We start from the raw sequence: 60,948 nt of genomic DNA, 5'->3' as shown, positions 1-60,948 counted from the left end.
TGTCAAACTTCAGAGATCTTTGAAAAGGACAAAATTTTACTTGAGTTACTGATTAAAAAATGACAGAGAACTTACTTGGTTGACACCTAGGGCTACTCCTCAGAGTCCTCCATGGTCACTGAAGGTCGCATTTGCCTTTTGCTGTTTAGCACAGAGTCTGCCAGGCTCCAGAAGATCCTGTGGGCTAAGAAACCTGTAGGAAAACAAGCCTACCTTGACCTGAGCAGCTAGTCTGTCGATTCCAGCAATTCTGTCCACTGTCTGGAGATCTTTAGTTTAGATGAAAGGCAGTTTTGCCCAGTGGTCAGCACTTGGCAGTTGAAGCGAATTGCAGATGGACTTTGTTCTTTGTCCATTGTCTTCTTTGGAGGAAATAGAATGTTGCTGCTAGGAGCCAACCTGTCTTTTTGTTATGAAAAGTTTTTTTTTAAATAATTAAATATTTAAATATTACATTCCCCAGATCTCTGAGCAGTTGAGGGCTGTTTATCAGGTATAGTTACAGTATAGAATCTGCCTGGAGGGCTGGGTCTGAGCTTGACCGCATTGGCTCTTAACAGGTAAGATTTACACTCATAAAAAGACAGAAATCAGAAAAAACTGCTTGCAGTAGAAGGTTAATGGCAGAACTGACAATAGTAGAGAACAGCTTAATATATTTTAAATGAGGGTTGGATTAAATATAAAGTATTTTTGTAAGAGACTTAAAAGTACATACCAGTTTAAAACATGAGACTTGTTGTTTTTGTAGTCTGAAATGAGATGCAATGAACAATTATAACATTAAGCATAGGTGCATTTAAGTTACATGTATGAATACATACACACAGAGTGAACAGGAATTGGGCAAAGTGGATGTTCTTGGTGGGCACTACCAAAGGCATGCCACTGTGCAAAACACATGTAACAGAGTCAGCAAGAGGAATTTAGTGAAAAAAAAAAAACATAAACCAGGGGACAAGGCAGGGTATACTTCAATAAAGATTGGGAGAACTAGGTCACTTGACCTGGCTCTCAGTTAAGATGGCGGTAAGGTCACCCATGTAACAGAGTTAACACTAGGGAACCAGGCAGGGAATACCTCAGTAAAGATGGCTGAACTTGGTCACCTGACCTGGCTCTCAGCCAGGATGGCGGCAAAGTCACCTGACCCCAGACAAACTGGTACTGGTCACATGTTGTATGGAAAAGCCACAATTTTTGACCTGCAGGGATTTTAAGCTTAATAAGAGAGACCTAGAGGTGAGGTGCCATCCTCCCTGTGGCTGAACCGCCATGCCACAAGCTGCAGAGGGGAGCAATAGGCTGGAACTGAAAAAGCTGCCTCATGGATCTGACCAGTCTTCTTGGCAACAGTAGCCATGGCATGATCCATTTGCCTGTGCACCGACAATAGTCAGAAAGCTCCCATAAAAGTGGAGTTGGCTGGACACCTGCAGAGTGAGGTAAGAGCTGAAAAAGTAGGGCATTAAGGCTTGTGGTTTTTTGGACCTCTAAAAGGCTTCCCAGGGAGAAGGCTGGATTGATGGGTTAGGATGGCTTGCTTCCCATAGTTGAAACTGTGAAAACCCGCAAAACAGCAACACAACAAGGCCCACAGCAAGATGTCTCTTGACTGTGGGCGGGGTGTGAATCAGCACGACCTTTGGAAGACCCGTGGGAGGGTGTCCCCCCAGGCCACGAGTGGGAAGGTAAGGCCTGGCTGGACCCATTGTCAGGGCGACTCAAGCCAGAAAGGCCAGAGGCTGCTCCAAGCAGCCTTTCATGGCAAGGGAAAAAAGAAAAGAAAAAAAAAAAAGAAGAATCTGAGGAACCTTGGGCTCCCAGTCAAATGTACTGCACAGAGTGTGCAGTGCTAGCGTGGGAGGCCTGACCCCAGGTCAGTCTGGTCACGATTTTAACTAAGGGAAGCAATCCACAGATGAATGTCAGTGAAGGGCACAACCTTAGCCTTGACGACCATGGTTGGGGGTAGTCTTCCCCATTTCTAGGAACACCAAAGGGTTGCCGGAGCTCAACGGTCAATTCCTTGGGTTCGAAGAAATGGTTAAGCTGACCAGAATGAGGAAACTCACCAATTGAAGCCAACATTGTTCGGAGAAATTGCGCTCAGGCATGTGGAACACGTGGTTGTTGTGGAGAAGAATTTCCTGGTTCCGGATCCCGACCCCAGGAGAGGTGGTGCTTGGGGTGGGAGAGCCTCTTGAGTCTCAGCACCAGTGTAATGGATTAATTAAAATGCTGCAGGATCCCTGGTGGTAGCAGGTAACAGAAACGCTGCAGGTCCCCAAGTGGCAGCAGGCAGTGAGCCATGTGGCAGGCAGTGGGCAGCTGGTCCCGAGAGCAGACAGTCCTAGGCAGGGATTGTGCATGAGACCATGCCGCAGGTCTCCGAAGGCAGCTGGTCCCTGGTGGCGAGCCACGTGGTGTCAGCTGCGGACAAGAGACAGATGGATAGGCATGCCATGCAGAGTGGAGTTGGATTTTATTTAGTGGTTATGGAAGGGAAGGCAGAAAGGGAGAAGAGCAGAGAGGAAGAGAGAAAAGAGAGAAGGGAAAGACCAAAGCTGCAAGCAGGAAGGAAGATTTGCCTGCCTCAGCGGATGGGGGACGGAGTGGGAGTGGCTTGTCTCTTAAAGAGACAGAGCAATCATCACACTCCTACCAGTTCTATTTTTTTTAGACAGGTATTCATTAGTATAGCCTAGACTCACCTTGAACTCCTAAGCTGTCTACCTCCCAAGTGCTGAAATTATCGATTTTTTTTTTCGAGAGAGAGTTTCTCTGAAGCTCTGGGGCCTGTCCTGAAACTAGCTCTTGTAGACCAGGCTGGCCTCGAACTCACAGAGATCTCCCTGCCCCTTCCTCCCTAGTGCTGAAATTAAAGATCCGCCACCACTGCCCAGTTTATCGATTTCTTTTAAAGACTAATTTCTTGGTGTTGGGGGAGGTACACCTGCCATGGTGCATATGTACAGGTCAGAGGAAAGCTTTCCAGGATCAAATTTGGGTAGTAAGACTCTATGGCAACCCAGTTGTTTATTTTTTTAAGGGTGACCATAATATATCCAGAAATGAGTCTCATTTGGTGAGAGGAGAGGTATGAGAAAGATTATCCTGGGTGGACATCTCCCAAGTTCTGTTATTCTGTTCAAACCCCTAATGGGATAAACATTGTCTCTGCTGGGCTCATGAATGATAAATCGTGGATGATAAATACTACAAGTCACTGCAAAGAGATGGGAACTTCCATATAAAATTGGTGCATCTGGAGACAAAGGTGCAGTCCCTAGGGCCTCTGAAAGTCCCAACAAGAGCCTTGTGGCCCTCAGTAATGGCAACTGCAACACCTCCTCCTTGAACAACTCAGCGCCTAGCAATGCATGGCCACTCTATCGACTGCCCTCGGAAGGAAAAGATGGGTTGAGGTTTGTAGATTTGTACCACACCCATTAGAACCCAGCCGTGCAGCCATTCGTGAGCTTGGAACTGCAGCTGCAGTGCTCTGAAGGACAAGATTCCATCATAACTAGAGTATCAGGGTTTTTGTGGGGCACCACCACCCTCCCTTCATCCCTGCACACACAGGCCCTGGTCCTCTAGCCTTTGGGGAACAAGCTCCCCTACATGGATCTTAGCTTGCCACCTGCTGGAGTTTTACTTGCTGAATTCCACTTGCTGAATTCCCATGAGGGTTGGGGTCCAGACCCAACCCCCTTCCCATCTTTTGGTGCTCCCTAAGATTGCTATAGACCCTCCCTGAGTATCTGCCTGGGTCGTGCTACACTGGGTGCCTTACTTATTGCCTGACTTTTGCCAGCCTGTACACTTGGTCTGGACTGGCCTCAAGCTTCACTCCTCACGCTTAAAAGTAGCAGTCGTCTGCGGCATATCCATGCTCCAGGAGGTGCAGCTTCTCAAACCCTAAGATCCAGTTCCCAGTTTCTACCACCAGGGTGCAGCTCGACCTTTGCAACTTGGAAGTGGTTCTCTCAGCTTGCTCTGCTGGATGCATAACTTGACTGCACTTGGCCACATTGGACTCTTTCTTCCTGACCCAGCAAGGACATTAGGTGGTTTCTGTGCAAAAGAGCAGGCTCAGATTCCTAAGCTTGGTGGGAGGGGTTACTCTACAAACGGAATTTTGTGCTGCTAAAATCTTAAATTCGAAATGCAAAAAAAAAGATGAAAAGAGAAAGAAATGGGAGAAAGACTAAAACAAGCCTCAGGTGAGAACTGAAGCAGCCTAGAACCTAGAGTGATAGGGGCTCTGCAGAGACCCCGAAAAGGCAGGAGATAGATACAGTAGAGAGAGACATTACATAATAGGAGAAAGTCCTTATAGTTATTCCACAGGGTGATTGATAGCCAGAGAATGCAAAGAACTAAAGAAAAGAAATATTGAGGGCTGGACAGACGGCTCAGTGGTTAAGAACATTGACTGCTCTTCCAGAGGACCAGGGTTCAATTCCCAGCACCCACATGGCAGCTCACAACTGTCTGGAACTCCTGTTCTGGAGATCTGACACCCTTACACAGATGTACATGCAGGTAAAACACCAGTGTACATAAAATAAAAATAAATCATTTTTAAAAGTAGAGCCCCCCAATCATAAATAATACAATCAATATTTTGCAAATGAACTAAGCAGAAACTTCTTAAAAGAAGCATAAATGGCCAGTATTGTGAAAAGTTCAGCATCTTGCCATGCTGGTGGTATTTTATGTACTCTGGAGCCAGAGGTAGGAAGATCTCTGTGAGTTTGAAACAAGCCTGATCTACACAGTGAGTTCCAGGTCTACATATCGAGACCCTGTCTTTACAAAACAAAATGGAAAAAAAAAAAAGTTCAACATCTTTAGCTATCAGGGAAAAGCAAATTAAAATTCCATCGAGATTCCATCTTTCTGAAGTACAAATTGCTGTCACCAAATGGTAGGGGTATGGGGAATGAGAGATGCTTTATACAGTATTGCTGGGAATGTAATAGAAATCAGTAGAAAATTTACTCAAAAAACCAAAAACTAACAACCCAGCTCTGCTACTCCCAGGTGTGTATAAAGGAGCCATTATTCCACAAAAGACACTTGCACAGCCATATTCATTGCAACACCATTCACGGTAAATCATTAGGGAATCTGCTTAGGTGCCTGTCAGCAGGAACAGAGAAGGAAGACAATAAAGAGAAGCCAGATGTAATGAGCCCATTGATGCTGGAGAGCCTGATGCAGGTTTCAAGCATTCTACCAACGGAACTATACCCCCAGCTCTGAATAGCTCTTTAAAAGTGTTCATTTAAAAATTGTCATCAAATAGACATAAACTAAAATTTATCATTTTAATCATCCAGAGACTCTAGGAGGAAAGCCTGATTCCGATTCTCCTATACTCTCAGTTAACAATCAGAATAGAAAACTTGTGACCAGGTTGGTAGGTGTCTTCTAATCAATTCTTTAATTCCATCTTCACAGTGTACTTGGACTTATCATTACCTTGTTTCTGTGCCCTTAATTCCAATAGACTGCCCCCTCCACTTCTCATGCTAATTACAAAATCCTTAACTTGTTTTTCTTTTTCTTTCTTCCTTTTTTTTTTTTGTCTCCCCCACACAGGGGTGGGGGAGGATAGGCGAGATAGTGCCACACAGCATTCTACTGTGAACGCCTAGAAGTACTTACTGTGCTTTTGATTGACAGACTAGAAACAGGTTCCCCCAAGTCCCTCCTCATTTTGATTAATGTGCTAGGGCAATACTTTACTTACCTAGTTATTATAATAGTTGCTATAGAGAATACTGATTAAACACCAAAGGAAGAGGTGGATAGGGATGGGGATGGGGGCAGGAACAGAGATCTCATGCCCTCTGCAGAGGTATCAATCTTAAGGAACTACTATGTGTTCAGCTAAACAGAACTCCTTCGAATCTAGTCCTTTTCAGCATGTTTATGAACACAATTCATTACAACCATGGTTCGTAAACATGAACCTTTTTCCCCCTCTGGAGAAGTTGGGGGTGGGGCCCAAGTCCCAGCTTTCTAATTCCATTTGGCAGCTGGTCACCCAGCCCCCGCTCTGAAGCTACCTAGAGGCGTCAGTCAACAGGCAATCATTAGCATGTAAAAAGATAATCATTTTGAATATTCCAAGCATTTTAGGAATTGCATTCCAGGAAACAGGAGCAAAGACCAAAAATGTATTTTACAAAAATCACAACCATTTTAAAGCATGGAGTTGAGCTAAAGGCATTAAGCAAGTTCACATTGTTAAAGCAACCAGCACCACTGCTTTTCTCTGCAACTCTGGAACTCTTGTGGTATTTTGTTTGTATGTTTTGAAACAAGATCCCCTGTAGTATAGGCTGACCTCTACCTAGCTATGCAGCTGAGGTTGATCTGGGTGTGCTTCTGATCCTCCTGCCTCTACCTTCTGGGTACTGGGATCACAGTGCACTGCCTTTCCCAACCCTTTGTATGGCGCTAGGGATAGAAGAGCCCAAGGGTGCTAGACAGGCACTCTTATCAACTGAGCTACGTCCCAAATCCCTGGAAACTTGGTTTTAAAACTTTTTTGTGCTGTTGGATATGGAATCCAGGGCCTCAAGAATGCTGAGCAACTCTACCTCTGAGTTACAGCCCCAAACCTTTTTTCCCTTTGTCTACTTCAAGTTTGACCCTTACTTAGCTACTGATGAACACTTGGCCTCCTTCTATTTGTAAGCTGATATATATGCTGATTTGAATAGTCAAGTACATATTTGGGCAGTAATTCATACATTATTTACTGACTTTTTTCCTTAAAATATTCAGCTGGAGATTTGGAGGTATAAATCAGTGGTAGGGTGCTTATCTTACATACTTGACACCCTGAATTTGGATTTCCCAATACAAAAAAATATTCAACTGGAGTTTGAGATTGTATTACAATTGTATGGCAGTGCTGAGGGCTTGCCTAGTAAATGTGAGGCCCTAGGTTGGACCCCCTGATGTTCTTCTTTTTTGGCATGGGGTGTATCGCAGAGCCGGAGGAAGGGAGACCCAGGACGCGACCACGTGCGTGGGAGGATTGTTTATTAAGGGAAGGGGGTGCTCCACAGTGCGGGTCAAGGGAGGGAGGAAAAAGAGAGAAAGATAGGGAGATAGAGAGAGAAAGAGAGAGAGAGAGAACAAGAGAGAGAGAGGGAGGGAGAGAGAGAGGGGGGGGGGGGGCGCGTGTGCACACGCAAAAGGGGGCAGTGAAAAGAGAGAGAGGGAAGAGATTCAGGATGACTCCAAGAGACCAGAGGTCGCTGGGAGTGGGCGTGGAAAGGGGCGGGGACCAAAAGAATAACACCCCCTAGCACCACAAATAATATGTATCAGTTTGGAAAGAATGTATATTGTCCCCGGGCAGTGGTGGCGCACGCCTTTAATCCCAGCACTCAGGAGGCAGAGGCAGGCAGATCTCTGTGAGTTCTAGGCTGATCTACAAGAGCTAGTTCCAGGACAGGCTCCAAAGCTACAGAGAAACCCTGTCTCGAAAAAGAAAAAAGAGTATTTTGTTTGTAAGCAGCATTTTGCTCTAGGCCAGGTTGGCCTGGAACTATGTAACCCTAGTTGGTCATCATCTCAAGACACTCTTCCTGTCTCATCTCCTCAAGCTCTGGGGTTACAAGTATCAGCCGCTATTACAGGCTGAAAATGTAAAAGTGGGGATGCAACTTAGTGATACGAGTGATTGTCTAGTATCAAGGCTCTGAGTGTTGTAATCTGCTGGCCTGCTCTGTCACCTGGACACCCTGTCCCTTTAAGAGACAAGCTCCTAGTCTCCCCCCTCACCCTTTCCACCAAGGCAAGCAGATCTTCTACCTCCTCTCCAGCCCGCTCTCTTGCTCTCTCTCTCTCTCTCTCTGTCCTTCTTTCCTTCTGGAGAGGCAACTTCTGCCTCTCTCTTCCTTCTCCCCTTCTTCCCTTCTCCCTTCCCCTTTCCCTCTCCCCCTCCGTAACCCACTAAATAAACTCTATATCCCAGCTCTCTCTGCATGGAGTATCTGTCTGTCTCTTGCTCTCCATGGTCTCCCACCCTCAAAGGGATCACAAAGGTATCCGCCAAGGCCTTGGGTAGCCCACCCCTGCCACCCCTTGTGGAACTGCTGCCCTCATGGGGCTAGCCTCAGGTCCTACCTCTTTATAAATGATAACACTGAGTCTGAATCCCAGCCTCTCTCTCTCTCTCTCTCTCTCTCTCTCTCTCTCTCTCTCTCTCTCTCTCTCTCTCTCCCTCTCTCTCTCACACACACACACACACACACACACAGTAAAATGATGGCCTAGTACAGTGTGGTGCGAACTTGCAGTTCTAATTACTTAGGCTAGGAAGGAATACTACTTGGTTTTGTTGATTTAGGACCAGCCTGAATAGAATAGCAAGAACACTTCTTTTTTTTCAGTCACTGTGGCTGATTTCCTTTATCACCATCATCATTATTGCCATTTGTCACATCATGTTTCCTGCCAAACACTTTTTATTTGGATTTTTGTTGTTGTTGTTGTTGTTTGTTTTGGTTTTTCGAGACAGGGTTTCTCTGTAGCTTTGGAGCCTATCCTGGAACTAGCTCTTGTAGACCAGGCTGGCCTCGAACTCACAGAGATCCTCCTGCCTTTGCCTCCTGAGTGCTGGGATTAAAGGCATGCGCCACCACCGCCCAGCAAGAACACAGAACACTTCATTTTTAAGATGTTTAAGAACTACTTTATTTGAGGAGCTAGCTGGTTCAGCATTTAAGAGTATTTGTTGCTCTTGCAGAGGACCCTGGTTCAATTCCCAGCACTCACATGGTTGCTCACAACCTCTGCAACTCCAGCTCCAGGGAATCTGACATCTGACCTTTGCAAGCACCAGACATATATACATGAAAACTCATAATTGTGTGTGTGTGAGAGAGAGAAGGGGGGGGAGAGGGAGTGGGAAGAAAAGGAGGGAGGGAGAGGTGCATCTACAAAGGCCCAAAGAGCATGTTTTGAATCCCTTGCAGCTGGAGTTATAGGCAGATATGAGCTGCCCAAAAAGGGTAGTAGGAACTGAGCTTGGATCCTCCGCAAGAACAGTGCATGTTCTTAGTCAACCACTAAACTATCTCTCCAGTCCCTTTGAAAGGATTTTTAAAGCAAGTAATAATTGTAAAAGGTGAGGATTTTCATCTGACATTCCCTCACATGCCTGAATGAACTTCATTCATATTCACCTCATTTCTCTTCACCCTTATGTCTTCTTTTCTCCTTCCACATGCACAGTAGAATTGCTTTTTGTTGTAAGAAGCCTTTCAAAACAGTTTTCATAATATGTAATTGTTTCATAAAAAATTTATGAAATGTGTCTTCACGTATTCAAATCATTTATTATTATTATTATTATCATTATTACTGTTTTTTCAAGACAGGGTTTCTCTGTGTAACAGCTCTAGCTGTCCTGGAACTCACTCTGTAGACCAGGCTGGCCTCAGACTCACAGAGATTGGCCTGTCTCCGCCTCCCAAATGCTGGGATTAAAGGTGTGTGCCGCCACCACCTAGTTTACACTAGTTTTATGTTAATACAGCCTTCAAATTGTAGTCAGGGTTTAGACAGACGCCTTGGATCCCATCCCCAGCACTACAAAACAAACAAGTAGATAGTAAATAGGCAGGGTTTTTTTGGTTGTTGTTGTTTGTTTATGGTTTTTGTTTTTTTTTTTTTTTTTTTTTTTTTTTTTGTCAGGAGTGAGGGTTTAGGAATGGGATGGGGAAATGGGGCTCAGAAGAGGAGCATTTGCTTAATAGGTGCAAGGCCTTGGGTCCCATTCCCATCCCTCCAGGGGAGGCGGGGAGAAGTCAAGGCTTGAATTAGTGTTTTTCCTACTTTTTTTTTTTTTTTATTTTTCGAGACAGGGTTTCTCTGTAGCTTTGGAGTCTGTTCTGGAACTCATTCTGTGGACCAGGTTGGTCTCGAACTCACAGAGATCCGCCTGCCTCTGCCTCCCCAGTGCTGGGATTAAAGGCGTGCGTCACCACCGCCCGGCGTTTGTTTCGTATTTATGATTCTCTCAAGGTGTCGTCATAATGTCATCTGAGGCCTGATCAGGGAAGCAGTCACTTCAAAATCCTTTACACTTATACAACATATATAGAGAGAGAGTCGCTGCAAGCGGGAGGACAAGGGGCCGGGCGGGACAGGGGCACCTGCGTGGCTGGCCCGCGAGTCGTGCCCAGCCTGCCCTGCCCCCACCCGGCCCCGGCCCCCGCCCGCCCCGGCGGGCCTGGCTTTTCCCGATCCCGTCCACTCCTTCCTGGTCTCCTACAGGTCTGACGGATCCCCCAGCCTCCTTGCCGCCCCAGGCCTGGCCTTTCCTGATCCCGTCCCCTCCTTCCTGGCCTCCTTGCTGCTCTAAGCTTCTAAAACTGAGGGATTTCCTACAGTCCTACTCACTGTCATTTTGAACGTGTTCTGCCTCTTCGCTCCCTAACAGCCCGCCTTCCAAACCGGACTCCCTCCCCTCTCCTAAAAGTCTTTCCTCCAACCCACTTCAGACCTTGTTCTCCCCGTCCCTGGGTTAGGCATTCACATCCCTTCCAAATTACCCCCCCCCCCCCCTCTCCAAATACTCGACACCACCTCCACTGAGGAGCCAGCCTTGATTTTGTGGTGAACACAACAGCCCTATCATGGAGGCTGTGTTCCCCTTGGTAAACTGGACGGGCCCGATGCTGGACTGGATGGGCCCAGTGTCGCAGTGGTTGACTTTCCTGGTGGATCTCAACTTTCTGTTTGTGTCCTTCCTCCTGGAAAGCTTGGCCTGGCTTTTGGCCTTCATCTACAACCTGCCACACATGGTACTGAGTTACCTTCTCTACATTGGACGAGTCCTGTTCTCGTTGCTGGCCTTGCTTGACGCACTGATCGAATTTACCCTTGTGGGATTACAGCCCTTGTTTACGTTTCTCTATGGCTGCTACTCTAGCTTGGATTGCTTGAAGCTCCTTGGTCACCTGGCCTCTCAAGCTGCTCTGAGGAGCCAGGAAATACTGACCAGGGGCATCCTGAACATGGTCTCCAGTGGCCATGCTTTGCTGCGCCAGGCCTGTGACATCTGTGGCATTGCCATGAGCCTGGTGGCCTATGTGATCAACAGTCTAGTCAACATTTGCCTCATCGGCATGCTAAACCTCTTTCCCCTGGTGCTGGCCCTGTGGACTGCCGGGATGAGGGCTCTGTGGCTTACGATAGAGGTGCTGGCTGCTTTCTTTATTCACCTTTTTAGCAGTGGGGAGGCCATGGCCAACCTCCTCTGGACCCCCTGCCAGCTAGGGCTAGAGCTGTTGGCCTCAGTGATCCTCCTCCTGGCTGGCTCTATGCTTTCCACCCTCACTATTTTCGTGTTGCTGGTTTGTGTGATGATAGTGACTTTGACTGTGGTATACCCAGCTTCTACCTTGAGACTGGCCACCCTAGCACTCAATCAGCTCCATGCCCGACTAGCCTACCACCGGCTCCGAGAAGATATTGTTCGGTTCTCTCGCCTGGCACTGGATCTGGAGGCCTGGCACCTAGTCTGGAGAGTAAGCCTGCAGCTGGCCAACTGGCCAAATCGGGGAGGAGTGCCGGGGCCCCCCCAAGGTGGTGCCAGGAGGGCGTCTTCAGCCAGAATTCAGGGACGGGACAATCTTAATGAAGGAGAAGAGGACGTCAGGACCATCAGAACCGCCCCCGCTAGAGGCCGAGAGAGACTTAATGAGAATGAACCGAGAGCAAGGCAAGACCCATGGAGGCTGCTGGAGGAGCTCGAGGCGAGGAAGAGATGTGTGATCTGCCAGGACCAAAGCAAGAGCGTGTTGCTTCTGCCCTGTCGGCACTTGTGCCTGTGCCGTACCTGCACCCATATCCTCATGCATCAACCTCTCTTCGTCCGTAACTGCCCACTATGCCGCCGCCGCATTCTGCAAACCCTCAATGTCTACCTCTGATGACTCCCGCCCTGCCCGCCCACCCTCTGCCCTCCAAACAGTGGAACCGCATCATCATTTTGCCTCTGGGTTTTGGCTAAACCTGAATTTTAGATCATTTACTCTAAGGCACTCAGTTCCTGGATGAACTTCAAGAGTGATACCCAGATTTCTGCTCATTCCCCTCACACCTCACATGGCACTGAACATGGTATTCCTCCTGGTCTCTCCGTGGCATTCTGCGTCTCCCTAGGGTTCAAACAAGGGTCTGCCTGCCCAGTTTGTATGAATAAACACCTATTAATCTACAAAAAGAAATAAAACATATAGAAGAATGAAGGGCTTCAGTTTCCTATTGAATGTTCAATGAAGAGTACTCCTTAGCTCCTATAGTCTAGCCAACCAGCCTCTAGCTTTTGCCACTTAAAATGCCCCAAGTTGCCAGGCATAGTGGTACCCACCTTTAATCCCAGCACTTGGGAGGCAGAGGCAGGTGGATCTCTGTGAGTTTGAGGCCAGCCGGGCTACACAGAGAAACCCTGTCTGGGGTGCAAAGTGGGGTATATGCCTCAGGTGGCTGCTTGCTTTAACAAAAGCAGCAGAGTAATTAAGAGACTCCTCAGTAGATGGTTGTTTCATCTTTAAAGTACAAATATGTTACATATAACCTATCACACACTTGATAGGAGTGGGTTATATAATAAAAGATGTGAACATCAAGACACGGGAGAAATGGGAGCCATCACAAGTGTGTGTCATTATATTGGTGTTTAACCTTCAGGTCTAGAAAGAAATGTACTTTTGTGTGTGTGTGATTTGAGGCCCTGGCTGGCCTTGCACTTACTGTGTAGCCCCAACTGGCCTTAGACTTGGAGCCATCCTCCTGCTCCAGGCAATATCATCTGTGACCCTGGGGATATCTAGACATAACCAATAGATTAGATACATCCTAGACCACACAGATGTATCTTCTTTTCCCTGTTTTGTTTTTTGTTTTTGGCAGGGTAATGCATATAGCCCAGGTTAGGCTGAAACTCACTATCCTTCAATCTCAGCTTTCCAAGTTCTACAATTATAGGAGCGATCCAGTGGGGTTGGCTCTTTACTTTTATTTATTTTTCATAATTTCTTTTTATTTTATGTATATTAGTGTACTACCTGCATATATATCTGCATGAGGTTGTTGGATCCCCTGGAACAAGTTTACAGACCGACCATTGTGAGCTGCCATGTGGGTGCTGGGAATTGAACCCAAGTCCTCTGGAAGAGCAGCCAGTGCTCTTAATCCATTGAGCCATCTCAATTCCTGCTTTACTTTTATTATTTATTTTAAATTTTTTTTTTTTTGGAGATAGGGTCTCAGTGTATAGCCTTGACTAACCTGAAACTTTCTATGTAGACCAGGCTGACTTCGAACTCATAGAGCACTTCCTTCTACTGTCTCCCAAGTGCTGGGATAAAAGGGGCTCACCACCATGCCTGGCTTTCCTTCACTTTTAATGTATGGCATGTCACCATACTTTGTTTCCATTCTATTTTGATTTTTTTCTTTAGTTTCAATTATGAATGAAAGAAAAAAAAGAAATTCTTTCTGGAACAATATCTGGACATAAATCTAGGCATTTATGGAAAACAAGTAAATACAGACAGTAAATTAAAAAAAGAAATTGTGAGAGATTAAATGAGAGACTTAGAAACCAGAGGAGACAGATGGGGAAAGGAAGATGCAGAGAGCTGAGGCCACATGAGGACAAACTAAACACAGCCATGGAGAGGTGAAGGTACTGCAAAGAACTGAGCGAATGCAAAGGAGCATTTAGTGAGCTCCTACCTCACATCACTCCTATAGAACTTTGTGTCATTTTGAGGTTGCAGTCGCTGGTAATAGCTTTATTTGGGCAAAGGCTAATTCATAGCAGTATGAACTGAGCTGTCCATCACCATGTTCCCTGGACTGAACTCATTTTTCTGGGAACATCGTGCTCCACGGCATGTACCCGGTAATTGTTTATCCATCTAATAGTGTATAAAAGTCTGTTGTTTCCCCAAGGACATAAACCAGACCTTTATTTCAGCCCACTGAGTCAATTTTCCTTCGTCTGTCTGGTAATTCAACAGCAAGGTCTATTGCCTTAGCAACTGCCCTTCGACTACCATGGCAACCGCCAGTGCAGACTTCAGTTCTCCACTTTGCCCCTTGGACATCTCCATGGCGATGCGTAGGATGAAGAGGCCAGAGCCCCAATTCTGCGCCTGCGTAGAGTGTCAGGAGGGGGGTGAACAGGAGGGGGCCAGGCTCCTGGATGTGCGCAGCCGCAGAGCGCCACGGCTGTGCCCACTAGTCCCAGCCCTGCGCACTTGACAGCCAGTCCGCCCGTCCGGAGCCCGGCTCGTTGGGGCAGCATGGCAGGGTCGCCGCTGCTCTGGGGGCCGAGGGCCGGGGGCGTCGGCCTTTTGATGCTGCTGCTCTTGAGTCTTCTGCGGCTTCCCCCAGCCCTGCCAGCGAGGCCCGTAAAGGTGCGATTCCAGTTAGCAAGGAGTGGGGGTAGGGAGGAAGATGGAGGAAAGTGTTGAGGCATTCTTGCTGGTTTGTGCATAGAGATTGGCAAGGGTGTCCTGGGCTGCAGCTGACAGTGCCCCACATAAGCTAAGCGCAGTTTCTGGGTGTGAGGGAGATGGTGCTCAGGGCTTGGCTAGCAGATGCATCCTGAGCATCCCTCAGCATCTGGGGCCTGGTCTGACCTCGACCCGCCCCGCGAGTGGCCTGCCGCTGTGTCCACGGCAGTAGGGCATATTCAGAAAAGATGTCCGTGTATCAGTATGTGAGCCTGTGATGTGATGACCGAGGTGTATAAGTATTGTGTTCCTTTAGTATGTCTTTTGGTTTGACTGCCCCTAAACGTCCTGCAGTACTGGAGATTCTTCTTTGACTTTTTTTGTGGGCCTGATTGCTTTCTCAGTGATACCATGTGTATATTTGTGAACCCTTATGTGTGATGACGTAGTATATGGGTGTATCTTCCTGTGTACTTATGTGTTTCTGTGGGTTTTTTTTTTCATTTTGGAAGGAGTGGTCCTTGTCCCTCAGGGTACATATTTCATGGTGTCAGATTGAGTGCTTGGGTTTTTCATTGTGCATCCATGAGATGATTACCTTCTTGCTTCATTGTGGAGCTGTGTCATTGCAGGGGAAGAAGCCATGATGTCTCTGTTCTGCATTGTGTTTTTCAAATGATGCCTAACCTTGCACCTGGGTGGCTCAAAGAGCATTACAGCAGACATTTCCCCAACAAGGAATGTGCACATAGGCACGAAAAGACCACTTCTATGCAGTTCCTTGCAGGAGATACAGCAGTGTTGGGTTGCATGTGTGACATTTCAAGGGCTCTGTGTGTGTGTGTGTGTGTGTGTGTGTGTGTGTGTGTGTAGGGGGATTGCTGGTGATTGATTTCCCCAGAGGCTGAGTGTTGGATCCTGACCAAGGGGAGGGACATGGAGCAGCTTGCTCCTCTACCTCTTAAAAGCTGTCTGAATCACTGAGGATTTTTTAATTATTAAATATTTAGCATGGAACAATCTATTTAGCATATATGTAAGTTATAAAAATGATAAAATAATCACCATAGCCACTATTCAGCCTAAGAAATAAAGTATGACTGATACTAGGACTCCTTTGCTAGCCCTCCCTTCTATTTTCTGCCCATTGATTCCATTTAGTTGCCGCTTAGCTTTAAATGATGTATTGTTTAGTTTCTGCTTTTGGAACGTCATAGAAATGGAGTTAAGCTAGGTATCTGCTTTCTGATGATCTCACTAAGAAGTCTCTGGTGTTGGATAGTCTTAGGCTGTCTCAAGTGCGATTCTAGAATTTGCCTTTGTGTGTGTGTGTAAATATGTGTGTGTGTGTGTGTGTGTGTGTCCATGTGGTTTTGAATTGAGGCTTTTCTGCATGCTAGCGCCCAGAACCTTCTTTAGTTCTGCTTTGGTGGGAGATTCATTTCTACTGAAGTATGTGGTTGTAGTTCATTTACTGATGCGCCACACTATATCCTGCGAGTGTATCATGAGTCTACTAGTCTTTGTCATGGTTTATTTCTGGGGAACTCTTTCCTTTATTCCCCCTACTTTCTTGCTATTATAAAATACCCCTATGATGGTTCAATAATTTATGTCCAGTAGGCTTTGAGTGCAACACCCTAGAAGTGGGTCATAAAATCTATTATTTTGAGACATGGATTTCCCTTTCAAAATAATCTTTGCAATTTATTTTGTTTTGTGAGACAGGGTTTCTCTGTGTAACCCTGGCTCTCCTGAAACTCACTTTGTAGACCAGGCTGGTCTCAAACTCAAAAAGATCTGCCTGCTGGGTTCAAAGGTGTGTGCACCATGCCCAACTTATTTTTGCAAATTTAATTCCCAGCAGCGAAATATTTTAGTTTTATTCAAAACCTGATATCGCCACACACACCCCAAAAAACAACGAAAAATTAAAAAAAACCAACCCCCCCCCAAAAAAAACCAACTTGGCATCCAGAAGACTCAAGGCAAGTTCTGAGTGATTAAAGCGTCACATTGAGCTTGTGTGGATCCTAGACGTTTTTAGTGGTCTGAGTGCCCTTGGGGATATTTGGGGATCTGCAGGGGCCTTGTAGACGATAGGAATTTGAGGGGCTCAGTGAATGTGGTAGTCATTTAAAATCCGTGGAGCCCCATCCCTAGTTGGGCTGGAGGGACGATGACAATATGGTTTTTCCCCCCATTTCATCTTCTCGCAGGAGCCCCGCAGTCTGAGCGCAGCATCAGCGCCCTTGGCAGAGACAGGCACTCCCCGCCGCTTGCGTCGGGCCGTGCCCCGCGGAGAGGCGGCGGGTGCAGTGCAGGAGCTGGCGCGGGCGCTGGCGCACCTGCTGGAGGCCGAGAGACAGGAACGCGCTCGTGCAGAGGCACAGGAGGCGGAGGACCAGCAGGCGCGTGTCCTGGCGCAGCTGCTGCGTGTCTGGGGCTCCCCGCGTGCCTCGGACCCGCCCTTAGCCCCGGACGACGACCCGGACGCTCCTGCTGCACAGCTCGCACGTGCTCTACTCCGCGCTCGCCTAGACCCCGCCGCCCTCGCGGCCCAGCTTGTCCCTGCTCCCGCCGCTGCGCTGCGCCCCCGGCCTCCAGTGTACGATGATGGCCCCACCGGCCCGGATGTCGAGGACACCGGCGACGAGACTCCTGATGTGGACCCGGAGCTGCTGAGGTGCCGGGGTCAGGGGGAGGGAGGGCGAGATAACCAAAGCGCTGTCGTGCTGGAGCCTGAGGAAGTGAAGTCCTGGATCCCGGTACAAGGGACAGACGCCCCTCGATCGGACTGGGTGGGACTATGCAGGACTAGGGCTCCAGGGGTGGATTGCTTTCTGCCTGGAGAGGCACTTTCTGGGATGGAAGGCGGGGACCTCTGACTTCCTCTGAAAGTAGTGAGTCCCTCGACTTGAGTGGGGGGTGCGAACAATGTGGTGATACAAAGTTGTGTTCAGGTTCGGGACTACTGGGGTAACAGTGGCCTCATCCTCACAGCATTCCACTCCACCTGCAGGTACTTGCTGGGGCGGATCCTCACCGGAAGTTCGGAACCAGAGGCTGCTGCCGCTCCGCGCCGCCTCCGCCGAGCTGTGGACCAGGACTCGGGTCCTGAGGTGCCTCCCGAGAATGTACTGGGGGCGCTGCTACGGGTGAAACGCCTGGATAACTCCTCGCCCCAGGGCCCGGCACGCCGCCTCCTGCCTCCCTGAGCGCTGCAGCATCCCGCAAGCCCTGGAACCCGGGAGCGCCCCAGCAGCCCTGACTTCCTGCCAGCACGTCCACAGCCGCCTGCCCGGCAACCCTGAGATCCCCATCCCTTGAATCCTCAATAAATGCCATCTATAGCAGCTCTTTGTCTGAGTGGGGTGTTCTAGGGGCCGGTGGGCTGGGCGAGCCATAGTGGCTGTCTCTTCGGGTCCTCTGACATGGAATATGTCCCTGCCTAGTCTTTGCTTTCCTCCCTGGCAAAAGAGAACCTACACAGAGAGCAGTAAAGGCGTGCAGTACTCACCAGGTGCCTGGGCTACCCTTCTAGGCTTCACTGAGATGGGGTTCCCTGAGAGGCTCTGAGGTCACTTTCAGCGTCTGCCAGGGGTCCATGGCACTAAAGGTCAAGGGGCTACACTTGTTGCTTGTTGTGAGGGCCCCAGGCGGATTACATACGCTGCAGCTGTCAGACATCCAGCACACCAACTGCCAAGCCCTGACTACAAAGGAGTCTGGATATTCAGGCCATCATGGCCTTTACACTGGTTATTTGTCTGCCCTCGATATGTGCACGTTTTTGAACAAATGTCACTTCATAAAGCTTTTTTTTTTAACCTTCCTGTCATTGCCTCCTTTAATATACAGCTTCCATCGCTGTCTAATCTTCCGCTGTACAAGGATGGAGGTTTTTTTTCTATATTCTTGGTATCCAAAACAAAGTTGGGCAGTTTTTCAAGTTTTCCTGGAGCTCACACTGTAGACTAGGCTGGCCTCAAACTCACAGAGGTCTACCTGTTGCTGCCTCAAAGTGCTGTGATTACAGGTATGTGTCACTACCATGCTCAGATCCCCAACATCTCCTTGAATGAAAGAATTCTCATAACTCAAGCAACATTCTCCCACCCACGTTAACACTTAGCATGAAAGCTGGGTGTAGCGTACACACCTGTAATACCACACTTGAGAGGTGGAAACAGGACAGTCAACCAGGAAGGAGTTCAGTATCAGCCTGGACTACATGAGACCCTGTCTCAGAACAAAACAATTTGGCGTGGTGGCACATACCTTTTATCCCATTATCCCAGGACTCAGGAGGCAGAGGCAGGGAGCTCTCATTTCCAGCCAGGGATACATAATACACAGTAAGACTCTGTCTCAAAAAAAGAAAAGACATTATGGAGGTAGCTTTGAATCCTGAGACCATTTATTTAATTTTGCATAAAGCTTCATAAAACACAGCCAATACTAGACAACCCATGTTACCACCAACTCCTCACCAAATAAAAAATAAAAAGGTGTCCATGGTAATTGTTATTTGGTGGGGAAGGGGACTGTTATTCCAAGAGAATTGTCACCCTGATCTGCCATGAGAGAAGGGTCAATTTACTTGACTGAGATCTTCAGGCGACAGAGCAGCCACAGCTACAGACAGCTTTGTGGTGTCGGGGCTTCTTCATGCTTGACTCCACCACCGCCTCCTGGGCCCGCTGAATCTCATGGACAAGCAGAGAAAAGGCTTCCTCTACACCTTGCCGTGTCTTGGCTGAGGTCTTCACAAAGGGGGCTCCCCACTTGTGAGCAAGGACAGCTGCAGCAGCATGAGCATCTCCAGTAGTGGTCACTAGGTCACACTTGTTGCCCACGAGTACTAGAGGCTGCTTCTGATGAGGGCTCCAGGACGACCATATCTGCTGTAGCTGATCCAGAGATGAGGGGTCATCGAGAGCAAAGACCCCCAGCACGCCATCACTAGCTGCCAAGCACTGGTCACGAAGGGACCTGTGAATATCTTGCCCTGCTGTGTCCAGCACATTCAGAATGTAGCCCCCGTTGTCCAGGGCCACCTCCTTCCAGTAGGAATCCTGGATAGTGGGGTCGTGGTCTTTGACGAAGCAGTTGTGGGTCATCTGGATAGTGAGAGCACTTTTCCCAACACCACTTGCGCCCACCACCACTGCCTTGTACTCCGGAAGCTGCCTACCAGCATTTTTGCATTGTGCCCAGGCTTCGTGGCTTTCCTCTGGTGATCTGGTGCACTGTGTGTTGGAGCTCAGGTCCAAGATGCTAGACCTTGTTGGCAATGCCATTTCCCAACAGTCAGCTCAAGGAAGAGATATAAATAGCTGGTGCTGAGAGAAGACAATGACAGGTCAGGTGAGACTGGTTGGAAGAAAGGAGACCCCCAGGTGCCATTGAATCAACACAGTTAAGTATACACTGCTGTTTTCTCCTTATTTGGGGGTGGGGCAGGGTCTTAACCATAGCCCTAGCTAGCTTGGAACTTGTCCTACAGGTCAGGCTGACCTCAAAGTTTCAGCAAGCCTCCTGCCTCTGCTTTCCCAGTGTTAGTCAGTGTGTCCCACCATGTCCGTTTCTTTCTTTTAGAGATAGAAGGCAGTTTTTCTTTTAACAAGCCTGGGAATCAAACCCAGAGCCTCTATCATTCAGCTACTCCTTCAACACCGAGCAGGGATATTTCTTTTTCATATATATCTCATTTTAAAATTGCAAATTTTTTTGTGCATGGGAAGTATTGGATTGGGATTGATAGAGGGGGACTTAACCCTTGCAGGAGTAGGGTTGTGCTCGTGTACATAGCATTTGTGTGGCCGGCTAAGGACAATCTATGGAAGTAGGGTTTTTTTTTTTTCCTGCAGGAGTAAGGTAGTCCGGCTTGTTAGCAAACGCCTTTATCTCTGAGCCACCTGGCCTGCCCTGGGATTTTTCAAGTCTTGCTTCTACTGATATCAGCATGCACTCCATAAAGCCCACCCAGTTAAAATGTACAGCTCCTGTGGAGCCATCACTATAACTGAATTTGAGAATGTTTAAAGTTTTGACCATCTTTATCTTGTGGAAAAGACTCTCTGTCCCATAGCAGTCTCTCTCCATTGCACAAAGAGAGTGGGATTTGGTTTGGTTTGGTTGTCTTTGAACCCCAGCTTAGCACAGTAGTGACTGTCTGGTGATCGAATGGCTGCTTGGAACCTTCCCACCCAAGAGGTCTATGTTCTAAAGAACATCTTACTGCAGAAGTTCAAGATCAGCCTCAGTCACAAAACACATTGGGAGCCAACCCTATCTTAAAAAAAAAAAAAAAAAATTAAGAAAGAAAAAAAGAGAAAAAGGCAAACCAAATCATGTAACCTAGTAACCACCTGTGTGAGGCAGGGACATAGGCACAGAAAGTCAAAAAACTGGGAATGTGGTTCAGTTGGTAGAAAGCTTGCCTAGCATTCACGGATTTCTGGATTTGATCCTCAGTATAATACAAAATCAGGCAGAGGACCAGCAAGACAGCTCAGGGGGTATTAATGCTTGCTGGGAAAGCCTAGCAAGCTGAGTTTTCACTGGAGCCCATGTTAACTGGCGCACAGGTTTAGCCCAGCACTTAGAAAGCACAGGCAGGTGAATCTCTGTGAGTTCCAGATCAGCCAGGGCTACAAAGGGAGACCTTAACTCCAAAAACCAAAGCCACCACCACCAGCAACAAAAATCTCAAAACAGCAGCACTCCCAACCCAAACAACCTTAACTGTTGTGAACTGAACATTACTTTCTACATTTTATTTTATAATCCACACCGTTGCCTATAATCTCACGTTGTTTGGCACCAGATAATTAATTTTAGGTATTTTAATATTTAATATTAATTAATTAAAAATCTTTCTGTACGCCAAGCATTGATATAGCACGGGAAACAAAAACAAAAACAAAAAACAGACTCAACTCCTGGGGCCTTGGAGCAACGCTAGTGAAAAGAGGGACAATAAATATGATAAGTAAGGAAATTATCTTACATAGTAGAAGAGGTTAGGCACACAGCAGGTGCTCAATTTGTGTTAGCTACTAATAGCAAGTCATTAGCTCACTGAATGCACCTCCATATCCGGTTGGGGAAGGGCCTTCCGAGAGAGCCCCGGAATGGTGGTTGCCATACATTTCACTAGAAACTGGGAGGGATGGCAGTTGGGGGCAGGTGGTGGGTTCCAGGGGTCCCCAGCAGATTCGGTAGCGGTAGCGTTTGAGGAAGTGAACAGAGATGGGGGTGACAGGGGAAGGTCTTAGGTGGAGGGATCCTTGAAAGGGGCCACTGGAAGTGCTAACCCACAAAGGGATGCAGGGTAAGAAGAAAGGTGGGAAAAGAACGGAGCTTTGGAGCAGGGCAGTGTTTAGGGATCCAGAGAGAGAAAAGTCCGTAGAGACTCGAAGAGAGAAAGAATCAGGATGGAATCAGGATGGCCTCCGTAACGAGGCCCAAATAGTAGAACCCAGGGGCTGGGGTAGTGGTGCTGGTGGTGGCAGTCGAACAGGTGGAAAAGAGAGGTCAGGTTCTGGTGGAAACGAACAGCTTCCTTTCCAGATTAAAAGACGAGGGTCAGGAAAGAATCACTATTAAACTTGGGGCTAGAGCAACTGCCAATCTAGGGGTGCTGTGACCAGAGGTGGGGATAAATATGAGAAGGGCGCCTCCCTAAGGTGCTAGCGATTAGTACAGTGATGGTAGGAGCTTGGGGGAGGCCGAGTGAGCCCCCAATATGGCCACTCAACCTCATCTTTGTGATACCTCAGGAAGGCTAGGGCTATATAGTTTCCAGGTCTTTTATTTCCAAAAAACAAGGGAAAGAGTGAGGGGACTGGCCCCAGGCCCCTCGGCAGGAACGGTAGATACATCACAGACCGGCGCTTAGGCTCTCCGCTTAACTTACACAGAGCCCCTAAACTGTGGAGTGCTGCTGAAGCATCCCCAGAGAACTCTGTGAACCCTGTGGACTCCGGCTTTGAGCCGCTTGCACCAGTCTTCTGAACTCGCATCTCCGACCCAGTTAGGCAGGAGCCCCAGGAAGGCGAGCAGAAGCAGGCTGGGCACACGGGGTCAAAGAGGGAAGGGCACCGAGTTGGTCCAAATAAGAGAGCTCGTGGTGCCCTTCTCAGGGTTAGCTTGGACAACTCGCCTGATCTCTGCACTTTCCCGTGTCGGAGTCAGGTGAAGTGTAAAGCTCGGAGTTGCGGAAGGGCGACCCTGATCTACCCCGCGCTCCTCCACTTCGGACTCAAGTTAGAACTGTGGCAGTAGCGCCTTGGTGCTCCTTTCTCCTCCTCCCACCTTAAGAAACAGCCCTGCTTCCCGCTCAGCACAGGCACTCGACTAAGGTGAAGCTGAAGCGAGTGCACAGTGTGAGGCTCACTCCACGACAAGGCAAGGACAGGGAAGGGGCCCTGGAACCCCGCGCCAAAAGATGTCTGCACCAGGAATGCCAGCGGTCCGCTTACCTGTGTCCCCGGAGTGGCGGTCTGCTGAGGGGCGGCAGGCTGTTCTGGCCGGACGGTCTGGGGGTTAGGATGCTCCCTACCCCCAGCAGCGGCAGAGGGCGGGGATGTGGGCTTGCCCCCTCCCACCTGCCCGACCCCTGACCCCCGCCTTCCCCCTCGGCCCATCGCACAATGTAGAGAGCAAATGTGGGCGGGACCTCCACCTGCCCCTCTCTACACAGCACCCCCCTCTCAGGCCCGCCCCTCCCTCGCCTGGATTGCTTGCTTTAGGGTTGGTTCAGCTTGGGCCGTTTGTGTGTGTGTACAGGATTTGACCTGGAAGACAACATTTTGGAAACCATTTTGTGGTTTTGGTTTTTTTGTTTTTTGTTTTTTTGGTTTGGTTTGGTTTTTTGGACCCAGAGAACTTGTATAACTTCAGCTGGGGTTTCTAGGTAGCTCTGGGGTAGTTGTGTCTGTCATGAAGGGAAACAGTTACAGACGAAGTGCTGTTTTATAAGGACAGAAAGAACCTGATCTGAGGCAGAAGTGCAAGTTACAAATCCCTCAGACTCTCTTGCAGCTATGACAATCCTAGGCTAGAATTCTGAGTATGTAAGGTGGGATATCTGTAATGCTTCCCCAAAGGAACTGAACTGGGTTGCAACTTAGCTCAGGTGGTAGTGCTTGTTAAGCAGGGAGGCACTGCCTAGAACATATGAAGTAGCATCCTGCTGTCATCCCAGCATCAGGGAGGTGGAAGCAGAAGGCTCCAAAGTACAAGGTTAAGGCTGGAGAGATGGCTCAGGGGTTAAAAACACTTGGTGCTCTTCCACAACACAGGTTAGATTTTCAGCACCCACACAATGACTCAAAACCATCTCCAGTTCCAGGGGATCTGTCACCCCTCTTCTGGCCTCTGTGGCACCCGACATGTACATGGTGCAGAGACTTACATGCAGATGAAACATTCATACAAATAAACTTAAAAAGGATGTCCAGGGTCAGAGTGTAAAATCAGTCTCATAGGAGATACTATCTAAAAGGGGTGGGGTGCAGAGCTGCCCTTGTCTTCTTGAGTAGCCCAGTCTCTGGGATCAGAAGGTGGCAATCAACAAAATTCCTAAACACCAGGCAAAGCAATTTTCAGATGTGGAATTAAAATCCAGAAAAGTCCTTCAGTTATCCAACTCTGGTAAATGGCACTGCCATCTTCCTTCCCCTCGGGATGCCACTCATAACTGCTACATCCAAGAGTGAATCTTCCCCTCACCCAGCAAGTCAATGAGTAATGGGCAAGCAGACACACTGATGCTGACACTACTTCCTGACAGTTTTCAGTCTTCCCACCCTAGAGTTCAGCTGGGACAGGCTGAGACCCTTTAGTTGTCTTCGTCTTTAGTAGCTCTGACTGACCTAGAACTCTGCTATGTAGACCAAGCTGGCCTTGAACTCAGAACTCCACCTGCCTCTGACTCCCCTGTTTGGGGATAAAAGGCTTGTGCCAACCACCATGCCTGGTGAGACTCCTATTCTGTGGTAGGTAATAATTTTATCATGAATTCTATTATTTAATTTCCAATAGAGCCAATCTAGCTGCCTACTTCAATTTTAGATTTTTTTTGGGGGGGGGGATGGATAGACAGTTGGTTTGATGACAATCCCTCTACCCCACCACTTTCTTCTCCCCTCCCTTTTTCGTCAGCTGTGCTGGCTGGGAATGAGGGGTTTTTCAAAATAAAAAAAAAGCTTTCTTCAGGTTTTGTAACAACTTAAACTTTATTAAATATGCAAGCCTGTTATAACTTCCAGTTGTACCCTTCCATGTCATCCTTGTGATTTCAGCTCCTTCTTAGGGTTACTAAGTTGTCCCTCCTTCCTTCTGGGGTAGAAAAGTAATGTTCCTCGAGCAGGCAGTGAGCAGGGGCAGATTTACAACTGAACATTATGGTCCTTTGAAAAGGATCTGCACTCAAGCACCTTACAAAGGATATTCAGGATGGGTTCAAGTGAGGCCACCCTCATCCAAGGTACAGGTTGCAGTGAACTAAGCTGCTGTCTGGGGCCTCAGAAGGCAGCAGCATGTTCTGGGACTTAGTGTGAGTGGGGCATGTCCTGCCCAAACTTGCTCTGGTGAGCAGCGCTCTTCACTTCCTGGAGATCCTGAGGAAGAAACGGGGACAAGGTAGGTGAATGTGAAGGTAGCTCGATTGTAACCACAAAGAGGCTGTTACCACTGAAGCCCTCAGCTACTGCATCTCAGACTCTGCGGATCCCTGCAAATATCCACGGGACAGCCATGCAAAGGGCTCTGTGTTCTCCTCTTACCAATGATAGAAGGAATATGAGGTGGAGGGGGACAGGGCCCAGTGTCCATGGGCTAACCACTCTGCCCAGGCTCACCTGGTGATGGACATAAGCCTGGCAGACATAACACCAGGTAGACAGGTCAACACAGCTGAGGACTAGCGGGTGCTGAGAGGCTTCGTTGTGGCGGACCATATGGGCATGGACATAGCGACTGCAGTACACCTGTGGTGGAAAAGTGCGTGTGAGAACCGCACCAGTTCAAGTTCGCTGCTGGGCCAGCTTCTACTCGATCAATTCCCTTCTTTTGCTCCATACCTGATAGCAAGTCAGACACACCCAGTTCTCCTGGAGTGTCCCACAGGTCTTACATGGTTGGGCCGTATCCAGGCCTTCTGCAGGAATGGGGCATACTGCCACCAAGTGGGGACACCAGGATAGTGGGGTCACAGCATAAAAGACATCCTAGAGTGGGTAGGTAAAACTGAGTAAGGAAAAGATTCCACCTCTCCACATACATGATGTGCTCCTATCTGGAGGCGTGAATAGACAAGAAGCAGCAGCCAGAACCCCAGGCTCTCTCTGAGCTCACCTGGGGATTAAAGTTCCCAAATCCTTGTGTCAGCATCAAGCTGTTCATGTCCTGCCCTCCAGCTGCTTCTCCTAGAAGGCTCTCCTCATATCCATAGGTCTCCTAGAAACAGAAGGAAAAGATGTATTTGAGAATGCCCAGTTCTCACTCCCCCACCCTCTTCCCAGGTGTGGCAGAGTTTACCAGAGCTGCACTGTTTAGTTTCAAAGTGCTGAAACTCCCAGTGAGCTGGTCAGGGGACTGCTGGGCTGTGGCTCCCTGCACAGGGGAAGCTTCTATAGAACGCTTGTCTGCGCACGAGGCTTGGGGAGTTCGGATCGGCTCAGTTTCTCCTACAGGATCCTCGACGGTGTTCTGGTTAGGTGAATTTTTTGTGGTCTCTGCTGAGGCATGCTGGTCCATTGTGGTTCCTCCCACAGACGTCTCCTTTGAGGTGGCCTGGTCCAGTGAAGCTCCTCTGGCAGCTTGTTCTGAGGACTGGCCCTGAGCAAGCATGGCCTTAGCTGTCTTTGACTTAGTATGGCCTAGCAGAGATTCTTTTGCAGATGCTGCTGCTGCAGTCTTCCTCATGCCTGCTTCTGGACCCTTTCCAGAAGGTGTGGCCCTTCCCTTAGCTGACACAGGATTGGTTGCTTTGGGCAGCTTCTTGGTGACAGGCTTAGAACTGGGGCATTCTTCCTTGTCTTCCATCTCTGGAATGATGGAAAAAACACTTGAGTGTGAATACCACCCCTCTCCTGCCTTTACTCTCCCTTTTTTGAATTCCCTTATTTTCAATTTTTCTTTCATTCTTTTTCCTTCCTTCCTTCCTTCCTTCCTTCCTTCCTTCCTTCCTTCCTTCCTTTCTTTTCTTTTTTTTTGAGACAGGGTTTCACTGTAGCTTTGGAGCCTGTCCTGGAACTAGCTCTTATAGCCCAGGTTGGCCTCGAACTCACAGAGATCCACCTGCCTCTGCCTCCCGAGTGCTGGGATTAAAGGTGTGCACCACCACCGCCCGGCTATTATTCTGCTTTTTCTTTTCTTTCCTTTTACCCCCTTTTTTAAGTTTGTCAAGACAGGGTTTCTCTGTGTAGCCTTGGCTGTAGACCAGACTGCCCTTGAATGCACAGAGATCCGCCTGCCTTTATCCCCCAAGTGCTGGGATTAAGGGCATGCGCCCCATCATTCGGCCACTTACTCATCATCCGCAAACTGCGCCAGTATCTGCGATGGACTTGGATGGTCTCAGTGATTGAGGCCAGGGCTCCTGGCTGTGGAGGTCGCAGTGAGGTAAGCGGGGGTGGTGGATCTCCAAGGAGGGAATGGGTGCAGGCGGCCATAGATTCAGAGATGGATGCCAAGTTGTATCCACCCTTTGTAAAAGAGAGGGAAGGGTTCAATGAGGGTTCATTGGGGAATTGAGGGTTAGATATCCTGGCTCTCCAAATTGTTCTCTTCCTTGTTCTAGAGGGTGGTACCAGAGAAAAATGAGTGTAACACACATTTGTTTTTTTTTTTTTTTTTTTTTTTTTTTTTTTAAATTTATTTGTTTATTATGTATACAATATTCTGTCTGTATGTCTGCCTGCAGGCCAGAAGAGGGCACCAGATCTCATTACAGATGGTTGTGAGCCACCATGTGGTTGCCGGGAATTGAACTCAGGACCTTTGGAAGAGCAGCCAATGCTCTTAACCTCTGAGCCATCTCTCCAGCCCCCTGTAACACACATTTGTACGCTAGGCAGCACTCACTGTGCGAGGTGGCTGTTGGGAGAATGTAAACTGTGCTGTCAAGTGCAAGACAACAATAGCAATACTAGTAACAGTATTAATAAACAATAGCTTACATTTATTATTTGCTGTGAGCTAGACCCTATTTTAAATATTTTATGCATGGTAATACAATCCTCACAATGACAGATGCTCAATCTATACAGAAGTGCGCCCTTATGCCATACCTATCTTCACAGTGTTCAGGAACCTCTGACCTCACATCATAGAAAGCAGAGATTTGACCCACACAAACAAACATGGCAGATCCATAAAGAGTCCCTGTTGTGACCCGGGACAGGAACAACTAATATTCTCTCTATGTGATCCCCTAACTTGAATTTCTTCCTACTCAATCGAAACTGCTTTCTATTCTTTTTACACATATGGGAAGCAAGGCCCAGAACAGTTAGACGACTTGTTTGAGGTGCCAGCAACTGAAGAAGCAAGGCTGGTATTTGAACCTGGGCTCACCAAATAGGTTTGTGTTGTTGCGGGTGTGACCAAGGAATTGGGCCTCGGCCCTTGGTACACGCCAGACAAGCACCAGCTCTTTCTGTTCCTAACAAAGACCCTTAACCTTCCAAAAGAAATACTGTGCAGGCCGGGCGGTGGTGGCACACGTCTTTAATCCCAGCACTCAGGAGGCAGAGGCAGGCGGATCTCTGAGTTCGAGGCCAGCCTGGTCTACAAGAGCTAGTTCCAGGACAGGCTCTAGAAACTACAGGGAAACCCTGTCTCGAAAAACAAAAAAACAAACAAACAAAAAAAAGAAATACTGTGCAAACCTAAATGGGACATTATATAAATAAGCCAGTTAGATTCTCTGGGACTTACTGGCCTCATCTACAAAAACGGCACCCAAGTTTGCTGAGAAAGGTTAAGTTAATGTCCGAAAGATGTAACAGTAGATGACAGAGCATCTTTCCAGCACACACTGTATGCCAGGAATGCCACCATACTTAGACGGCCCCATCTGTAGATCAGGAAACCCAGGAACAAGGGTGGGGGCACCGGTCACTTATAAAAAGGTCAGTGAATTTACTCAGTCTCTCTAACATGTTAGGAGCAATTCATATGCGGGGAACAGCAGCCCCCCAGAGGCAAATGCTCAAGTCTCAATTCTGCCATTATTAAATGTGTGACCTCAGACTACTTACTATTCCACTCATTTCCCTGATTTGTTTATGTTTTGTGGGGGGAAAGGCTTCTGAAACAGGGTTTCATGGAGCGCAGGCTGGCCTCAAACTTGATATGTATCTGAGGATGACCCCATCCTCCTGCCTCCTCCTTCCAAGTGCTGGGATTATAGGTATACGCCATCACAGCCAGCTAGATCCCCTGACCTTGAGAGGGAAATGAGCTAAACAGACTGCCTCACAGTGCTGTTTTGCCAAGCAAACTTGAAAGACCAACAGAGCCAACTCTTCCAAACTGCCCTCCCACCTGGGAAGAGGGATCAAAAGTTACCTCTAGGATGAGGATAATGCGGCCATTGGCAAGGCCCATCAGTAGGTGAGTAAGGTGGGCATAACCCTCAGGTGTCACTTGGCAGCCACCCAGTGGGTCCCCTTGTGCAGCATCAAAGCCAGCAGAAACCAGTACGAGTTCCGGGTTAAACTGCAGTAATCAGAAAAAAGAAACACGGGCATAAAGGCTTAGGTAGGCAGTAAGTGATGAGGATGAGGGCAAATGAAGGCATGAAAATGCAAGTTTGAAACCAGAGGATGTGAGCATAGAGATCTGAAAATAAGGAGCGGAAGACAGAGAACCCAGCAGAAACAGACATGGCCAACCTGTTAGAGATAAGGGTATACCTGACAGAAACTCACAATCTTGGGAGACAGAGGCTGGAGAGATGGCTCAGAGGTTAAGAGAGCTGGCTGCTCTTCCAGAGGACTAGGGTTCAATTCCCAGCACCCACATGGCAGCTCACAACTCTCTGTAACTCTGCTGCCCTTTTCTGGTTTCCGTGGGCACCAGGCATGCATGTGATGCATAGATATATATGCAGACAAAACACCCAAACACATAACAGAAGTAAAAGTTAAAAAAAAGATATTGTAAACACTATAAATTGACAGAAGGGGGCATGAGGTAGAGTCACAGAGACAAAGAAACATGGAGACTCAGATGGCAAGAGACAGTGACAAGAGAAATGGAGAGACAAAGACATGTTCTCTCTCACACACACAGGGTCAAATATGGGACACATGATGCAGGCTTTTCTACAAATAATATATACTAATACAAATGTCATACACCCCCACTCACAATCTTACAATCCCACACTGGCAGGGCTGCAAATCATACCAGGCACACACATATACTCGATTTCTCATGGGGACAGTAAAACACGGCCACCTCTGCATAGGCACAATGATGTACAGCAGTCACTACAGTTAGAATGGCCAGACACACCCTGTTCATGATCACAGGAAGCAATCACTCGCACATAGTTGCACAGACACAAAGGGTAGTCTCTGCCCCCTGAGCACAGCCATATGCATGCAAATTTAAAAGCACACTCCTGCGCCCAGACTTGCAGAGTTGCGTCCTCATGGAGTCAGTCACACATATGCCATTGGTCCTGCCTCCAGTTCACACACAGCTAGGCCACCCCTGAGTCAGAGCACTCAGAGAGACCCAACACAGAGACATCCAGACCCAGTCCAACAGACAGGGATGATGATCTCTGTCCAGCCTCCCACATTCAAAGCATCTCTCTCAGGCTAGCACAATGCAGCAGCATCCAGTGGCATACAGCATCACACATATCACATAAAGATAACAGTCACTGAGCAACATTACACACATGTGTTCATCTCCTGCCTCCCATGTACACACAGTTCCACGGAGACAGCATCTCTTATGGATGCCCTTACAACCATGCACTCATGATGGCAGACATATCCAGAAGGTACACACATACATACACATATAGCCAAGACAGCTGCTCACATATAAAACGTCATACAGAGAGAGCACTTACACACAGTCATATGTGCATGGTCAGAAAGATATATAAGGACATCGCTGCCACCCCTGTCCCAACAGCCAGCATATGATCAGTCACCTGGTAGTCAAACACACATGCTGAGGAGGCAGATAGTGCTGCCACCTACACAGATGTCACATAATGACCAGAGTCTTACTTCATAGGCGATGGGAAGTACCAGACGATGCCAGGCAGTCAGGTAGTCAGCATCACCCATGCGGGGTCCATTCCAGGGCACATTGACAGTGAAGCCTGTACCTGCGGCTCGGCCTACTTGGCTGCTGGCACCCTCATTCCCCATGGGGAAGAAAGTGCCATGGTCATACCGGTGCAGGGACATGTATAATATACTGCCAGGGAGAGAATAAAATGAGGAGGCCATGACAAGCTAAGGACTCCAAACAGCCTTAAAAGGATGGTTCAGCACGCTCCCACAGCACACTCCGCTCATCGTCCCATCCCTCACCTGGGGTCATCCTCAAACATGTGCTGAGTTCCATTACCATGATGAACATCCCAGTCTACGATCAGGATCCTGGGGAGGGAAATAGCTCCTTTTAGCAGTCTGGGACATTTAGCCCTAGGAGAAAGAGGGCTCTGGCTAGCTAGATTCCTGGGGTCTTCAGAAGCATTTGTTACCGAGTAGCAGGACTATGGGTATCTTGAGAAAGCATTGGCCAGCATTTTAAGACTGAAAGCCCAATCTTGGTTTCTAAGGGCTTTACTATGGGAAGAAACAAGTACTTGAGGCTAGGTCCTAGACGCTTTTGAGGACTGAAAAGGAACAGAACTCCAGGCCTGGTTGGCTAATGTCACATGCCAAACCCTAAGTCTTTTGGAGTAAGCACTTGGAGCCCAGGCTTGGGTTCTGTTACAATGACCTGTCAAGGCTCAGGAATATTGCTGTAATACCCTGGATCCTAGTCTATTACGCATCTAAATGAATGAATGATCTGGTGACTCTAACACAAGCCTCCTGTCCCATCTGTGGTGAAGTGCTACCCCGTGGACCCTTGCTTGTTTCTATGAAAGCTCCTGGGCTGTAAAATGGATCTGCCAAGAAAGACTGAATGGGAAAGCAGTGTCCAGATTTCTTCCAAGATCAGGTTTTGGGGGTCTCTGGAGAGCCCTTACCGCAGGGCACGTCCAGCAATGACTTGGGCATGGCGAGCAGCTACAGCAACAGAGTTGAAAAAACAAAAACCACAAGCAGCATCCCGCTCTGCATGGTGTCCCGGAGGGCGCACTATTGCAATGCCATTCAAAACCTGCAGAGGGAGAGGAATGAGACTGGATTTCTGGCCCTCCCTCTTGTCCTTTCTGTTCCTCCCTTCCCTTTCTCCTGTCTTCTCTACCAGCTACCAGGGTACCCACTCTGGGGTGTGCCTCTCCCACTGCCTCTGTCCTCCTAAGTAGGGGTAGGTGGTCTTCTCTATTTCCTCAGGACCTGATCTCAGGACATCATCTCTTCAGTCCAACTGCACTGGCTCCCAGAGAAGACGCACCTCTCCTGAAAGCACAGCTTCCACCAGGCGGCAGGCAGCACCGGTGGCAAGCTGTGCGCAGGTAAAGGTGCTGGGGCAGATGTAGATGGAGTCAAAGCTGGAACCTTCGCGGTGCAGCTCTCGGGTTTTCATCTTTTCTGTGGCCCGGACCCGCTCCACGTATTCGGCACTGGAGAAACAGAGGAACAACTAGCCACAAGCGTATCCCCAGATAAGAATTTGGACCTCTCTAGGTGAGTAGTAGCTCTACCCACCTTGGAGGAGAGCCCTAGGCCCTACTCCTAGAACTTTCCTATAGTCCTGCACCTGGTCCACCCCAGCACAGGGTCTGACCTGTGGCAAGTAAGAAGCTCAGCATCCATGGCAGGCCGCACAGGTAGGATGAGGCAGCGTGCTGCAAGGCCCAGCTCCTCCAAGTGGCACATGATCCGTAAGATGCGCTGAGGTGTCTCAGGATGATGACTAGTAGTGGGGGAAGGGGCGGGGGTTTAGTGACTGAGGTGAGTGATCCCACTACCACTTAACCCAGCCCTCAGATGACATACTTGTCCCACAGGTTGCAGTGACTCATCATTTTTTCATCATAGACCAGCCCAGTGCGATCCTGCAGCACTGGCCATCTACATGTATTCAGTGGCAGCGTAGCAGCCTCCCAGCGCCCCTCCTCATCTTCCTCTTCTACCTTGTCTTCCTCCACTTCATCTTCCTCCTGGGGCTCGACTAGAAAGAGGGGCTCAGATCACCCTACTTCCTGAATCTGGATCCCATCATATTCCGAGACAACTGTGGCCCAGACAAGGCCTAAAACCCACACAGCCCTCTCCACCAAGGCAACCCAGGAAAGCAAGAGGAAATCTGGGAGAGAAGAGCCCCAATAGTTCATTCCATGTCTGATGCTGATGGTGTCCACTCCCCACCTGATCTCACAAGGAACTCCCAGAAGGGTTCATGGGCTTCTAGAGTGCAGGAGATTGAAGTCTGGGCACTGGGGGTGGGAGAAGCAGAAATGTGATTAAATGGCCCCCAGGCAGGCAATAAGGGCTCTCCTTTCCCATTTTCCCATGCTCACCTTGCACAAGGTGCACCAGGGGACTCCAGCATGGGGCAAGGGTCTCCAAGAAGAGTGTGGAGTGATGCACTGACACCCTTAGCCAGGGCATGGAGGTTATAGCCACCCTGGGGAAGAAGTTATTGGGGGAGGCAAGCAGAGGGTCAGATATTATCAGGGAAGGATATTGATAACAGTAACAATATTGGGGGCGTACTATGTGAAGCGACACGAAATTTCAAGGGTGACATCATTTGATTCATTGGACAGTGATGTACAGTGATTATAGAGACACAAAGACGTATGAAGTAGTAAGGCTGAACAAGGAACAACTTTATCACCAAAATAATCCCATTAAATTAAAAAAATCAATTCTTTGCTTTATGATTATGAATGTATTGCCTGTATGTATGCATGTGTGTGCCTGTTAGATCTCCTGGAACGGGAGTTATGGATAGTTGCAAGCCACCATGCTGGGAATCAAACCCAGGTCCTATGCGAGAACAGCAAGTGCTCTCAACCACTAGGCATCTCTTCGGCCCCCAGGGACTTCTTATATACATGAAAGTTCTTGTTTTGTTCTTAGTGGTTCCGAGAATGGAACCCCTGGCATATATCAAATAAGCATTCTACCTTTTAACTCCATCCCCAAGGTCCAAAAGATCTGTTCTTAGGCCTTCAAGTGGGCCAGTGAGATGGATCAGAGTACAAGAGGGCTTGCTACCAAACCTGATAACCTGAGTTCAATCCCCTAAAAGAATCTACATGGTCGAAGGAGAGAACCAACTCCCAAGTTGTCTTCAGACCACCACTCACGGTACCTGTGGCTTAGTGTATGTATGTGTATATACCAACAATAAAAAATATAAAAATTCTAAGCCTTTTATCTATAGGGTTAGATAAAAGTGAGTTACTTACCTCCAGGGACAGAATTAACCTGCCTCCTGCCAGACCCATGAGCAAATGGGTCAGGTGGGCAAATCCTGCTGGAGTGGCAGCCATCTCTCCCTGCGGGAACATGAAGCTCAGAATACTTTCCTTTGAATCTGAGAATACCCCAGAGAACCTGCCTTACCTTGGGGTCTCCTTGGAGGGCATCATATCCAGCAGCCACCAGGACCAACTGAGGCTGAAACTGAGGAAAAGAACACACTATGTGAGAACACCTGCCTTCATAGAGCATCACCCCTCAATGTTGCCCCTCACCCCCAAATTTCCTGGCTCTCCAAGACCTCAAAGGCAACTGGCATCAGGATGTGCAGGAAGGCGGCAATGTAGTCAGTGTCCCGCATCCCCACCTGCAGACACAGAAACATGCTATGACAGTCACCTTTCTTGAGCCCTGGGAGGGCAGCACTAGGCTCACTTTAGGTGGGAAGACACTGACCTGGTTCCAAGGTACATTGATGGTATATCCTTGGCCTTGGCCTAAACCTACTGTAGACCAGTTAGAAGCTTTAAGGTGGGGCCAGAACCGACCCTGCTCATATCGGTGGATGGAGAAATAAAGGACACTAGAGGCAGAGAAAAGAAACGTTGAGGGGTTGTATAGCATGTGTTAACTCAGCCCCCAGCACAGAAAAAAAAATAAAGGAATTGAAAAAGACAAACTTAAGGCTCCCAACCTACAGCTGCAGGGATTTATTCAACAAGCTGTTTTTACCAACTACTCCATTCAGTCCCTCTCTTAAGTTTTTCCAGTTCTTAATCTATACTCTCAAGTCTTCTACTTATTTACCCTTGTATTCATTCACCAATTTATTCACTTTCCCATTCATTAAATTCTCCCTCAGTGGTTTGCCCATTTTTCCTACACACTCACTGACCTCCCAGCAGAACCCTCCTGTCACTAAATACTGCTGCCTCTCCAGTGTCCACCTAATTTCAGACTCAAGTCCAAGGTCTCAAGAGCTACTGAGTTGACCCAAGAACCTGGGCAATGATGACCCTGTGAGAAACTCTAGGTCGTGTCTTCTCATTGCTTCCCCCAGTGTTATTATCCCAAGGTAATAACGGCACTGGAGGTCCATTGGGGTCTTGGGGGAACTTATTTGCAGAAGCCAGCTTGGGCTGTAAAGAGCCTCAAGTCCATGCTGGGGAACCTAGTGATTCCACTGAAAGAATTGGAGAGATGCAGAGGCCAGGAATGAGGAAAGATGGGGCTTGGTTTTGTGTGTGGAGCTAAAGTGAAGGATGCTGTCATGAAGTCAGTGAGGACAGTCCTTTTTCCTTAATATGTCACAAAGCTACCTCTACTACTGCTATTTCATAGGTGAGAAAGTGCCCACAGGGGTGAGAGGGACCAACACACAAAACTGATGCTGGAAATGTTCTGACTGATAAAACCTGCAGGTGCAAACTAACAAAACACATGTACATGTTCTGAGTAGAAACGCATGATGAGGGGGCTGGACGGGTGGCTCAGAGGTAAAGAACACTGGCTGCTCTTCCAGAGGACCTGGGTTCAATTCCCAGCACCCACATGGCAACTCCCAACTATCTGCAACCTCACACAGATTTACATGCAGGTAAAACACCAATGCACATAAAATAAAAATAAATAAAGAGACATGAAGAACAGATTCTAGCTTTAAAAAAAGGCATGATATTCAGGTTGACACTAAAAGAACATGATGGTCATATTCCAACAGAAAGTACACAGAGAGCGTGAGGGGAAGACAAAATGAGTATCTATCATTTATCTGTCCATCTGCCTGTCCTGTTACCATCTATTTGATCAACTACACCCTGCCTTGTTCTAGGAGTCTGAGGCAGCATCCCCTGCCTTTCTATGGGAAATGAAATAGTAATGAGCAAAGAATCTAGACTAATTCAAGAAAGACATCTTCATATGCTAATAATATAGCTATGCAATTTAAAAAATAGAAAATGATACTTAAAATTGGGGAAAAGTATCTTGGAATCGGGGAATGAAAGCCCCATAAAAAGCTTTAGTCCTGAGGCAACAATCAGTGAACCTGCCTGCATGGGTCTATGCTTGCTTCTCTGTGGTTGTTTAGCTTGGAGCTTTTGGTAGGACTCTTAACAGGAGGAGTAGGGGTGTCTCTTTTGCCTGCTTATGGGACCCTTTTCCTCCTATGGGGTTGCCTTGTCCAGCCCTAATCTGAGGGTTTGTGCCTCATTTTACTTTAACTTGTTATGCTGTGTTTGGATGACAGCCCTGGGAATCCTGCTCTTTTCTGAAAGGAAACTGAGGAGCAGTGGATCTAGGGGAGAGGGGAGGTATGTGGGGGGGATTGAGAAGAGTGGATGGAGGGGTAACTGCAGTAGGGATGTAGTGGAGGAGAGAACAAGAACACAAAGCACCTCTGGTCTGAGTGGGTAGAGGAGGATTTTTTGTTTTGGTTTTGATACAGGGTCTCTACTATATAGCTCTGGCTGTTTTGCAACTTGCTACACAGACCAGGCTGGCCTTGAACTCATGGAGAACCACCATGCCCAGTCTGGATTATTTAGTTTTGTTTGTTTAATTGTACTATTTTATGTGTTTGGCTTTCTTGTATGTCTGTGTATACCATGTATGTGCCCGGTGCCTGTGGAGATGAAAAAGGCAACTGGTCTCCTCAAACTGAAGTTCCAGACAGGTGTGAGCTGCCATGTGGGTGCTGGGACTAGAACCTAGGTCCTTAGGAAGAGCAAGCAGTACTTTTAGTCACTGAGCTTCTCTCTAGCCTTTAATTGTATTATTTTAAAATTTCTGACACTGATAGGTAAATATTGACTTTAAACATTCAGCAAAGTACTGAGCAGGGAAGAGAACACTCCTGGAGAGTAAATGCCCTCAGGGGTAAATAAGCAAAGACCTGAAGATAAGCAACTCCACAAGAACCCCCCTCCCCACCTCAGAGAATAGAAAAACAGCAAGTATGGTGGTGTGCGCCTTTAATCTCAGCACTTGGGAAGCAGAGGTAGGCAGATCTCTGTAAGTTCAAGGCCAGCCTGGTCTACAAAGTGAGTGCCAGGACAGCCAGGGCTCATTTTCTTAGACATGATATTGAGGTTAATGCTTTTTTTAACATGCTAGGGATAGAACCCAAATCTAAACTGTGTAAAACCATTCTACCACTGAGCTATACCTTCAATGAGCAATACCTTTTCTAATTAAAAGATGCATTCTAGAATTTGTGCAAAAATAGGAGTAGAGTAGTGGGTGTAGATATGGGTGAAAAAAATGGCCAATGAATTTACTAATGTTGAAGCATTTAATCCAGGAAGCCACAAACAAACAAAATAAAGAATACAAAACTTAAGAAGATAAAAACAGAAAAATCAGTTAAGTATTAAAATAGTAGAGATGACAGAAGGAGACAGAGATTATATTAGAAAAATAAGTGAGGAGTTAGAGAGATGGCTCAGAGGTTAAGAGCACTGACTGCTCTTCCAGAGGTCCTGAGTTCAGTTCCCAGCAACCACATGGTGGCTCACACCTATCTACTATCTATAATTCCAGATCCAGGGGATGTGACACATACCTTTATCAAGGCTGACTGATTAAAAAAAGAGATGTTGCTTAAGAGCACTTACTTCTCTTGTAGAGGACCCCGGTTCGGTTCCAAACACCCACATGGAAGCTCACAACCACCTTTAACTCCAGTTCCAGGGGATCTGAGCCCCTCTTCTTACATCTGCAGAGTTATGCATACCCATGGCACACATACATGCACTTAGGCATACACATAAAAATAAAATGAAATCAAAGATGTATACCTTCTATCCACCCAAAAAAGACATTATTTTTTCCTGGTATTTGCAAACTGCAACCTAGTGCTTGGATCTTTTCCCACAGTCCCTAAACTTGAGATCTGTATCAACAGACATCCTGTTTCCATTCTGGGGAAATGCTTTTTAGGAAGACAGACCTATAAATAGCACAGCACAGTAATCTCATGATGGCTCCAAGAACAGCCCTTAAATTTGAGGTATAAAAAGCCAAAAGTAGACATTTGAGGAAAGGCACTGATATATTAAAAAAAAAAAAAAACCACGAAGATAATTCAGTTAGCCTCAGAATGAAGAGACATAACAATATGGAATGGAAGAACATAGAATGTTTGGGGCACTTCTAATTAGTTCTTTCTTTCTCTTTCTTTTCTTTTTTTGTTTGCTCGAGACAGGGGTTCTCTTTTGAAAGTCCCAGCGGTCCTGGACCTCACTTTGTAAAACTCACAGAGACCCTCCTGCCTGCATCTCCTGAGTCCTGGGATTAAAGGCATGTGCCACCACCGCCCGGTTCTAATTCTCATTCTAGAAAAACAAGCTCAGCAATGAGAGGCTAGAAAAACAAGAGAGAAACAAAATGCTTGTGCTGATCAAAGGAATGTCTAGCTAGAGAGGTTGGCACATGTCTGCAGTTTTAGCACTTGGTAGGCTGAGAGAGGAGGATCTCAAGTTGGAGGCCAGCCTGGACTATAGAGAATAAGAATCAAACCCAGTTTGGGCTACACAGTAAGACCCTACCTCAAAAGAAAAAAACCAAGAGTAAATAATTCAGAGGGACATCTCTCAGGACACTGAGCAAAAGTAAAAAGAGATAGAAAACACGAAATAAGCCATATAAGGGAGGAGGGATGTCAGCAATTAAGAGAATTTTTGTTCTTCTAAAGGACCTGCATTTGATTCTCAGCATACATGGCAGCTCATAATTGTAAATCAAGTTTCAAGGGATTCAACGCCCTCTTTTGGCTTCCAAGGGCACTAGACAAAAACATGGCGCAGACATACATGCAGGCCAAATAGCCATACACATAAATTAAAAAAGATTTATTTTTAAAAAATCGCACAGGGCTGTGGATGTTGGTAGCTCAGTTGGTAGAATGCTTGCCTAACGTGCATGAAACCCTAGGTTCAATCTTTAGTGTCACATAAACTAGGCCTTGTGGCACATGGTATAATCCCAGCACTCAGAAGGTGGAGGCAGGAGAATCAAGAGTTCAATGTAATAAAGTCCAGACAATCCCTTAGGATTGAGGGTTTAGAGCAGGAAGTCAGAACTGAAAAGGCAGAGTGGAGAAACAAAAATTAAGTTACAACTCTAAGAATAAAGTGGCTTAGATGAAACTATGTAGCAGAGACACAAAAGAGATCCATTTAGATGTGGCAAAGGTCTTGGCCTCCCTGGCATCCATGTGGCAGAGGCAGAGTTGAGACCTGTTGTCAGCATGTGGACTTTATGGGCAGAGGGGAAGGGACTATTATCCCAGACAGCTACATACTTGCCCTGGCTCTGGACTATCAAATGGCTCCTGCCCCCACCTAAAAACAATAGGTCATCCTTAGCTATATACAGAGGTAGAGGCCAGTCTGAGCTAGACGCCCTGTTTCAAAAAAAAAAAAAGTCAAATAAAAACAAAACAAAATTCCATAAAGATCAAGCCAGGAGGTTTAACATCTAATAGGAGTCTGAGAGAACAGAGAAAATAATTATCAAAGATCTAATATAAGAACATGTGCAAAGACAGAAGGTGTAAGGATGCAGATGTAAAATACCAACCCACTGCTAAAGAGAAGTTAACACGACCTAGAGTTCATGTGGGATACCATATGGAAAAAAGAGAAGAACCAAAAGCCTTTCAGAGAGCAAAACAGATAGCTCAGAAAGAAGCGAAAAATGCAATTATCATCAGCACCAAGTGCTGGAAAATAGTAAAGCAAAAAAGAAAGTAAAGAAAAAAGCATCTAGCTAGGTAGGACCAAGGGCCAAAAGAGCACAAGTAATGTAATAAGTTGGATGGAAGGCCACATAAAACAACTACTACTTACAATATAATACTCCCTAGTGGCAAGGACTTAATTATTTTCTCTAGGAAGGATAAACTGGTACCCTTCTGGAGTAAAGTTTGGCAGCCTGTACCAGACCTTAAAGCATGTTGATCTGCCTGACTCAGCATTTCACTATTAGAAATTCATTATGCAGATATACCTAAAGATATAAATTATATATTTTTAATACTATTCACAGTAGAATTGTTTATAATAGCAAAAACTTGGAAGTATCTTGAATGTCCCAGGATTAACTGACATAAGTACAACCATGCAATGAAATACTCTACAAAGAATAAGATGCTTTTGTAGCACCAACATGGTAAATGTAGCCCCAAAAGTTAGATGAAATAAAGTTGCCAATGAACATGTGGAGAATTATCACATTGGTAGTATATTATTAATAAAGGTGACTGTTTACATATGCATAAAAATCTATGAGGCTAAAACCTAAAGTGTCAACTTATTTTATGTGTATGTGTGTGTGTGCATGCTATGGTATGTATATGCAGGTCAGAGGTCAATTTGCAGGAGTTGGTTCTCTGTCTTTCCACCATGTGGGTCCTGGGGATCAAACTCAGGTTGACAGGCAAGCACCTTTACCTGCTGAGCCATCTTGCCAGCCTCCTACTTAACCTTAACAGTTTGAAGTACTGTCATAATTGAAAACAAACAAAGTATTAATTTGAGGTCCATTCTAGCTCAGGGGCAAATTGTTAAACAAGATCTCCAAATACTTTAAGTCAAACCCCATCTCTTTCACTTCTCTGCATGACACTGTAACCTGTAAGGTTCAGTTTCACCATCTGTAAAATGGGAACTCCACAGTTCTTGCTTCAGAGTAAAATTAGGAGATAGCAGACAACCAGGAAGCAACGCATTTCCTCAGTCCCAGCCAACTAAAGAACATGAATGCCCTTCCCTTCTTCCTAACACCTATGACTGGGCCTAACAAGTAGCCAGGAGTCCAGTATTTAGGGTGGGACTTGGAATATACCTGGGGTCCTGGTCAAAGATGAACTGCGTTCCTTGACCATGGTGCACATCCCAATCCACGATCAGAACCCTGTGAGCAGGAGAGAGGGGAGTTTTGTACAGGGGATCAAGTGAAATATGGAGGAACAGCCTAGACCATGGTACCCCCATTCCATCTGTCATTTGGTGCTTACCTCTGAATGCGGTGCTTCTTTTGAGCATAGCGGGCAGCCACAGCCACATGGTTGAACATGCAATACCCATCCATAAGACTGCGCTGGGCATGGTGTCCAGGAGGCCTAAGCAGAGAAGGGAAGGCTACAGGTTTGGGAGTCTTCCTCCCGCACTCCCAATTCTTTCAGCATAGATTCTGTGAATATGCCAGCAACTGAGTAACTGTGGCTTCTGAAGCTTCACAACCCCCAATCCAATGCTCTCACCAAAAAAGATTTAAAAATAACCATTAAAATGTACCCATATGCCAGGCACTGGTGGTGCACACCTTTAATCCCAGCACTTTAGAGGCAGAAGAAGGCTGATCTCTGTGAGTTCGAGGCCAGCCTGGTCTACACAGAGCTGGTTCTAGGACAGAGAGAACCCCTACACAGAGAAACCCTATCTGGAAAACAAAACAAAACAATACAGTGAGACTGTCTCAAAAAAAGAGAAAGAGACAAAGAGAATATAGCCATGCACCCATCTGGTATCGTGGCACGTGCCTGTAATACTAGCATTCAAAGACATTGAAGCAAGAAAATATATAGCTGAAACTCCTGTCTCAAAAAATAGAAAACGAAGTTGTCCACACATATTTTCTCATACCCAGCCATTTTGCTATATGGCCTTAGGTGAAACCTATGCAGTAAGAATTGGTATGTTCATAAATGGTCCACTGTTATTTGCTATGCAGCAAATAACTGAAACCAAAATGCCCACCAGCATGAGAATGCCTAACTTAAAAAGTGTATTTCACCACCGGGCAGTGGTTTAATGCCAGCACTTGGGAGGCAGAGGCAGAGGCAAGAGGATCTTTACATGTTTGAGGCCAGCCTGATCTACAGAGCAAACTCCAGGACAGCCAAAACTTCTTCACAGAGAAACCATCTCAATACTCTCCCCTCACCCACGCAAAAAAGTATATTTCACAATGGCATCTCACTCAGGTATAACACATATTGTTAAGAGAAAGCTTTCAGCCGGGCGGTAGTGGCGCACGTCTTAAATTCCAGCATTCAGGAGGCAGAGGCAGGCAGATCTTTGTGAGTTTGAGGACAGCCTGGTCTACAGAGTGAGTTCCAGGGCAGGCTCCAAAGCTACAGAGAAATCCTTGTCTCGAAAAACGAGAGAGAGAGAGAGAGAGAGAGGGAGGGAGGGAGGGAGGGAGAGACTGAGACTGGAAAGGAGCACATTGTGTGCTTTTTACCACTGGTGATTTAAAAAAGGAGTGAGAAGGACAAGGGTCATATTTTGCATTTTATCAGTTCTAGAAAGTCAGCTATGAAAAGATGTTCTATGATTTTCCATGGCAACAACAAAACAGAAAATGCTATTGACTAAAATCTGAGATGTCACGGTTTGTTGGCTACATTGGATTTCAAGATGTTCCAGATAGAAAATAAACACATACCTGTAAATCAGTGAACTATGATACTTTGAGACTTATTACTTACTCACAAGACTATCTGTGAGAAGACACAGAAGTTACTGGTTACAATGACTAAGGAGCACATCCCCAAGGATAGGAAAGAATTTTTATTGAACTCCCCTTCATGCCATTTGACTCTTTGACCATATGAAGACATTTGAGGGAAGGACTTTATTTTTTGAGAAAGTAGCTTATGTAGCCCAGGCTGGCCTCAAATTTACTATGTAATTCAAGCTAGCCTTGAATTCCTGATCCTTCCACCTCCAAAGTATTACCTCCATGTACCATTAGGTAGAGAGATTATTTTTAAATGTACAAAGCAGCGGTGGCACACACCTTTAATCCCAGCACATGGGAGGCAGAGGCAGGCAGATCTCTGAGTTTGAGGTCAGCCTGGTCTACAAAGCGAATGCCAGGACAGCCAGGGTTAGACAGAGGAACCTTGTCTTAAAAATAAATGAATGAATGAATGAATGAATAAATAAATAAATAGAAATGAAAATGTAAGAAGTCAAATGCTTGAGAGTCCTACCTGATGACGGCCATGCCATTCCGAATCTCAGCCCCCAGGACCGCATCTACCAGCCTGAGGACAGAGCCTGTGGCCAGGCAGGCACATGAGTATGAGTTCTAGAGACAGTAGAGAGCCAGAGAGAAGAAATGAGAAAGGACTGGCCTATCTACTTAGCTTTCTTCCCACAGTGAGGTTGGCACAGACATGGGAGACCCGGGAATTGCTGCCACACCCTGACCTCACAGTTCTCATGCATACCGGATGCAGATAGACGGAATCATAGGTGCCTGCTAGTATGCGAAGTTCTCCTTCATTCATGTACTGGGTTGTTTCCATCAGATCAATGTATTCCAGGCTGGGGACACAAGATAGGGGATAGGATTGAGAGCCTCGTTCCTTCCCCAGCCATATCTTCTACAAACCAGGCCTCTGGCCAAATCAGACCTCCAGCCAACCTAGGGGATGGATTGGGATGTAGGCCACGGTTCCTATTTCTCCTCTAGCTCACCTCGGCTCTTATTTTTGTTGGATGCACCCCGTTTTTGCCTCTTGGAGCTCAACTCAGATACTCTCTGCGAAGCTAGTTTTCTGTGAACCACACTGTACCAGGCCTCTTCCTTTGGGTTCCTACAGCCCCCTAGGAGCCTCCTGATCACTCTGCCAGACATTCACCATCAGTTAACTAACCAGATTATAAGAACATTAGCCCATCACAGGCTTAGGATCTTAGATGCTGTCAGGTACCTGACATACATATTGACCTTCCTGAAAAACTGAGATTTCTTTTCTTTAGGGTGGTTAGAGGCTTTTTCAGACAGGGTCTCATGTAACCCAGATTGAACCTGCTATATAGCTGAGGACTGTCTTGAGTTCCTGATTGTCTTGTTTTCATATCCCAAGTAATGAGATTATGGGCATGCAGCATCACACCTGGCTGGAAGTTAGGTTTTGGAGCAGTAACAGATTTAGAGAGGCTCAGGGACTTGCCCAAGGCCAGCCACAGAGTCTATGGGATTCTTTCCCAAAGCATTCAGTCTGTCCTGGTGAGGGCATCCTCCTCCCGCCCTACCAAGCTCCCAAGTTTTCACCTGTGAACCAGCATCAGCTCCTCCTTCTCAGCAAACCGGGCCTGGGGAGACATGAGGAATAAAGGGGCTGGAGCACAGGCCATGCCTTGGTGTTGCCAGGTCCCTGCCCACCACCCGAATGCTGGGGGCTTCACCTGAAAGGACACACAGCGGTCCAGCAGGCTCTCCAGGATCAGCTGCTCTTTGATGGCATGGAGCCGCTCAGGGCATTCAGGGAAACTGGGGAGGTGGAGATGCAGTCACATAACCCACCCAGACAAGTAAGACACTAGGGACCACATCTGCTTTAGCCACACCTCCCAGCTCACCTCCCATAGCTGCTCACCCCTTCCTTACCTGTGCCATTTAGCCTTTCCTCTTGTCATTTCTGAGGTCTTACACTTTCCTCCCTGCTACCATTCACGCCAGCAGAAGCTCCAGTCTGAGCTGTCTGTCATGTCACCGTCTCAAGGACCTCCCTACTTCTACACCCCCTCCCCCAACAGCCCCTTCTGTAGACGGCAGTCAGACAGTGGTGAAAAGTCAAAACCCTTTGTAGCTCCTACTCTATTCCTAGTAGGAGCTGAAATCTTTATTAGAGCTGGAAGGCCTTAAAAACCGTGTCCCCATCCTTTTTCTGACCCTGTTTCTTGTCGCATGCTGCATCCTTCACTTTGTTTCACCTGTAATGGTCTCCTTGGTCTTCAATTGAACACATACCTTTCAGTCAGGTCTGTAGACTTCAATATCTTTTGCCTAGAATACTCTTTTCCATAATGACTCCATGGCTCACTCCCTTAATGACCCTCCCCTGGTATTTTTATTCAAATGTCAGCAGTGCCTTCCCTGGCTGTTGTATTAAAAAAATGGAAACACCCTTCCCCTCAAACATTTCTCTCCCTCCCAGCTCAGTTATTCTGCACAGCCCTGCTGTGACACTTTTCTTGATGATTTTAAAGGCATTCTGGTTTAGCGCTGTATCCCTAGCTCCTCAACAAATGGAGACCATAAATGAAAGCTTTTGACATCATGAGTTAGTTTTAGGTTAGGATCGGGGAGAGAGGCACTCTATTTGTAAATATTAGTGCAATGATTAACAGACCATCACAGAGGCTGGTAAGATATCCAAGATCAGACGGGAGAGTCTCAACAGTTGTGAAAGTTAAAAGAGGAATCAGTCAAGGGTAAAGACCCACGCCTAGAGGGTGTCTGGCATGCCGAAAGCACAGCAAGAGGACCAGTGTCGGTGAAGTGAACTGAAGCAAATGAGGACTGGCTGACTAGGTCACAAAGGGTGACGTGGAACCAAATCACGTGGAACCTTAGAGGCTGGGATAAAGAATTCAGACTTTACCTTAAGAGCAATGCTCTGCCCTTGAAGTATTTTAAGGAGGGGAACATCATCTGAAACATTTTTTTAGGCTTCAATGTGGAAACTGGAAGCAGTGGACCAATCAATGAGAGTCAGATAGCGAATATATTTTGAACATAGAGTCAGAAGGAATAAGCAAATTCTTTTGGAAAGTAGAGCAGATGAGAAGTATATTTCAGCATAACTGTCTCTTCCTCAAGGGAGGCTCTGTGACTCTGCATGCTAACTAGTCTAGGGCCCTCTAATAAATACTTCTAGTCAAGTGCGGTAGGTAGCTCATGCCTGTCATCTCAGCACTCAGGAGGCTAAGACAGGATGATCATCAAAGATTTTAAGGCTAGCTGGGCGGTGGTGGCGCACGCCTTTAATCCCAGCACTTGGGAGGCAGAGGCAGACGGATCTCTGTGAGTTCGAGGCCAGCCTGGTCTACAGAGCGAATTCCAGGACAGTCAGAGCTACATAGAGAAACCCTGTCTCAAAAAGCAAAAAAAAAAAAAAAAAAAAAAAAAAAACCTTAATACTGTTACTGGCTGTTTAATGACCTCCCCTCATACTCACCAATCAGCTGAGAAGGGATTTTTCTTCACATACATCACCAACTCTTGGCACACAGTAGACACATCAATAGATGTGTTGGCTTAAAACAAAACTCTTTCAAGAATGATCCGCACCTCCCTAAATCATCTGCCTCCAGACTATGAGCCAGAATTAGAACAGATTCACTCTTGCTTGGGGGAGGGGAGGCAAATGTGTAAATTTTCTACTATGGGGACAATCTGGAGGTCCCAGCCTCACCTGTCATCCCAAAGGCAGTGGAAGTCATTTAGTTGCTCATCAAACACCAATCCAGTACCAACCAATACTTTTGTCTCAGAGTCCAGATCCTGCAGGGGCAAAGAAAGAAACACAGATTCATTCAGGTCCCCAATCAGAGAAAACACTGCATACTGTCCAGGATGGGGAAAAAAAATCATTGTTTTGTTTGGTAAAGAAGGCTAAACTGCAGCCAGGCTTCTCTTACCAGCCCTTGAAGCCCCACGATCAGGTCTTCTTCAACCGTTTGGCTGAGCTTCTTCATTTTCCCTTTCTTCTTTACCTCTGCTAGATTGGGGCTGGAGTGGGATACAGTCCCCTTCTTAACACTTCGCTTCTGCCAATCAGAGAGAAAGATCAGCGTCTGGACATGGCTGGCTGGCTTTCCCTCCCCCCTCATCAGGGCCGAGCTGGAGCCTCACCAAGGTGGCGCTGGAGTCCTGAGGGGGCGACTGGGGATTGTGCCTACTCTTTCGCTGCCTGGTAGAAGAATCTTGGCCGGTGGAGGTCATGGCTGAAGGGCCTTCGCTCCTGGAACGGCTCTAGCGGGGTGTAGGTTGGTGATGAGGCCCTTGGAATATCCAGAGGACCCCCACATCTCTAACCCTTTCCAGGCCCCGCCCCCATTCTAGATGCATCCTTCACGCTGTTCCCTACCAGTGCCTTCTAAACCCCGCCCCTCAAGGCCATCTTCTGCCACTGAGGAAACCTGGTGTCTTCTGTTCTCCTGGACCTCGCTGCTTTTATACGATTCTCCTTCCTCATCTTGCCTTTTCATTAAACAAGGTAATCCCAGGCTCAATCCGGCCCTTCTAAGACCTGCCCTTTCCAATCACCGCCCCCCCACCCCTCTACTTCCCAAGCCCTTTCATACCTCGAGTCCTCGCCCGGAACGCTTGGCTTCCGCAACCTGCCCTCTTCAGCCTATCTCCCCGGACAATCACAGACCCTTCTAGAATGCCAGGACAGGCTGCGGTGGCCTCGGCACCACCCTTAAAAACTCACTCAACTCCACCTCCTATAGGGCCGAACCCGCACCTTCCACACCCTCTGATCTCGACCCGATCCTTTCACCGTGTCCCGCTGCTCAGAAGACAACCCCTTTCGAGCAGAATCCATTAGACCCCACCCCCTTCTCAGATGCCTAACGTTTAACCAAGCTCCCTCCGCCAGTTCCAAGCCTCCGCCCCCTTCCCCCCGCCCCGCCATTAAAGCTGGCCAATCTCCCCCTCCCCTCCCCCCCCCCCCCGCCCCCCGCTCCCCGCTACTCACTGAGCGCTGCCCCTTTCTCAAACTCCGCCCTTGGCTCGCACCGCCAAATTCCCGGCGACCTGTGTGGCCCCGGGCACCTGATCCCTTCTTTTCCATTGGGCTGAGCGTTTTAATTTGCCCGCCCACGTCCACCTCACAGCGCGGATCTAGTCCGCCTCCAACGCCTCTGGCGCACACCACACCTCTCGCGAGTTCACCTAATAGACGAGCGTGGATCGTTCTGCGCCTGCGCAAAGCGTGACTCACTGGTTCGAGACCCGGATTTGCCCCTAGCGCAGCCCCCCCCCCTCCGCCCCCCTCCCCCCACCGCCATCCACTGCCGCCATTGTTCTGATTGCTATGACTGTCATTCTCAGTTCCAGGCCTGTCGTTTTAGGAGCCCTACGGACTGGCATCGGTCGTGCTGTGCACTGATTCGAGAGCAAATCAAAGGAGGACGTTCAGAAGGGACTTCTCGGGGACTCCTGCGCTGCGCTTGGCGATGCGATGACGTAGCTAGGGTAGTCGGGTGATTAGTCCGAGATAAAGGCTATGGCTATGGACTAATGAGGCCTGTGGCTGCTGGCAGCCAAAATGACAGTGATGATAAGTTTAGTCACTACCATGGTACGCAAGAAGTATCTCCAAAAGCTATTAACATTCTGTGAAAATGGATAGGGGCGCAGAAGGACTCGCTAAGTGGCACACATTGCAGAAAGCCACAATTCTGTGATGTTCGCATTGTTACGGCTGCTTTGCAGACAACACACAGAGGGACTTAGACCTGTGATCTTGGTCAAGTCACAGCGCTGTCCTCAGTTTCCTTATCTGCAAAATTATGATGCTAGTACCAAGGCCAGAATAGAATTTGGAGGGACGTTTCTCCTGGATAGCAGCTCAACCTACCTGCCCCCTCTGCAGAGTAATCAAACTAATAGCATGTAATGGACTAGGGAGGGAAAATTGTCCCTGTGACTCTTTGGGACGCCCACCCTGTGTCTAACTATCACTCCCCTCCCATTTTCTATTGGGCTATACGCTGAAGCCGGAAACAAGCCTGGAGTTCTGCATCACTGACTAGCAAATACATTGACAATACTGTAACCCAGTAGTTAGATCCACTTGCAAATGCCAGTTTCATCCTCCTCCATTGCTTTAAGGGCTACGGGTCTAAATCTACACAGACTAAAGAAAATATATAATGATACATAATGAAGAACATTCTGGGGGTGTGATAGTTGCAAACCAATATAGTAAAGATTCTTACAAACAGCGAAGTCTCATTTCTTGTAGAATCATAAGAGGCTCCTGTACAAAAGGAGTCAGTAAATTTTATAAAGGGCCAGAGCAAATAAAGGCTTTGCAGTCACAGGTAATCATTTTTTTTTCTTGGCTTTTTGAGACAGGGTTTTTCTGTGTAACAGCCCTGGCTGTCCTGGAACCAGCTCTGTAGATCAGACTGGCCTTGAACTCAGAGATTTGCCTGCCTCTGCCTCCCCAGTGCTGGGACTAAAAGCATATGTCATAATGCCCAGCATATTTTATTTATTTTGCCTGTGTTTGTGCCAGTGCCTAAGGAGGACAGAAAGGGGCACTGGACTCTCCAGGAGCTGAAGTTACAAGTGTGTATGAGCCATTTGATGTGAGTGCTAGGATTCAAGCACCAAGCCATCTCACTATGCCAACAACCATTTAAAATACTGGTTCTCAACATGTGGGGCATGATCCCTTTGATCCCTCTATCTCCAAAAATATTTACAATTCATAACTAGCAAAATTACAGTTATGAAGTAACAACAAAAATAATTTTATGACTAGGTATTCCCACCACCATCCAGCATGCTGAATGGTTTTATGTCAACCTGACACAAGCTAAAGTCATGTGAGAGGTGGGAACCTCAATTAAGAAAATGCCTCCAAAAAAAAAAAGAAAAGAAAATGCCTCCATCAGCTGGGTATGGTAGCACACATCTTTAATCTCAGCACTTGAGAGGCAGAGGCAGTTGGAGCTGTGCGAATTTGAGGCCAGCCTGGTCTATGGGCCTGTTAAAATGGTCACAGAGAGACAGGTTACCCTGTCTCAAAAAAAAATCAAAATCAACAAAAAGACTAGGCACAAACCCTCATATCAAGGCTGGGTAAGTAGCCAGTAGGAGGAAAGGGGTCCCAAGAGCAGGCAAAAGAGTCAGAGACAGCCCCTGTGCCTGCTGTTGGAGCCCCACAAGAACACCAAACTACAGAACTGTTGCCTATATGTAGAGTGCTTAGCACAGTCCCATGCAGGTGCCCTGATTATTGCTCCAGTCTCTGAGCCCCTTATAAGCCCTGCTTAGTTGATTCTGTGGGTTGTGTTCTCCTGGTGTCCTTGACCTCTCTGTCTCCTATAATCCTTCCTTCCCCTCTTCTGCGGGATTCCCTGAACTCTGCCTAATGTTTGACTGTGGGTCTCTGCATTTGCTTCTACCCATTGCTGGATGAAGCCTCTCTGAGCCCTGTTGGGCTAGACACAGATCTGTTTTTCTAGCTGGCCCTAAGGCATTTTCTTAATTAGTGATTGATGCGAAGGGGCTGTCCAATGTGGGTGGTGTCACCCCTGCACAGGTGGTCCTGGGTTCTATAAGAAAGCAGACTGAGCAAGTCACGAGGAGCAAGCCGGTAAACAGCACTCCTCCATGGCCTCTGCATCAGCTCCTGCCTCCAGGTTCCGGCCCTGCGTGAGTTCCTGCCCTCACTGCTGTTGATGAAGAACTGTTTTCAAGAACTGTGAGCAAAATGCGAAATAAACCCTCTCCTCCCCAAGTTGCTTTTGGTCATGGTGTTTCATCATAACAATGGTAACCATAACTTGGACAAAAATTGGTGCCAGGAATGGTATATTGTTGTGACGAACCTGAACATGCTGTTTTGGGGAGGATTGTAGAAGAACTTTGGAACTTGGGACAAGAAAAGCCATGACTGTTCGGTGCTTGTTGAGCTGTTCTGTAGGAGTTAGAAGATAATGTTGTGTTGAGGGCAATGCAGAAGATGGAGGCAAGCTTGTAAAGTTTCAGCGGGATGTTCTGTTGTTGCTGTTGTTTTTGAGACATGGTTTCTCTGTGTAGCCCTTACTGTTCAAAGAGGGAAGTTTAAAGACTTTACTGGGGGCCGTTTGTTATTTTGAATTAAGATTCTATGGTCCCGGTTAGCTGGGGCTGAAGAATACGCTGTGTTTAACAAGATACCAGAACTATTAAAGTGAGGCCTTGGCTTTACAGGGATACTCAAGGCTGGTCAGCTGGAGCTGAGAAATTCGTGGTGTGGGAAGGGTTTCTTCAGAGTCAGCAGACAGGGGCTGTGTTCCGGAGGTGGTCAAGGTTATAGCTTGCGCTAACAGTTGAAGGGGGTAGTTTAAGCATCACGCAAGTAGTGCTGGTTTTAAAGGCATGAAGGGGTCATGGAAAGCAGCATCAGTGGAGTGGAGTCAGCTGGAGCCTAGAAGACAAGCGCTGTGTGCTACAGAAGGCAGAGCTGGAAACGTGACCCAAGACCCAAGCTCCTGGAGGAACACAGAAGGCAGAGCTGGAAACGTGACCCAAGACCCAAGCTCCTGGAGGAACACAGAAGAGCGTGAGTGAATCACAGACACTGGATGGACATTGAGTTATTTACACTTTTGGAGTTTGGTTTTGCTTTGATTCCACTGTGGCCGTGCCCTGGTTCTTCCCCCTTGAATTAAGAAAGTATTTATTTTTTGATTTTACAAGAGTCACAGTCTCGAGAGTCTTTGAATTTTAAAAGACTTTAGATTTTAAGAGAGATTGGCTATTTTAAAGACACTGAACTTATTTAATATGTTTGAATGTGGGCTTTTTTTGCTTTTGTTTTTGTTTTTTGTTTGTTTTGTTTTTTTTGGTTTTTCGAGACAGGGTTTCTCTGAAGCTTTGGAGCCTGTCCTGGAACTAGCTTTTGTAGACCAGGCTGGCCTCGAACTCACAGAGATCTGCCTGCCTCTGCTTCCCGAGTGCTGGGTGTGTGTGTGTGTTGATGTGTGTATGCCTGTGTTTGTGTGTGCACATGGAGGCCTGAGGGCAACTTTGAGCATCTTCTTCACTTTCCACCTCATTGTTTTCAAACTGCTTTCTTATTTGTCTGTGTGTGTGCATGAGTGTGGTTTGTGTGGAGGCCAGAGGAGGTTGTCAGGTATTATGTTGCTTTCTGTCTACCTTATTTCTTTTAGACAGGAGTTTCCCTGAATCTGGAACTCGTATTTTTTTACCTAGGCTAGCAGCCAGCAAGCTCCAGGGATCATTCTTCCTTCTACCTCATCGCAGCACTCAGCTTACAGGCATTCATGAAGTCAGACTTGTCACATGAGTGCTTGTATCGGAACCCAGGGCTTTACAGTTGGGCAGCAAGCCCTCTTAAACCTTGAAGCTGTCTCTCCAACCCCCTCCATCTTATTTTTTGAAACAGAGTTGCTCTTATTGGTGGGGGAGGCATTTAAGACAGGGTCTCCCTTCTGTAGACCAGGCTGGCCTCAAACTCCGAGATCAGCCCACCTTCATCTCCCGAGTCCTGGGATTACAGGCATGTGCCACCACTCAGTGAGGCAGTCTCTCTTGAGCTTTGTGACTTGGCTGGCCAGCAGGCCCTGAGAATCCTGTTCATGTCCCCTTGGTGCTAAAATTGCAGGTACATGCTGCACTTAGCTTTTGAAAATTGCATTTTGTTCATTTTGTTTATGGATGTGTGTACATTCGTGCAAGCATGAGAGTGCCATGCCATGCTTGTGGAGGTCAGAGGACAATTTGTGCGAGTTGGTAGGAGAAAGTCTACCATGTGGGTCTCAGGGATTGAACTCAAAATCCTCAAGGATTTGTGGCTGGTACCCCTACCTGCTGAGCCTTCTCCATAGTCTCTGACTTTAAAAAAAATACAAACAAACGCAAGCATGGGTTCTGGGGATCAAACTCCAATTCTCATGCCTTCACGACAAGTACTTTACTGCCTGAGCCATCTCTCTAGCCCTAGGATGAGAAGTCAGATGATCAGTTTCCTGGTCACCTAGGTGCTTTCTGTATAGCTACCATGCTTGTGTTCACAGAGACATTAAGATTGGTATACACTGAGTGCTGGGATGGAAGATGTATCTCAGTTGGTAGAGGGCTTGCCTAGCATGCATGAAGTCCTAGCTTTATACCTCTGTAATCCCAGCACTTGGGAGGTGGAGGCAGAAGGTTCGGAAGTTTAATCCTTCTTGGCTACATAGTAAGATCAAGGCTAGCCTGTGCTTTAAAAAAATGCGGTATTCATACACAGTTTCAGATCAAGGGATTGTTATTAATTAACCTAAATATTATGTTATGCTAGTTGTCATGAGAAACTCAAGGGCTTAACAAGTTAAGTGTTTATTTCTTTCTCATGTAAAATACCATCAGAATGTTTACTGCCACTCATTCATGGACCTAGAGAAATACCATTTTATGGCCTAGTTTCCTCTATATACTTGGAGTTCTCACTAGTTGGTAGATGGGGAAACAGAGAGCAGAGGCTTGCATGGAAAGCTTTTGTGGCCTAGACCTAGAAGTCATAGATGACACTTGCACAGAATTAAAAATAAATCTTGAAAAATAATTCTATTGGCTTAAAATCCCAGATATTCACACTTGCTTTCTTTGATGCAGTGCTGGGGATGGAATCCAGAGGCTCACGCGTGCTGGACAAGTGCTTTGCCACTAAACTCCACCCTCCACCCTGACACAGGAGTTCTACTGTAAAGGTAAGAAGTCCTCTATGGGTTCAAGTCAGTGTCTACTGTCTGGAGTCAGGAGAATGGCCATATTAGCTGGAAAGGCAGGTTTGTAGGAAACTAAGGAGTTGGAGCCATTGTCAAGGGAGAGGAGAGGATGTGAAGGCTCTGATTTCCTGTACAGATTTAAGAAAACTCCTTTTAAGGCCTGAAGAGTTAAGGCTTTCTGCAGTTATTCAGGCCAGAGGATTACATCATAATAGGCCAGGTGTCACGGATGACAACATTAACCCAGAGGGTTACAGTCCAAAGCCCTCTGACAGATAGACGTTCCTCTTGTCTCCTTCTTTGGAGAGTAAGATTTGGGAATGTTTCTGTTAATACCTTTCCCCATTTTCCGCCTCTCCACACCCAGTGGGGGACTGCTAAAAACATTGCTTACTGACCTGCAGTATTTGCCTTCAGGGGCATCCACAGTGCCTCAAGACAGACAGTGTTCTTCCTTTACAGCACCTGCATTTAAAAAAAATTCTTTGTTCCCAGCATAAAATAGTTTGCAACGTGGGCATTTCTTACATCCCACAGGGACAGGCTAGTGTAAAAATATTCCATAGGTGTGTCAAACAGTAATTAGGAAAAAATCCAGGTGTTTCTGTACAGCACTGGAGCTAATGGGAGCTGATAGGGATCATGAAATCCTGTATGTGTTCAACTAAAGATTCTAAGACCGGTTCCAGACATATGTTTTTTTTTTTTTTTGGTTTTTCGAGACAGGGTTTCCCTGTAGTTTCTAGAGCCTGTCCTGGAACTAGCTCTTGTAGACCAGGCAGACATATGTTTATGGCAGTTCAGACTGAGTTATAGAACTCTTTCGTTCTGGCATGAGCATGTATGTGTTTGTATGTGTGTGTTGCTTGTGTGTAGAGGGAATGTGTATGTGTATAAAGCCCAGGTGGTGTTCCCCAGGCAGAGTGCAGGTTTATTATTTTGATACAGAGTTTCTCACTAGCTGGGAACTCCCAAGATAGGCTAAGTGGGCATGCCAGGAAGAGCTAGGGGTTTGCTTGTCTCCAGTCTCCTTCTGTATTGGGATTATAAGTATGGTCCCCCACAATGACTTCTTGTACCAGGTTCTGGGGATCAAACGAAGGTCCTGGTGTTTGGAAGGTAACACTTTACCAACTGAGCATTTTGTTTCGTTTGTTTTTGGTTTTGTTTTGTTTTGTTTTTCGAGGCACGGTTTCTCTATGTAACAGTCCTGGCTGGTCCTGGTAGACACTCTGTAGACCAGATTGGCCTCGAACTCAGAGATCCACCTCCCAAGTGCTGGGATTAAAGGTGTGCACTACTACTGCCCAGCAAACTTTTTTTTAAAGAAGTCACCATGTTGTCCAGGCTAGTCTTAAACTCTTGGCCTCAAGGGATCCTTCTGTCTCAGCCTCCTGAGTAGCTAGGACATATACTAGGCATGTAGCTTAGCGTATAATTACCTAGCATATATGAGAAGAAAGGAAGGAAGGAAAGAAGAGCAAAGATATCCTTTAGCTGGAGATGTAGTTACTTGGTAGAGCATTTTGCCTAGCACATGTGAAACCCGCGATTGCATCCCTGGCAATAAAAACAGTAACAACAAAACCCAGCAGCCAAACAGTTTGAATTTCAACTGTGTACCATCATTCCCACATTGGAATATGGATTATTTAACAAGACCACCACAGGTTCCCCTACAGGATAGGCATTTTATAGTGATTCACTCCTTAGGTTCCTCTAAAAAGGTAGACAGAAGGTTGCTATTGAATATAATGGCAAAAAAACTTTCTGTACCAGCTCAGGGTGGAGGCACCTGCTAGGAGTCAGTTCTCTGCTAGGAGTCAGTTCTCTGCAGAGTTTGGACTGTGGCTACTTCCAAGACTTGGGTTCGTGTTTCTTCTGTTGGTTCAAGACAGTGGACCCCTAGGGCAGTGGTAGTGCCACCTTTAATCCCAGCACTTGGGAGGCAGAGGCAGGTAAATCTGTGAGTTCAAAAGAACTTGAACAGTCAGTCTGGTCTACAGAATGTACCAGGACAGCCAGGGCTACACAGAGAAACCCTGTCTCAAAAACAAAAAACAAAACAAAAAAGGTGGGGCTCCGTGCAGATTAAGGCAGGGCTTTCAGGATAACGCCATGGCCAGGGTAGCTCCAGAGAACCCAATCAGGAGGTTTACTACCAGGTGAAGCCATAGGTCCATAGTTTCATAAATAAGATTGGCAGGGTTCAAAGTAGAAAGTAAACTACAGGTGTCCATGCTATTACTTCTCATAGGATCTTGCTGTTTAGACTAGTCTGGCTTTTTGCAATCAATTAATTACTTTTATGTGTATTGTGGTTTGTCTACCTGTATGCACACTATTTGCATGCCCGGTGCCAAAGGAGGCCAGAAGCGGCCATCAAATCCCCTGGAATGGAGGAAAAGGTGTTTGTGAGTGCTGGGAATCAAATCTGGGTCTTCTGAAAGAGCAGCCAGTGTTCTGGACTGTTGAGCCATCTTTCCAGGCCCCCACCTTTTTGTTTTGAGGTAGGGTAGCACTACCTGGCTGGCCTAGACCAGGCTAGCCCTGTATCTCTGCCTGTCTCTGCTACCTGAGTGCTGGGATTACAGTCAAGCATCCCCATGCCCAGCTAAGAAAGAACTTTCTCAACAAGTTCCGAACAAAAGTCTGTGTTATAAGGTGGATCCTGGGTTCCTTGGTAAGACGTGATATTTAATAGGATTGTTTTACCAGGTAGTGGTCAGGGCTTATTGCTGACAATAAAAGCAAGAGCTTCTACACATGATCACATTTCCTGAAGGAGTTAAGGATGGAAATTTCTATACAGAAAAGTCAGATCTTTGGAAGTAAAAAATGAATTTATTATTTAAGGTGTCTTATGGAGGACAGGGAAGTAACCAGCGGTATGCCAGTGATGATCCTGCCTGAGGTCCACACAGGCCCCACAGAGAGATTGAGGCTCACATAGAAGGTCAGGACAGGCATCACCTTCAGGGGTGGGTGGTACAAGGGGCTCCTTGCTGTGTGTGGTCTGAGATTCCTAACCAGGCTAATGTAGGGGCTGGTGCTCGTATCCAGAACCAGGATGGATTCCCTATGGATCATTAGAGAGGGGGATCCCTTTCAGGTGTGAAGTCATGCCTGAAGTCCCAGCACCTTTGAGGCTGAAGCAGGAGGATTACCATGAGTTCAAAGTCAGTCTGGATACATACTGAGCAGAAAGCCAGCCTGGGATACATACAGAGTGAGACCCCATGTCAGAAAAATCGAGAAAAACAAAACAACTAGATGGAACTGAGACCAGGGAGGAAGAGAGGGCAAGATGAAGGGAAGGAGAGCAGGAGAAGAAAGATGAGGGGGGGTAGACGGAAGAAGAGGGGAGAGAAGGAAATAGGGAAATGGAAAAATGGAGGGAGGGGAGAGGGAGGAAGAGGAAGAGAGTGCTTGCGTGCACGCATGCACACACACAGACAGACAGACAGACAGACACACACACACACTAACAAGAGGTCAGGTCTATAGAGTCTCAGAACTGGCCTGTGTTTCCTGCACTCACCCCTAGGAGGGGGTGAACCTGGGATCCCTTATCAACCTAAGGCCCGGAACCTATATAGCAGTAGTTCCGCTTAGAGTTGCTGTTCAGATAAGGGGTGTCTGCAAGGTGTGAGAGCTGAGGGCTGAGCTTCTTTTGGGGTCAGGCATACATATGGCTTTTAGAAGGCCGCAGCCATTCTGGACACTCTCTGAAAGGAATATAAGTGATCGTGATTTTTTTTAGATAAGGTCTCTATATATCTCAAGGCTGGACTTGCATTCACTGTGTAACCCCAGCTGACCTCGAACGCATGACAGTACTACTGCTTCAGCTTGCTCAGTTCTGGGATCACAGGTGTCAGTTGCCATAGCTGGCTGCCCTCAGTGGCACTAACGACAGGGAGTTGGCTCTCTGGTGAAGAGTTACGTACCAATTGTGTTTTAGTTTCTGTACCTCCATAGCGCTCATGTGTGGGGTTCCAGGGAAGACATCTCTACTAATACAAACAAAGCTGATTTGCAGGACTGGGGGCAGTCACTCCGTTCAGAACCCACTCGTTAAACTTAGGGTACTTGGGCAAGATACTTAAACAGGTCCAAACCTCATGTTTTTATTGATAAAGATGAGCATGAATAGACTTTCTTCAGGCATTATGAACTAAAGTAGACCTTTGAAAAATAACCTATTTTTATTTCATGTGCATTGATGTGTTGCCTGCATGTATGTCTGTGTGAAGGTGTCAGATCCCCTAAAACTGGAGTTACAGGCAGTTATGAGCTAGCATGAAGTTGCTGGGAATTGAACCCTGGTCCTCTGAAAGAGTAGCCAGTGCTTTTAACCACTGAGCCATCTCTCCAGATCCATATTTTTTGTTTTTGTTTTTGAGACAGGATTTCTCTGTGTGACAGTCCTAGCTACCCTGGAGCTCACATTGTAGACCAGGCTAGACTTGAACTGGACTTGAACTCACTGAGAGCCACCTGCCTTTGCCTCTCTCCAGCTAAAGTAGACCTTCTTAAACTGTGTGTTAAGACTTATTATGGCCGGGTAGTGGTGGTGCACACATTTAATCCCAGCACTCGGGAGGCAGAGGCAGGCAGATCTGTGAGTTTGAGGCCAGCCTGGTCTACAGAGCTAGTTTCCAGGACGGGCTCCAAAGCTACAGAGAAACCCTGTCTCAAAAAAAAAAAAGACTGAATATGGAGCTGTGCGTGTGGTGGCCCACACTTTTAAGCCCAGCATTGGGGAAACAGAGATGAGTGAATTTCTCTGAGGCCAGCCTAGTCTACATATTGTGTTCCAGGCTAGCCTGGGCTACATGTGACCCTGTCTCAAGACAAAACAAGAAAATATTGACTGAATGTGGGCTTACATAACTGAATGTAGGGGTCATGAAAAATTTGGCAACAGTAAAGCATTTCTGAATGTTTAATGGTCAAAAATTAATCCAAAAGCATATCCAGAATGTTTATGGTAGCACTTGCTTGTGTGGAATCATAGTATTGTGGAGTATCCACCAGAGGAGACTCCTCAGACATGGGTTTAAGCCAATAGAAAGTCTTTATTAGTCAGCCAGCGACTACACTGGGTGTTTGGGATCCTAGTGTAGCCCTGATCCTTTCTCAGGATGAGCTTTAAAGCACAAAAGCCATGTCCTGGACTGACATACTTAAGTTAACAAGAACAGTTAGCCAGAAGTGGAACTACAGAAGCCAAAAGCAAGGTTAGTACATTCAGAGACTTTCCCAGAACTATGGACTTTGAGAGTTGGGCCTTTGTTTTTATTTTGGCAGGCGATGCTGACTATGTGCTGAGATTTACAGTCTGAATGGCACTTTCATCATGGAGTCAGTTGTGCTAAGGTCTGGGGGCCTACTAAGATCTGGGGTCCTGTTACAATAGGACTTCAATGCAGCTCTGGTTTCTTACTATCATTCTTTAAGATACAAGTGTCAAATTAGTATGTGCCAGGCCTCATGGCACAGACCTGTAATGCCAGGCACTTGAGAAACTGAGATAGGAGTACGACAAATACAAGACTAGTCCAGGTAATTTAATACGATTCATCTCAAAAGATAAAAAGATGGAAGACAGGCTGGGCAGTGGTGGCACACACTTTTAATCCCAGCACTCGGGAGGCAGAGGCAGGCAGATCTCTGAGTCTGAGGCCTGCCTGGTCTACAAGAGCTAGTTCCAGGACAGGCTCCAAAACTATAGAAGAAACCCTGTCTCAAAAAACCAAAAAAAAAGGTGGGCAGTGGTGACACACGCCTTTAATCCTAGCACTTAGGAGGCAGGTAGGTGGATCTCTGAGTTCGAGGCCAACCTGGTCTACAGAGTGAGTGTCAGGATGCACTCCAAAACTACAGAGAAACCCTGTCTTGAAAACTTAACAACAAAAAAAGATGGGAGACAGATAAGAGAGGGTGTGGGTAAACAAGTAATCAAAATTAATTATATTCATGTGTGAGCAAAATTTTAAAAGGAAAAAAAGGCTGGGCTTATAGCTCAGTGGTGGAGTGTCTGCCTCTCATGAATTAGGCTGACTTTAATCCCCATTATTATATTTTATTAGAATGTTTGACTTAAATATTATGGTTGTCAGCTGGGTGGTGGTGGTGCATGCCTTTAATCCCAGTACTCAGGAGGCAGAGACAGGTGAATCTCTTAAGTTTGAGGCCAGCCTGATCTATAGAGTGAGTTCCAGGACAAGCTCCAAAGCTACAGAGAAACCCTGTTTCAAAACACCATATATTTCTTAGGCATGGTGGTGCATGCCTTTAATTCCAACACTCGGGAGGCAGAGGCAGGCAAATCTCTGTGAGTTCATGGCCAGCCTGGTCTACAGAGAGAGTTCCAGAATAGCTGGGGCTATGTAGACAGACCCTGTTTCAAAAAAAAAAATAGTGTTTGAGTGAGGTTGGAGAGATAGCTCTAAGATTAAGAGCACCGGCTGCTCTTCTAGAGGACTCAGGTTCAGTGTCCAGCAACCATGGCTTAGAACCAGTAAATTAATCCACTTCCAGAGTATCTGACACCCTCTTCCAGTTTCTGTGGGCACTAGGCATGCATATGGGTCACAGACTTATGTGCAGACACTCATAAACATAAAATAGTAAAATAAATTTTAAATAATTTAAATTACTCTTTGAAGTGCTAACTTCATTTTTTAAAGCCATTAAATAAATTTTGATTTAGGATTAGGACAGAATTTCTAAAAACTTCTAAAATAGCCATAAACATACTTTTTAAAAAATACAATTACTGTGTGTGCATGCGTGTGTGCATGTGTGTGTGTGTGTGTGTGTGTGTGTGTGTGTGTGTGTGTGTGAGGACAACCTGCCGGAGTCAATTTTCTCCTTTCATTATGTGTGCCCACCCAAATTGAACTCAACATCAGGCTTGGCATCAAGCACCCCTGCCTGTTGAGCCGTCTTGCTAGCCCAGGCTTAAATATAATTCTCGCATTTTGCACTACATATTTATCTGAAGTGGCATTCTCAGCATTGATAATAAAATCAAGATATACTTGTACAGTTTCAAGTATTCAGCCAAGATTTCTTCTGAATGTGTGTGGAGGTCAGAGAACAATCTCTAGTGTCACTCCTCACCTTCCACCTTTTGTTTGAGACCTGGCATCTTTACTAGCCTGGAACTTCACAAAGTAGTCTAGGCTGGCTGACCAGTGAGCACCAGGGGTCCTCTTGTCTTTCCCCTCTGTCTCGCCAGTGTTGCCATAACATGTGTAGGCTACAATGTCTGGCTTTTTACATGGGTTTCAGGATTTGAACTCAGGTCCTCACATTTGCAAGGCTGATGATTTACTAACTGCCATCTTTCCTGTTCCAAGATTTAATTCTTTATGAAAAAAATAAATATCTTGGTAATAAGGTAGTACTGGTGAGCACCTTTAATCCCAGCACTCGGGAGGCAGATGTAGGCAGATCTCTGTGAGTTCTAGGTCAGTTTGATTTTACAGAGCAAATTCCAGGACAGGCAGGGATACAGGAAGAAGCCCTGTCTCAAAAAACAAAAACAATAAATAAATATCTTGTTAG

The 60,948-nt window shown here is 46.9% G+C and overlaps 4 protein-coding genes across 8 annotated transcripts; 2 read left to right on the top strand and 2 right to left on the bottom strand.

Moving 5' to 3' along the window:
• The first annotated feature begins 10,676 nt into the window (after positions 1–10,676).
• Positions 10,677–11,975, top strand: LOC119805571 (E3 ubiquitin-protein ligase RNF26-like). The gene has a single exon (XM_038317532.1). It carries the CDS (start codon positions 10,677–10,679, stop codon positions 11,973–11,975), a length of 1,299 nt encoding a protein of 432 aa, XP_038173460.1.
• Positions 11,976–14,319: 2,344 nt separating this feature from the next.
• Pcsk1n (proprotein convertase subtilisin/kexin type 1 inhibitor) lies at positions 14,320–17,840 on the top strand. Its single transcript, XM_038317349.1, has 3 exons — positions 14,320–14,471; positions 16,730–17,196; positions 17,533–17,840. Exons 1-3 carry the CDS (start codon positions 14,358–14,360, stop codon positions 17,726–17,728), a joined length of 777 nt encoding a protein of 258 aa, XP_038173277.1. The 5' UTR covers positions 14,320–14,357; the 3' UTR covers positions 17,729–17,840.
• A 1,286-nt stretch (positions 17,841–19,126) lies between these two features.
• On the bottom strand, positions 19,127–19,813 carry Eras (ES cell expressed Ras). Its single transcript, XM_038315933.1, has one exon. The coding sequence runs from the start codon at positions 19,811–19,813 to the stop codon at positions 19,127–19,129; it is 687 nt and encodes a 228-aa protein (XP_038171861.1).
• A 4,925-nt stretch (positions 19,814–24,738) lies between these two features.
• Hdac6 (histone deacetylase 6) lies at positions 24,739–47,484 on the bottom strand. Of its 5 annotated transcripts, none has more exons than XM_038316629.2 (29): positions 47,218–47,484; positions 46,766–46,885; positions 46,552–46,680; positions 46,326–46,414; positions 44,314–44,398; positions 44,180–44,220; positions 43,350–43,446; positions 43,110–43,207; positions 41,127–41,231; positions 40,955–41,023; positions 34,565–34,691; positions 34,410–34,475; positions 34,253–34,312; positions 34,096–34,185; positions 33,199–33,305; positions 33,047–33,114; positions 32,675–32,849; positions 32,463–32,591; positions 32,130–32,298; positions 31,759–31,892; positions 31,091–31,159; positions 30,782–30,974; positions 29,097–29,246; positions 27,055–27,229; positions 26,061–26,569; positions 25,878–25,979; positions 25,604–25,750; positions 25,382–25,510; positions 24,739–25,141 (listed from the first exon to the last, which is right to left on the bottom strand). In XM_038316629.2, the coding sequence occupies exons 2-29, from the start codon at positions 46,853–46,855 to the stop codon at positions 25,073–25,075; spliced, it is 3,471 nt and encodes a 1,156-aa protein (XP_038172557.1). In that variant the 5' UTR covers positions 46,856–46,885; positions 47,218–47,484; the 3' UTR covers positions 24,739–25,072. The 5 variants fall into 5 exon arrangements, with proteins under 5 accessions (XP_038172557.1, XP_038172558.1, XP_038172555.1 ...); XM_038316630.2 differs by having other exon boundaries at positions 46,552–46,677; XM_038316627.2 differs by having other exon boundaries at positions 47,391–47,472.
• Between the last annotated feature and the right edge of the window lie 13,464 nt (positions 47,485–60,948).

The sequence above is a fragment of the Arvicola amphibius genome, chromosome X (genome assembly GCF_903992535.2).
Source record: "Arvicola amphibius chromosome X, mArvAmp1.2, whole genome shotgun sequence".
Classification (NCBI taxonomy): domain Eukaryota; kingdom Metazoa; phylum Chordata; class Mammalia; order Rodentia; family Cricetidae; genus Arvicola; species Arvicola amphibius.
This window is presented reverse-complemented; position numbering and strand designations above follow the sequence as displayed.

What these genes read in the sequence shown, in the direction of transcription:
- Eras (XM_038315933.1), bottom strand. Translation starts at nt 19,813, where the DNA reads ATGGCATTGCCAACAAGGTCTAGCATCTTGGACCTGAGCTCCAACACA.
- Hdac6 (XM_038316627.2), bottom strand. Translation starts at nt 47,462, where the DNA reads ATGGATTCTGCTCGAAAGGGGTTGTCTTCTGAGCAGCGGGACACGGTG. An exon ending in TGATGCCAGTTGCCTTTGAG is followed by an intron (nt 34,313 to 34,409) that starts GTCTTGGAGAGC and finishes TCTTTTCCTCAG; the next exon opens with TTTCAGCCTCAGTTGGTCCT. An exon ending in CCTGGTGCACCTTGTGCAAG is followed by an intron (nt 33,115 to 33,198) that starts GTGAGCATGGGA and finishes TCCCACCCCCAG; the next exon opens with TGCCCAGACTTCAATCTCCT.
- LOC119805571 (XM_038317532.1), top strand. Translation starts at nt 10,677, where the DNA reads ATGGAGGCTGTGTTCCCCTTGGTAAACTGGACGGGCCCGATGCTGGAC.
- Pcsk1n (XM_038317349.1), top strand. Translation starts at nt 14,358, where the DNA reads ATGGCAGGGTCGCCGCTGCTCTGGGGGCCGAGGGCCGGGGGCGTCGGC. An exon ending in TGCCAGCGAGGCCCGTAAAG is followed by an intron (nt 14,472 to 16,729) that starts GTGCGATTCCAG and finishes ATCTTCTCGCAG; the next exon opens with GAGCCCCGCAGTCTGAGCGC. An exon ending in GTGGACCCGGAGCTGCTGAG is followed by an intron (nt 17,197 to 17,532) that starts GTGCCGGGGTCA and finishes CTCCACCTGCAG; the next exon opens with GTACTTGCTGGGGCGGATCC.